Genomic DNA, 71,583 nt, shown 5'->3' on the forward strand with positions numbered 1-71,583 from the left:
TTGCAATAGTGGGTACACAGACCACAGACATTCTACCATACAAATCACCTCGGTCAAGAGGGTCCACAATTACAAGTAATTAGTGGGAGGGAGAGTACTTAAGAAACCAACTCGGCCGAATACGCACTGGCCGTAAGTACGGCTGGAGGCGAACCGGAGGAAATGGCAATCCTCCCTCGGACTTCCTTATCTGGACCTCACCAGAGCAAGGTCTATGCCGAGGAGAGTTATAAGACTGGGGCTTCCCCCTCTTTCTCATGTAAGTAACTCAAGCTTCTCACACTCGTTTCCCTTCCTACTATCTCTTGTTTTTTTCGTTTGTTTATTATTAATAAAACCCCACATGTATATTAGATCTATAGACAGCTCACAATAAGCTCTCACCCTTATTGGGGTCCTTGAGTAGATCCAGGCTCCCTTATAGAGATCCTTCTTCCGAACCTTAGCCAGCTAGTCAAGCCGTGCCTTGTGGAGACTGGCTCCCGGGGAGCCGGCACCTAGCCAATCTGTTAATAAAAGCTATCTCTTAATGTGTGTGAAAAGGGGAATTGGGTAAATGCCCACCCCCATTTTCCCTCCCCTATTAGGTAAGGCGCGCGCACGAGCCCACCGCCGCTTTGGCGGGGTATAAGAACCGCATCCCCTCCTACCTCCTACCACTTGCTCTTATCCTCCATCTCCTCGCAGAATATCTTAGCGCAACTGGTGCTGCACATGATATTTGCAGACTACTATTCACCTCGGATTCTATCCTTTCATTCACAAAGAAAAGCAAGAAGATTCGCTAGCCACTATGTCTATAAGAATCCGAACCGCTCTCAAAAAGGATTTCCTAGCTATGCACAAAATGGATTTAGCAGCTAACGCTACTCATCCATTTTACATCATCCCATGGAAAACTGCAGGTGTTGGGGCTTGTGAAGCTTTCATCTTGGACCGTTACGAATATCTCTACCACAGTCGCAATCCCGAATACACCTTCCTTGTTGCGACGGCTGGAGATGAAATTGTTGGCTATCTGATATATCGAAAACCCCTTGGGGAAGGAGAGCCGGGGGAATGGAATCCTACTTTTCCTAATGGAACGAATTTGAATTTTTTTGACAAAGTCTTTGGGGAGGTAAAGGCAGCTAAGAAACAATACAATCTGAAAGGTTATTGGGGTACGTATCTATCCTGAACGATTTGTGTTTTACAGGGGGTTCGTTTGGGAAAGATACTAATAGTGATTATAGAACTGGAGGGTTTTGCGGTTCATCCAAACTGGCAGCGCAAAGGCGTTGGATCAACGTTGGTCAATAAATTTCTCGAGAGTGTCGATGCCGATCACGCAAAGTGTTGCGTGCGTGCGTCAAGGATTGGGAAATCCTTGTATGAGAAATTCGGGTTCAAGATGATGGGAGTGGTGTCGATTGATCTGAAGGAGTTCGGAGATTATGAACCGTATACGACTTGGGATATGCAAAGGGAAGCCGTATGAAAGAGCATATGAAAGAGAGTATGAAAGCAATAGAAAGAATCTATAGATGGAGTTCATCACTTCTTAGCGGAATAGAGTCATCCTCGACTTTTTCCATATTTCCTCGCTATGCTCTGTATTTTGTAAACATTTGCTTTTTTGGGGGAGGGGGGCATTGAAACACCTCTTCTCAATCTCTTTGCGCTTTTCAAGTTCCTCCTCTTTCCTTGACTCTTTCATTCGTTGCTCTCCGCGCTTTCTCGGATTTCTCCTCTTCGTAAAGTTCTTCTTATCTAGACACCATTTTACGGACCATCACCACTAGTCTCACTTTCTCAGCTCTCAGCTAACTGCTGCATATCTTCGTCAAATCATTCATCATTTCCCGTATGGAAATCTTGAGTTCCACTTTTGTACATTGGCGACACAAATCCTCTGCCATCTGCGCTTGCTTTTCAATCTCATCCCTTTTTACCGAAGAAGGTACGGAGGACGCGGCCATAAGTCTTGCAACTGGCAGGGGTGGGCGCCAAGCCTAAGGACGCCACCAGTGTGTCAAAGAACTACTCATGCTACTCATACTACTCATGAATATTGTGGTGGGGATTTTACCCCTATTGGTCACGTGGCGCGGTCATGTGACCTCCGGACGTCCGCAGTCCGCAACCCGCTTATATATTACCCCTCTTTCCCTCTCAGTTTAGATATCAACCAACCTTCACTCCTTAATTTCACGTCTCACTTATATGCTGTGATCCCATGCTATGAAAGCCCATTGTCCTCTATATATTACTACTTGTTTTATATCCTTATTATAATATTTATAAGTAGTATAATGCCCTAAAAATTTGAGTAAAGTAGAGTATATACTCATAAGTAGTATAAGTAGTATAAGTAGTATAAGTAGTATAAGTAGTATAAGTAGTATAAGTAGTATAAGTAGTATAAGTAGTATAAGTAGTATAAGTAGTATAAGTAGTTATAAGTAATTATTACTTGACTGGAATAAATCCGGGTCTACTTAATAATAATTAAATAATAAAGGTATTTATTAAGTAGCCCTAGTAAAAGTAGAATAGGGCTTTATAATAGGTATATATAATAATACATGGACAGGTATTAGATATCGTAGATCTAGTTTCCTATTTTGGGTAAAGCTTATAATCGGAATCATATAGATTATATGGGATTATGTTTCCTAGTTAAGTAAAGTGCTTTATAGGCTTGGCTAAGTACTAGGGAATATATAGGGAGATACTTCTAGCTTTGGAAAGGGGTATTAATTAGTTTTTTATTAGAATTAATTCTTGGAATTAGTTATACTTACAAGTATTACTTTATAGCTTACTTATCTTAACTACTTATATATTACCTGTGAGGTGTTTGTTGGTAGGCAATAAGACAATAGAATGAATCAGTGTGTTGTGAAACCACAGTGTTAAATTCAGTACAGAACTAATCTCTGTCCCTCCTGTGAGGTCCAGGGAAGCCCCCTCTAAATAGGAGGCCCCGATGGCATACATACAATTAGTGATTTATAAGCCTAATGCATATGATGTAAACAGTGGTTGGTTGGGATATCGAAGGGCTGCCGAACTCCCTGATCGACACCTGCGATATCCGAGGTTCGTCACATGCCCTTAAGTCACGTGCGACCCTGCACACATCACATTACCCTGCTATTATATGTCTTATATTCTAATTAATCTAACCTTAGGAAAGTAGTTTATTACGAGGTAGTTAAGCTATTAATATATAAAAATATTAATAGCTAAAGTATTAACTAGAAGAAACGCCTCTATTACTACTAGGGTAACCTAACCGGGTATTTAGGGGAGCGCCTAGTCAAGTATTCTTTATATTACCTAATTAGGAGAAGGAAATAGAACTCAGATATTCCTAGAACTAGCAGATAAGATAATAATAACAGAGAAATTAGTAGTAGCTTACTATTATATTACTAAGTTAGAAATAGAGATATAATAGAGAGAAGATCTAGAGGAACTAGAAGCTTAGATCTATTATCTTAAAAATATTTAAATATCTAATATGGAATCTATTATATTTCCGGCGGTACTCTTGGTTTAGAAGGCTCTAAAAACCCGAGAACTACCTATTTACCGGGAAAAGAGTATTAAAGAAGCCCAGAACTTCTTTTATTAGGCAGAGTTAAAGTAGTATAAAGATAGCAGGATTATCTAGGCTACTAATATAGTAAAGATTACGTATTATATTTCTTGTTTTAAGAATATAGCCAGGAATATCTAGAAATATAGGGAATAATTAATAGATATTAATATTATAAATTAGGAAATCTTTATTAAATTTATAAAGAATTCTATCTTGAATCTAGAGAACTATAGTAATAATATTCTTATTAAGTTTAAGAATACTAAATAATAGCTAGGCCAGAGTATTTAAAGCTTTATATCTTATTTAAATAGCTTATTAGATAACTTGAGATATATAAGTTTATTATAAGAATAGAATAATTTATTTAGTAGCTTAAGGCAGGAGATTTAAAATAAGACTAATTATTAAAGAAATACTTTATAAGAAAGAAAGAAGCTTATTTCTATAATTATAAGAATTAAGAATAATTTGAATCTATTTACTTAATAGAAATATAATAATAAGCTAATAAAATAGTAAAAGAAAAAGAATAAAAGAAAAGAAAAGAGAAATAATAAAAAGAAATAAAAGAGAAATATATTTCTATTATAAGGTTTATAAAACCGGAATAGTAAAGATATAATAATAGGATCTAATATAATACCCGTATTAGGATTTATAAAACCGGATATAATTTACTTTATTTACTAGAAAGAGAATTACTATACTATTACTTGCCCTAATTAAGGGAAACTGACTTACTATAACTATAATAAGTCTGGCTATAAAATATATAAATACCTAGAACTAAAAAAGCCAGGAAATAAATATGCCTTATAATAGTTATACTTATTTATATTATAGAGGGCAAGGCTCCTAAAATAAGAATAATAATTAAGATTACTATTAAAATAAGGAAAAATAAGTAAAGAATTAAAATATTAGTAAACTCGGGTATAAAGGCTAATTATATAAAGAAAAAAATTAGCTTTAAATATAAATATTTTATTAATATTAAGAATAACTCTCTTATTCTTACTAAAAGAAAGAAAAATCTATTTATATAAAGATTATATTTTTAGAATTATTACCAAGAATATACTAGGGAACTAAAAAGAGGCTAATATATACTTTATATTATATGATTTTAATCTAAATTATATTAATATAATACTTGAATTCCTATAGCTTTATTAGATTAATTCCCTAATTTTCTTTAGGGAAATAATATAAAGATACTAGATTTAATTCCAGAAAATTAAGGTTCTAAATACTAGAAAGTTTACTAAAATAATAAAGTATAAGATATATATTTTTCTATTAATTACTTATTTTATAATAGATAGCTAAAAAGTTATTATTATTATTATAAACGGAATAAATATATTTCTCAAGAAATATTAGAACCTTTTCCGAGAATTTTTTATAAAAGCTATAAATATATTACCTAATTATTATATAATAGAATATTATATAAATCTGGAACCAGGGTCCTAATTACTATATAGTTTTATATATACTTTATTAGAAAGAAAGCTTAAAGTTCTTTAGAAATATCTTAATATTAGCTTAGAGAAGAAATAAATCTATTATTTTACTAGCCTAACTAGTACCCTAATTATATTTGTTCTAAAGAAAAAAGGTAACCTATATTTATATATTAATTACTAGAATCTAAATAGAATTATTATTAAGAACCGAATATTATTATTACTTATTAGTAAGATAATAAATAGGCTTTATAAAATAAAGATATATATAAAGCTAAACTTAAAAAATACTTATTATTAGTTATAAATACGGGAAGGTAATAAATAAAAGATAATATTCCAAATATATTATAAATATTTTAAATATTATATTATACTTTTTAAATTATTTAATATTCTAGTAATATTCTAGATATATATTAATTATATACTAGTAGGCCTTATAAATATTATTTATATAATTTATCTAGATAATATTTTAATTTATTTAGAGAACCTAGAATAATATATAATAGTAGTCTAATATATACTCAAATAATTATAATAATACTAGCTTTTTATAAACTTAGTAAAATGCGAGTTTAATATAAAGAAAATAAAGTTCCTGAAATTTATAATTAGCCCAGATAATATAGAAATAAAAGCTAGCCGGGTTATAGTTATTAGGAAATAGCCGGCCCTAAAAAATAATATCTAAGAAGTTTAAATATTTCTAGATTTTACTAACTTCTATTAGAGATTTATTTATAAATATTTTAGAATAGTAAAATAGTTAACTAATTTATTAAAAACTAGTAAAAACCTATAATATTATTTTAGCTAGATAAATAAAGCAAATAAGGCTTTTAAAAAGCTATAAATTATATTTATAATAGTACTAATTCTTTATTATTTTAATCTAGCTTTAAAGATTTATATAGAAATAAATACTTTAGGATTTGTAATTATAGATATGATTTCCTAGTTCTTTAATAAAAGAATAGAAGCCAGGTAATATCCTATTATCTTTTATTTAAAGAAAATAATTATAATTAAGAGTAAATATAAGATATATAATTCTAAGCTCTTAATTATTATTCTAATATTTTATACTTAGTAATATTATCTAGTATATATCTAGTATATTATTATTATTAAAATAGATTATAATAACTTGAAATACTTTATAATTAAAAGAAAACTAAATAGTTAATAGATAAGATAAGTAAAGAAACTAGCTATCTTTAACTTTATCTTAGAATACTAGCCAGGGTATAATAACCCTACTAATAGGCTATTAAGAAAGCCAGACTTTATAATAAATATAAATAAAGATACTTTATTATTTATACTTTATAATAAGCTATAGAATATAGAATAGAAATCCTTATAAGTAGTAGTAATAGAATACTATATTATTCTTATAATACCGTAATTTAAGGCCTAAGAGAAAGGAGATAAATATTTCTTAATTAGTAAAATACTAAGGAATTCCGAAAAGGAAGTTTATTTTAGTAACGGAATAGTATTAGAGATATTACTATTTGAGCTTATTACTAGTATAGCTAGTTATAAATAGTATATATTACGGATTCTAGCTATATAAATAGCTAGGTCTAAAATAGTATATAAGAAAAGTAAAGAGATATTATTTAAACTACTATTATAATACTAAAAGCTTAATTTATTAGTATAATACTAGTAGTATAAATAGTTCTTAAAAAAGATCTTTATTAGAGCTATTAAGATTTAGGAACTTAATATATCTGGGTTATTAAAATATTAGAATATTATTTATATACTAAATAAGCCGGCTCTTAAAGAAGAATTACTATAAGCTAACTATAATAATTTCACGGATAGGTATTTTAGTACTAGTAAGATACTAGAGATTCTCTAGAGAAAGTACTTCTAGTAAAATATAAAAAAGAATATAAAAAACTATATTAGAACTTATTCTATATATTAATAAATTAAGATAAAGAGATATCTACTATATAGTATACTTAGTTTATTTCTCTTTTTCTCTAAGCTATAATAAGAAATTACTATAAACTTTATTACGGGGCTACTTCTTTTTAGGTTTTATAATAAAGTATATAATTCTATACTTATTATTATTAATAGATATATGAAAATAGTATAATATATTCTAATTACTAAGGAAATCTCGGTTCCTGAATTAGTAGAGCTATTTATATATTATATTATTAAAGACTTTAGTATATTTATAAATATAATTTCTAATAAAGAATCTGTTTTTATAAGTAAGTTCTAGTTAAGTTTATACTTTTACTTAAAGATTTAATAATAGCTAAATATAGTATTTTACTTATAAACTAATAGATAAATAAAGAATCTAAACCAAACTCTGGAATAGTACTTGAGGTACTATACTAGCTACTAGTAAAATAACTAGGTAATAAAGCTTATTCTCGCAGAATTCATATATAATAACTTTATATATTTAATAATAGAAATTTCTTTATTTTATATATTATATAAATTCTATTCTAGTATTAAATTATATATTAAGAATAATATTCTAGAAAAAGAAATACTAGTAATATAAGAAAGAATATAAAGGATTTAAGTAAAATAAAAGATACTAGAGAAATAATAGTAAGAAGTAATAAATATATAGAAAAAGTATTATAATAAGAAATATATTAATAAGGAATTTAATATATATAATAAAGTCATACTTTATATAAAGAATATTTAATAGCTATAACCTAGTATAAAGCTAGTAAATAGATATCTTAGCTTCTTTAAAGTTCTAGAAGTTATAAGAATATATAAATAGATATATTACTTGAAATTATTACTATTATATTAGATTTATAATATTTTTTACATTTTTCTCTTAGAATAATAGTACTCGCAAGCTAGTACTATAGTAGAACTAGAACTAGTCGAGATTAAGAATAAAGAAGAATTTAAAATAGAATTTATTATAGTTTATAAAAAAGGCAAAAAAGAAAAAAAGAATCTTATTTATTAGAAGGGCTACTTACTAGTAAATAATATATAAGAACTACTAAGTAATCTAGAGAATATAGCTTAAGAATTATAAGAATACTTGGAAAAGAATAATATTATAATACTATTAGCTAAATAGAAATATAAAAGATAAATACTTTTATTAGGAAACTATTAAAAATTATATATTTATTCCTGGAAAAATTATATAAAAATTATTAAGAACTTTAAAAACTCTAATTTCTATATCTTATAAATATCCTATTCTTATAATTACTCTTTATTATTCTTATTATTATTCTTATTAGAATTCTCTCGAGAAATAAATAGTAAATTAGCCTATAAAGCTATTAGCTATTAGTAAGAAATAAGAAAGAAATAAGCTTATTTAATACTAAAGAATATTAATTATATTATTAAAAGTACTTTATATTTATACTAAGCTAGTAAGAATTACTTAACCTATTTCTTAGATTATTAAGGGAATTCGTTAGCCTCAAATAATAGCTTTAATATAAGAAGTATATATAGTTTAATATAAAAGAAAAGTAGTAATAGCCTTCTTTCTTTTGGGTAAAGGCTAGGAAAGACGCTTATATATATTAATAGCTTAAAGAAGGCGGTTTAATTATATTATATATATTTAAGAAACCTTAAATAGTATTAGAATAGGGAATAAAAGAAGGAATTTATAACTTATAGAATTATATTTCTTATTCTTGAAGTAGTAGTAATTATATATTAAGTAATTATTACTCTTAATATAAGTAAGGTCAGGAAACTTAGTAATATTCTTGAAATATTAAAGATAGTAAGAGCGAATTAAGGATATGAGAATATTAGCTAAATAGGTAATAATAGGCTAATAAGTACTAAGAGAAGTATTTATCCTAATAAATAAAAAAGTAGAAGAGGAAATTAGAAGGGAACTTAAATAAAGCTTAAATAAAGCTTAAAAAAGGCTTAAAGAAAGAAAGCAAGGGATAAGGAGAAGCTAGATATAGTATTATAGTTAAGAAAAGAGAAGGTTAGTTAGTAGAAAAAGAGAGGCCTTTTTATAATATCTTTTTCCCGAATAGTAATTGCGAATTCGGAACTGGCTTTATATTAGGAATACCTAGAAAATTCCAAAAAAGGAATTTATGAATAAACTAGAAGATCGGATTAACTTTTCCAAGCTCTTAAACTTATAGAGTAATAATCTATTTGCGAATAGAGGCTAAGTTAGGATTTACGAACTAATTAGAAGACTAGAAGAGCTTTATATCTAATAGTATATATCATACCCGTATTACCCTTGCAAGAGGAAATCGCCAGAGGTAATTTGCAAGTTAACCGGGTAGGGTTAGTAAACTATATTCTTAATTCTATTACCTGGCATAATAATAGGATAATTATAGGGAGTTCTTAGGAAGAACTAATAGCCGGGAAAGTTTCAGGGGAATCATATAGATCGCATAGAATTATGTTTCCTAGTTAAGTAAAGTACTTCGCAGGCTTGGCTAAGTACTGGGGAACATATAGGGAGACGCTCCTAGCTTTGGAAAAGGGCATTAATTAGTCTTTTGTTAGAATTAATTCTTGGAATTAGTTACACTTGCAAGCGTCACTCTGCAGCTTACTTACCTTGACTACTTGTACATTACCCTGCTATTACGTATCTCACAGGCTTATATACTATCCCCCCCTTAAATACTTATAGTGGGTCCTTTAGTAACGCCACCCTGAAACCTCGTTTATAACCCCCAACTAGGAAATATCAGGTGCTCTCTAGAATTGCTATTGGCCATATACCCTTGAGTTAGTTAGTACAGGAGTGGTATTATCTCAGGACCCACTATAAGTATTCAAGGGGGGGGGATAGTAAGACTAGCCAAATACTAATTTTCTATAATAATAAACTAGTTACTTTTCTCAGAATCTTGATTTGTTCCTAGCCTTTGGCTCGCTTACTAAGTAATACTACCGCCTAATTGGGTGGCGAGGTGGCGCTAAAGTAGAAGCAGGCAAGAAGCTTACCTAATTAGGCTAGCCCGTCACGTGTATCTATCACGTGAATACTACTCATACTACTCATACTACTCATGAGTAACTTGAGTAGAATATGAGTAGAGTATGAGTAGCGCTCTAATTGGTTGAGTAGAGTATGAGTAGGACCCACTACCCTACTCTACTCTACTCATTTGACACACTGGACGCCACATAGCTCTGGCATAGCAACGGTTCTTAGGGCCTCAGTTACCTGAAGGAACCTCGCTATTAGTAATGTTTACAGGGCCTGAGTGCTGTTATTTAAGCATGACAAGCCTACAAGGCCCTGTAATTATGGCGGCCTCTGGTTGCCGTGCAACGCCCTTACAATTTAAGCGAGTGTGGCGTCAAACCCTGACAGTTGCAAGACTTTTGGCCGCGTCCTCCGTAGCAGGCTCGGCAAAATACCTGAGGCATCGATACCAGTATCGATAGTATTAGGTATTTTTCAGGTATCGTAAGAATCGATACCGGAAATTTAGGTATTTTTGCCGAGCCTGGACCCTTCTTTAGGGGGACTGGGATGATGCCCCAGGTGCCGCGGGTTGTGTACCCTCGTGCAGCCCCTGAACGAAGGCCCTGTTACTAAGCGGCCATCACAAAGGTACTGAATCTATCTGACGATTGCGTGGCTAAGGGGTAATTGTAAAAGCGCCTCGCCATTGCCAAGATGGGTAAAGTTACGGCGGGTAAGTGGGGTTCGAGGAATTTATCCTCCCTCCGGATAGTCTAACGATCTACCAACTCCCGAGACCCCTTGGTAACAGCCTAGATGCAGGAATATGGAGAAGAAACTATCTCAATTTATCTTGGCAGATCGGAAGAAGCGGCCAGACTTGTGTTACCCTGGCAACCGGTGGATTGGATAATGACTTCCACGGGTCATCCCCGCGCAGCTTTCCACGTCACATAATTCTTCTTCTGTTGTTTACACCATGGGGAATCGTGATAGATTTTTCATTGCATCTAACATGCGAGAAGAGAAACAATTACACGGCACTATATCAAAGCAATTCGCCACAGGAGAGCTTGGACAGAATGCATGCCAACAAAAACAAACAAAGTCTGAAACATTAATTAATCTTTAGCACCGCATCTCTAATTAAGTCACCCAACATATTTACCTGAACAAATGGTCAGCAGTCTGGATCTGGGAGTGCAAGAAAGTGGCACTTACATATGGCTTTTTCATCATCGTGAAGTGATTCCCAGGCATGTGCCTTGTTATAAGTCTATCAGAATTGAGATACTTGTCCCATATGTTCGGGCCAAAATCAGTCCGGTTGTCCAGTAAGAACTGGGCGTGACCGTATGGGAACGGATCTGGTCTTGGATCTGTAGGTAGCTTGCAGACACCGTCCTCACACCAGATTGCCGTCACGTGCGGACTCCTTTTTGGATCGATCTTCTCCGCACTGTAATTTGACAATGCGTTCACTGAGGCAGCGAAGTGAGGTAGGAGCCATGGTGGGATCTTCGAATCGTCGGGCTGGGCGCCGTCACCTCGCCCCCCGAGGAGTCCGATTGAAGCAAACCATCTGTGTAGCGAAGATGGGAGAGGCTCGATGATGTCTGGGCATGGCGAATCAATGAGAATGAGTTCCTCGACGTCTTCGCCATTCTTCGTGAGCTGGTTGGTAATCTCAAATGCGATGACCCCCCCAGCACTCCAACCCGCCAGGAGGTATGGTCCGATTGGTTGACGTCGTTTCATTTCCACAATGAAGGCGGTTGCCATGCCAATGACACCGCATTTGAATTCTTCTGGGACTTTCATGTATGGCGAGTTCAGTCCAAGGACTGCTACGTGAGCTGCCAGCTCGGGAATCTCAACATACGAAGTTGCAGATCCACCTCCGTCGGGGACCAGCCAGAGGTATTTTGTTGCCTTTCTCATGTTCCCTTGAATCAAAACTGAAGTGGCAAGACGCTCGGGGCCGCTAGTTGGAGTTAGTGGTGAGACTTTGAGCTGCTTTGGTTTCGTAACAGGTGGAGGTGGTGGCGCCTTCTTCGGTGCACCGATGCACAGCGTCTTTTCGATAGCCCGAATTGTTGGGCTGGTCACGAACAGATCACCAGGGAGTGTGAGATCGGTTTTCTCTCGGAGTCGTCCAAGAATTGTCAGATTCATGAGAGAGTCCAGACCCAAAGTTGTGAGGTCGACTGTATCAGCGATCTCACATGTATCGACGCCCAGTTCCTCTGCAATTGTGGTTCTGATGAGTTCACCGAGGCTTTCCCCAGTCTCTTCCCCGAAGACGACAGGGTCTTCGGGAGGTGTTGTCACATTGGAGTCGTTCATAAGTTCGGGTGTTGAATGATCGTCAGATTCCGTTGGGCTGTAGTCTAAGGTTGGAATGGGTTTCGAGGTCTCAAACTTGGTAAGGAAAGTCTTGAAAGCTCCGATGGTCGGATGATCATTGAAATCGTGCGAGTGAACTTCAATCTCCAGCTCCTCGCGGATCCTTCCACTGACCGTCAAGGACATGAGGGAGTCGACACCAAGATCCGAGAAGCTGATGTTGTCAACCAACTCGTCAATTCCAACTCCGACCTCTGCTACCAAGATTTGGAGCACTTGGGAGCATACTGAGAGAAGTTTTGTGTTGACAGTGGCAATGTTGGCTTTGCTCAGTTGCGAGGTCGCGTCCATCTTTGACTTTTTCGAGGGCTTCGGAGCTGGCACGCTCTGGCGGGCAGGCTTGGGGTTTGCAGGTAGGGCGGCCTTTGCTACACCAACAGGAGGCAGGACCATGTTTAACACCCGGCGTGGGATGCACTGAAATTTCAAGCCACCTACACTTGCCACAATCCGATCACCATCGAAAATGAAGACATCGCCAGCAACTACGTTTGGTTCGGTAGGCTGCATTTTGACGTATGATCGATATGTCTTCTCCGCAGATAGCGGTTCGGCGAATCTCATGGATCCCCAACCATGAGATATGTATACACTTTCCCTGGAGTCGATGGCATCAGACCCGTTCATAATAAAGCCTGAAATATGGGCGACGCTGTCGATCCAGTAAGGGCAACAGACGAAAGTTCCATCATCTTTGGAAGTTTGGAAAACGACTTTCGAAGTAGCCTCTAGGTTCTCACTGTGAAGAATCACCTCTTGCATTCCACGATATCGTGCGTTGTAATCTACCAAATTGGCGAAGAGCTTGTAGGCCAAGCCACGGCCGATTTTGTGGGCCCTGCCATTCTGTTCGGCTTCCTTGAGCCAGTCGACCCGAGCTTGAATGAGGTAGGCAGTTCGCTGCCACTCAGAAAGGTACGCCTTGGTGTCACCGAAGAAGACGTCACAAGTGGCGTGTTCAACTTTTTCTTTGTCCAATCCAGTTGAAAAGCTTAATTGGCCGCTGCCAGCTTTGGTGTCTACCCGAGCCGTGAGTCGGAGGATCTGGCTGGCTCCATCGGGCCTGGCAAGCAGTGACTTGGGAACTTGCATGTTTGCAACATCAATACCGAGATTTGTTGCATCCGGTCGAACAAGCTTGTAGGCGTAATCACACACCGTGACTGCCATGTCTCCGTAGAGTGATGATGGGCAAAGCATGGTCCCGTTGACGACGTGCCCCGTAACAACTTCTCGAAGTCCAGGCTTGGCCAGATCGGATTCTATGGATACAATAGCGACGTCTCCTTCGATGATCTCGCTCGTGACAGTGTGTACAGTGGTTGTGGAGAGCTTCGGTTTGGCGTTCTCGATAAGCGGCGTGGGCTTACCAGTCGGAAGCTGGCCCTTTGTCAAACACCAGTCTCCCTCGTACTGGATCCAATAATTCTTGTCATCAAAGGAGTAACTAGGCAAGTCAAGGAGATGCACAGAGTCACTGAAGTCCCTATGGTACTCATTCCAATCCATGTTGACGCCGGCGGTGTGAAGTGCGCACAAGGAATTACTGATAGTCTTGTATGCGCTTTCGTTCCGTCTCAGTGTTGATGCCGTGATGTGGGCATTTTCAAGGGTGCCTTTCACCATGCCCAGACAAACTGGATGAGGACCAATCTCAAGCCAGACAGTCTTTTCATCTACAACACCGGCAGCTTGGGCGGAAGTCAATCCACCCAGGAAGTTGACTGGATCGCGTGCGTGGTTGCGAAGATAGACAGGATCAATGACTTCCGGCTCGTTGAGAAGTCTGCCCAAAAGTGATGAGATGATCGGGATCTTCTCCTCTCCGAAGTGTACTGATTCGGCCAGTCTTTCGAATTGATCGAGGATCGGATCTACCTGAGCAGAATGGAATGCGTAGGGTACATTCAGCTGAGTGCATTTGAAGCCGGCTTCGGATAGAAGATCGAAAACCTCAGACATTTCCGAGGACTGGCCACTGATCACGGTCTCGCGTGTGCCGTTGATGCAAGCAATATTGACTGGTGTAGGTCGATCTCTGAGGGTTTCTGTGACGGAATCAAGAGATCCTCGAATAGCAACCATGACATGAGTACCGGCGGCGCATCTCTCGACAAGGAGCTGAGCTCGTACGCCCACCAAGTAAATTGTGTCGCTAACGGAGAGAATGCCCGACACATTGAGGGCGGCATATTCTCCCAAGCTGTGCCCGAGCACAACACTTGGTTTGATACCCCAAGAGTCCCAGAGCCTTGCCATTGCCATCTCAAAGCACACCACCCCCAGTTGAACCACGACAGGTGATAGGCTTGATACGTCTTGCGCACTTCCGTCAATTAGAGGAAGGAATGTCGGAAAGCCATGAATTCTCGCAATCTGATCATACTCGTCGATTGTCTCCTTGAAAAGACTCGCGTTGGTGTACAATTCTTTGCCCATGGCAGGATAGTGCGAACCTTGGCCGGTGAAGAGGAAGGCGATCTTTGGTGGTTCTGGAAGGACTGGAATAAAACCCTCATTCAACCGAGACTGGAGACCAGATCGAACTTCGGAAATGTCAGATGCCGTAACAGTCATTCTCCAATTGTGCTGTATACGACGAGCAGTAGTCGTGTAAGCCAAATCCGCGACACTTGTTTTGGGATTCTGTTCCAAATAGGCCAAGATCCGCTCAGCATTCCTCATCATCGCAGACTTTGATTTTGCAGTAATAGCCACGACATGCACGGACCGCGGATCGGTCAATGCACGCTTCTCGGGAGGAGCTTCCTCCAAAAGCAATCCAGTATTGCCACCAGCAGCACTGAAATTGTTGACAAAAATTCTCCGAGGTGCCACAGTCCTCTTCCGGAAGGGTGTCTTGTGGAAAGCGATGTGTACATTTCGTTCAGACAGGTCCTTGGGAAAGCCCTTATTGATGGTATTTTTGATACCCACGTGAGGAGGTATGGCGTTCTTCTGGAGCATGAGCAAGCACTTGATGAGAGCAGTGATTCCGGAAGCAGCTTCACCGTGTCCGAGATTTGCTTTGACTGCACCGAGAAATAAAGGCTGTTCAGCGGTCCTCAAGCGATCTCTTGGAGCGAATACATTGGTGACGGATTTCATTTCAGTTCCATCGCCGGCTTGGGTGCCGGTGCCGTGCATTTCAACGTAACCAACGTCCAGAGGGTCAATGCCGGCTCGGCGAAGAATGCTCTTGTACAGGATTTCTTGAGTTCCGCCATGGGGGTGAGTGATTGAGATGGCATCTGCTGAATGGTTCGTTGCCGATCCTAAAATCACTGCCAAGACATTATCATTATCAGCCAATGCATCATCTAGACGCTTGATGATAACAGTGCCAACAGCATCTGCTCGGCAGTATCCGTCTGCATCGTTGTCGAAAGTAGCACAAGGACCGTTCTTTGAGAGGAATTGTCCACGACTGAGTCCAGAAAAGATGTCCGAGTTGGTCATACAAGACACACCCCCCACAACAGCCGTGTCACAATCCCCTGCCCACAGAGAAGTGCAAGCCAACTGAATGGCAGCCGCACTAGATGAGCATGCAGTATCAATGCTGAAAGATGGTCCAGAAAAGCCGAAGTGATAATTGATTCTTCCCGGTCCGAAAGCTCGGACACCTCCGGTGATGAAATAGGTATCAACATCTTGGGCCGCGTTGATTTCGCGCCAGTCATCGGATGTCTGCCCATAGAAAGTACCGATACGATCCAACTTCGTCGATCGTGTGCGATTGGGGACGTATCCAGCCATCTCCAGTGCCTCGTATGCAGTTGACAGAGAAAGTCTTTGCATTGGATCTGTCTGAAAGGCCTCTCGCGGTGACATGTTGAAGAATCGTGGGTCGAAAAGGCCTGGGTTCTCGATCCAGCAACCATACGGGGTGTGACTTGTATTCCTCGTCTTCCCAGTAGGATCAAAATGTGTTTGTACATCGAAACGGTCTTTTGGGACCTCCCTGTGGACATCTAATCCTCGCTCCAGAAGTTCCCATAACTTCTCGTGACTCGCGGCGTCAGGAAATCTACCAGACATGCCAACAATAGCAAGTTTGGTACGTCCAGTACCGTTGATCTCATTGCTTGGTGCGGGATTCTCCGGAATTGCTGAAAGTGATCGTGGCAAATCGATTTCAAGGCTAGTTTGCGCTTTGAGGACAGTTGCCAAGCTATTCGCAGCTTGGGAAGGGCCTGATTCTGTCAGATGTTTGCTCACGATAGGTCTTTGAAATCTTACCAAATGCAATCACCAGACACCGAGGTCCCCGATAATTTTGAGCCGCCAGAACACACCCTTGGACTACCTTGTGGAATTGTAGCGGCTCTGTGAGGATATCACGTAGCACAGCTTGAATCAAGGAAAGTGAGGTCTGTTCGGTGTACCAGGCTCCTGTGGTACAAGACATAATTGGAAATCTCGGGGTAAGGTTTCCTAGGACTCTCTGCACCTGTGCATCTTTAAGTCGGAGAATCTTCTCCGCGTTGAACCACGAATGGAGATGCGCTGCATGATATGGTCCATGGACTGGAATGGGTGTGGGCTTGATGTCAAAAGTGCCAGAGTCAAAAAGGGCCTTCAACGTGGTAGGCGGTCCGCTGACTGCGATGCTGTTTGAAGTAATTGCACTTATGTATGTGTGGCTAGCCAATGGAATTCGCTGTTATGCGTTAATCAGGTGCCAGGAATGTTCTTGACGTAGGTGCTTACATTGACCTTGTGGAAGTCGCTAATTATTGAAGTGGCTGCAACCTCACTTATTCCGGGTAAAACATAAGTCCAGCTCGACGACCCTTCAGAATGCTTGTGGAGACGGTCTCCGAGGGCCGTAACATATGCGCCGGTTCGAAATGCCATCAATACCATTTGCACAGCAATTGGCACAAGTCCAGACAGCGACGGCGAAGAGGCGATGGCAGTTGCTGCAAATAAGCCAGTGCATAAGCCAATGAGGCATGTCTCTGAGGGTCTTGTTGAGTCTTCGTGCATCTTCTCAGCACGGCTATGAGCGCCCAGAGTTAGCAAATTTCTTTACTCTCATTCTCTGAGCCGAGGATGGCAACTTACTCGATGTAATGCGCTAACTGTGCAATGCACAAAAGTGCACTGTCCACTGCTGAATTCTTGACCTCATGGCCATGGTAATTCTCGTTCAACTCTTTCACGCTCGCAAATCTCGGGACTCGTTGACGCTCAATAGAAGACAACTGATCCACCTCCCTTCTAAGAGCAGCCCCAACCTGCTCCAAAAACGATCGTGCCAGCACACTGGGAATCTTGGAACCACCACAGAAGTCTGCTAAGAAGGCATAAACGTCCAGTGACTGATCTCCAAAAAGGAGAAATGCCATCTTGTCCGACATGTCTTCACACAAAAACGAAGATTGAAAAGATAGAGCAGGCTTGGTGTGCTCTTCCAAGGAGGGGGCACAGACTTATATCAGACATCCGAATATTCTCAGTCGCCTGTGGTAATTTAGCACTGCTTACAAGTCATGGACCCTTGCGAGGAATAGTTAGAAAGGGGAATATTCGGGGGCAGCAAAACGTGGTCCAAGTAGGCTGATATGGTACTTTACCCCCCTTGTTGTTACTCAAGGGGAGTTTCTACGTGTCCATATTGTCGGCCACCGAGCCATTCATAGCAAGAACCAATCCTCGCAACTATGCCCGAGGGGCAGTGAGTCCGGTGAGGTGTCATTGGGAAAGTCATGCCGCAACTCCGACCAAGGGTGAGGCAACCATTCGGTGCTGAGATTGGAGTAATTCAGATCTGCATTTGACAGGGAAAGCCAAAGGATTGTACTACTTCCGCTGTGGCGGCAGGAGAGATAAGGGAGCTACTCCCAAAACCTGCAGCTACATTGAATTCTGAGGTTCCTAGGCCGTCCTCCCCCCGCCCGAAAATACAAAGCAAAGGATGATGAGAAAGCACACGAGTTAGGCACGAATCTCTACTCCGATACAGCTTCGCCCTGTTCACGACCAAAAATAAATTGTTATTGTCGCAACCAATGAATGTTGCTTTGTCCGGCGGACATCCCCAAGGCAGGTACCGCCAAGGGTCCGAAAACGTGACATGCAATTCCAATGACCGGATTAACCAACCACGGAGAATAAGTGTGACAGCTGGAGACAATTAACGTGGTAGTTAAAACGGTGTGGTAAATCTGGTACTCCGAAATTCAGTGGTCATCGTGGCGAGTTTACTCAACCTGTCCGAATTATTGCCCCACCACATGTCCGCCAGGGCCTCACACTGGTTTAAAAAGCAAAAAAATAATTAAAAAATGGTAAATAGGTACGAAAGAGGTTTAGCTTGCCCTCGATTGTCGCAATCAATGGTCGTAAATGTGAAAGTTGGTGGTTGGGCAGGAGCTATATATCAGTCCATCGAGGAGCGACGAGGAAATCAGCCATTGAAACGCCAAAGTTCCAGAACATCCAGTTCAACAACATAACAAACTGCAATTACAACAAAACTACGCATGGCAAAAGGAGACTCAGTTTTGAAACGTAATCTCCAGGCGCCTTGGCACCACAGAAACTGAGAAGGGAATATGCACGTGATCCGGAGTCATTTCGGACCATCGTAGATTACACAGATCCAGAAAAGGCACTCCGCAACACTACCCTTGCAGAGGCCAAGGCTCTTCAATTTATCTGGGGTAAAGTAGATCTAGAATTTGGAAGCATGCATCCAGCAGGATGTCGCCCAGAGCATGTGGGAGCCGCGTAGGAATCGAGGATTTGTAAGGACAAACTTGGCCTTTGCATCTGATACTGCTATACCCTCCTAACGAAACTGCTAATCCCTGGAGTTCCTCCTGTAGGTAAAACCCGTTCCTGCGAAATTCTCACCCGCACTATGCATAAATAGTTGGTCAGATTTACCGGATTTCGTAACCAGACTCGGTCACTGAGCTAAATCAAAGCCTTGCAACCAGCTGAGCATGGCCCAGCTTCCGCCTATCAAATGCGAGTACTCATTTTTCCCCAACCGCAAGATGGCAGGCCTTCCGTGCCGCTGCAAGGCTCGGCGCTTGTAAGTTGTTATCACGGATTGGCTTGGAAGACTTGGTGCTGCAGGCCTCGGCCTTGGAAAGAGACCCGATGGAGGACTGATTTGGAGGAATAGACCTCGTACCGCTTATCCAGGGTGAGAACAAATCGTAGATAATTCCGGCGGGAACCAATGACGGCTTGGTCGTGGGGTCCTTACGCGATGATGCTGCCTCCAAGAGCCATCACCAACGACTTTGTCTTGCTTATCCGCAGATGTTTATTCGGTAAAGGTTGCTCGTGGTACTATCGTGCAGGTTTCGTGAAATATCCGTTCCGCTCTGCGGTTGTTCGTATTTTCGTGGGAGGCATGTCGTGTAATGGCACTCGTTCTGCAGATGCAGTGCACAGCAATATCGACTTCGGGTTCTCGCCCCGCGCATCGTCAGATGTAGTCGTTATATGAGCCATATGTTAGATTAACAAATCAGCCAAGATCCTTGGGAGGTCCATTGTGGTCGTTGAATCGCAGCCACGACGCGGCGGTGTCGACGCATCGGGGAAGAGAATGTTGGCATCCACATTGACAGCGCATGTGCTGGTCGTTGATATGCTGCCCTCTTTATAGACGACTGTTTGGGCGGATTTGAGGAACAAGTAGTTATACAGGCTTTATTAGTCTTAACTCGGAGTACAATGGAGATTGAAGGACGTTGATGATGTCGTGAACAAGTTTGAAGTGCTAAAAGCTGGATTGGGCTAGTCGCCACGTGATCTGGAACTTTAGATCGACTTCATCTCTTTCACCTTCTTAACTCTTGTCAAGAATCTGCAACCAATTTTTAGAACTCGAGTTTTGGTTACTCGACTTGAATAAGGCATTCAAATTTATTTAACGGTCTCCCAGAGCCTTCTACGTCTTCAAGGACAATCTTCCAAATGACTAAGTCTTTCATCACCACTCCCTTTCCTGACTGTCTCGGATGCCGAACTCGGATACCCGGAAATTTGAAATTAACTACTTAGGTGGCTGATTCCGTACCATCTGCTTCTCGCGAGATTCGCTGCTTCCAAAAGCCAAAGGGAGAGAGCACTCCAGTGTGGAGACCCCAAAGTTAGAAGAGTGGAGAACGCTCTTCTCTATCTCTACGCCGTCCCAGGCGCTATACACCTCCACCCTCTCACATCAATCTTTCACAGAAACCGTTCATACTGTCATCGCATTTGTGAGATAAACCGGGAGCCGCATTTCATTTCATCCGAAGTCTAGCAATGATCGTCAGAGGAAGTGCCATTCGGGACCAAATAGTTCGATTTTGGACCCAAATGTCATCTCTTACGGTATATTTCCCCATCCCCCAGGTTTCCTCCAACTTTTGAATGCCATTTTCTCATTGATACCCACTTCTTCACAATGGTAGCCGAAACCCCAGAAACAGTTGCAGCACCCCCCATCAACGGCGTCATTAGGGCCGGACATCCTAACGGAAACGCATTCGCCGCCTATCCAAATGACCCCAATGCCTGCTCACCCAATGGCAAGGGCCCCGTCCAAGGCGTACCCGGAGGCTCCTCCCACCGGGACTACGGTGGAAACCCCCTCGCTCACGCCAACACGGGCGAGAGTGCTCGCTTTGGCCCTTTCGCAAAGTACCTGCAACCGGGTCTCTACAAACCGCCTAAGAGCGACATCACCAACCCAGATCCTCCCGGCTTAATAAGATTCACATTCACCACATTCCTCCTGTCTCTCATTAGCTTTTCAACCCACGGTGTGACGACCCCAAACATCGTCGTTGGTCCAGCTACTTGCTGGCATGTGGTAAGTCCTGAAAATACTACATCTGAAGCAAACTGGTGGCTGACCTGGTGACAGGGAAATGGCAGCACATCGCACAAACTCACAATGTTAGATGATCTTCTAGGCGAACAAGGACTGGAATTCGTGGGAATGTGTAAAACGACACCCCCCCGGGTGTCGATTGGGGTGTCGATTAGGGGGCAGTGTATTTTGGGACCTTAAGTTAGATTTTCAAATTTAAGTATAAGCTAGTATAATATAAGGCTTATAATAAAATTAGGTGCTTCTTAGTTTATAATAAAATAATTCTTTAAAATAGAATTTTAATTAAAAGAACTTTATATACTAATTAATTAAGTTCTAATTTTTAGGCCTTATAAGAACTTGTAAATTAGGTACTTATAGGGCTCTCAGGTCCAATTTTAGGGACTTACTCGCTAAATTTCTAGGCTTTCTTAAGCTTATCTTTAGGCTATAAAATATAAAACTTTTCATTTCTTTAATTTAAAGAGCTATTACTAATCCAAATTTTATAAAAAGTTCATATTTAAATAGCTCTTAATTAGCACTATAAGGAAATGAAACAAGTATTAAAATATATTAATTTATTATAGAATTAAAATAAAATAAAGAAAAAGCCAGAGTTTTGGTATTTCTGTCCGAGCGCCTCTACTTTAGGTTAGTGGCTAGCCTGCTCCCAACCGACACCCCTGATCCTGGTAATCGACACCCCTAATCGACACCCGGGGGGGGGGGGGGGGGGGGGCTCCCAGGCAGCTCCCTGGGGGCAGCTCCTAGCAATAATAATTATCTTACCTTAGTATACTATCTAGTTTTATATACTAGCTATAGTAATTACGGGCCTTAGCTTACCTTTAATATAGTTGCATATCTAATTTCAAGTGGTTTGGGTGTTTTGGTTTTTTGGTTTTCGACTACTTACTGCCTAAAATCCTGCCCTAGAAGGTTTTACTAGCCAACTGCCCAAACTACTCAATCGCCCAAAAATTAAAATCTTAATATTTAATTAACGCCTTAATAAAATTCTAATCCCTATCAAAAACTAATACTTTATAGTATTCTCAATTCCCTAATAGCTATATATTACTTTAAAACTATATAGTATTACTAAAATTATTTATTTAGTAATATTTTTAGTATTTTTTTACTAATTTTTATTCTATTATCTCTATTCTTTACTAATTTCTATATAATTAATTGAATATCTTATATAATATTCTAAATTCTTTAGTAATATATAGCTTAATATAAGAGAATATATTAAAAGGTTTTTTATATTATTATAATAATATCTCTTATTAAATTTTCTTTGAAATAAGAATTAATAACTTGTATTTAGTAAAGTAATAAGCCTAAATTTAAATATCTAATTCTTAGAATAAAGAATTACTTATATTACTTAAATATTTAATTATAATTTAGGTATTATCTGATTTTTTAATTATAAAAGTTCAAATATTAATTAAATTCGCTATTATATAATAAATCTTTTATCTTTTTCTAATTAGCTAGAGCCTTTATAAGAACCTTATTATAAAATAGCTTCTTTTACTTTTTTTTCTTTACTAATAATAATTTCTAGAGGCTTAATTACTTTATTAACTAGCTTCTTTATTTTCTTTATTCTTTGCTTTATAGTTTTCTTAAGAGATTATTATTTTAAAAGTAAAAGAATAATTAATTAGGTAAAAGAAAAAAGTATAATTAATTAAGGTATTATTAGTAATTAAGGAATATTAGAAAAATTAATTACTAGAAATATATATATAATTAGAAAGCTTTTGGAAAAAGCTTTTATTTTACTAGCTTTTAATATTTTTAAAGCTTTTAATAGCTTTAGTAGCTTTAATAATCGAACTATAAAATTATTAAAAATTATTAACTTTTTAAAATAAATTAGGACTCTATTTTCGAAAATTATTAAGAATATAATTATAAAATACCTTTTATAATTTATATGAAACCTTTAGTTTCTTTTCTTTTATAAGCTTTTTCTCTATTTCTTTTTTTTAATTATCTTTACTTCAAATATATTTTCTATTAATTCGATATTTATTACTCTTATATCTATAATCTTGTTTTTAATCTTTTTTAATACCTTTTTCCGGTTCTTGTATTTATTAGCTCTTTATTAATAGCTTAAAAAAAAGTAATCTTAATAATTACTATAATAGCTAAATTTGCAAGCTTTTAAACTATAAGCTAAAAATCTTAGAAATGCTTTTATATATTAACTTAATAGCTTAAATTATTAATTAATAAATAAGAACTCTATTAAGCTTACTATTAATCTTTTTATTAATTTTGAGAATAGCTTTAATATTAGTAATATTCTCTAGAATTATAATAATTAAAGAAGCTAGATTATTAAATATAGTTAGTTAATAAAATAAAACAAGAAATAGAAAAAGAAGGAAATATAAAAGCTTTTTATATATCTTTTCCTTTTTATAAAATTACTATAAGTAATATACTAATAATAATTTCGGGTGTAAGGTGTTTATTAATAGGTAATAAGATAATAGAATGAATTAGTATATTGTGAAACCATAGTATTAAATTTAGTATAGAACTAATCTCTATTCCTTTTATAAGGTCCAGGGAAATCCCCTCTAAATAGGAGGCCCCGATAGCATATATATAATTAGTAATTCATAAGCCTAATATATATAATATAAATAGTGGTTAGTTGGGATATTAAAGGGCTACTAATCTCCCTAATTAATACCCGTAATATCCGAGGTTCGTTATATGTCCTTAAGTCACGTACGACCCTGTATATATTATAACTATACCCCCCTCCTAGGATCTTGTCCCCAAGATCTATTAATTTATTCTAGTAAATATTTAATTAATTAGTTATTTAATTAAGGTAAACTTCCAGTATCTTGGGAGGTGGTTTTACTAATATAATCTGGATAATAGATATAAAAATCGTCTAATTAGATTAGGGCTAAGTAAGCGAGAAGGAAGGGTAATTATATCCCAGGTATAGGGACTAGCCAGTAATTACGATTTTGTTTAGGGTCTGAGTATTTTAATTAGCTTGATCTAAAGTACTAAGGCATTATCCCACGAAATTAATACTACCTATTAGATCTCGTATTAGAATAATCTGAATAGCTATATAGAAAGAATTTAATAAATATTCGTATAAGAAACCCATATAAATATTTCTGAGATCCTGGAGATTATTTGCAGACTTCTGGAAGCATATATTAATCGGTTATACTGAATTCCGATTAGAACTAGCACGAAAACTAGTAGTTAATCCAGATAGCTCTTTACCTCTATAAAAGGACCTCTTTATATTACTATATACTCTCTTTCTTTCTAATAATTATATATATAATAACTTCTTTTATTATTGCTTTCTAGCCTTTTTTTCTGCCCTTTTCCAAGTCTTCTTTAATTATTTTTAATTAATTCCATAATATCTTCTTCTGGCTTTATTATTCGCTAATATAATAATAAGCATAAAAGTGATCTCGTAGCTTCCTTTCCTATTACTAGCAAATGCTTGAAATATTTCAAGTATTTACTTATTAATTCCTTTATCTTATATACTATAGTACCTGGCAAGAAGAATTATAACTATTATAATAAGGGTTCTAAGTCTTATATATTAGTAAGTTCTTTAGCTTTAATATCTATTAAAACTAACGTGATTTCAGATTCCTCGCTACTTATTAGAGGCTTGCTAGTTCTGGGAAAATATTATTATAATTTTTAAGAAATTTCTTAAAAAATATCCTAAATAGTATTATACTAATATAAATAATACTATTAATTAGGTTTTTAAAAACTAGAAAGATACTAATAAGCTTCGGAATTCTTTTTCCTGTTTTAATAAGGCAGAGAATAATATTATTTGGGTTAGTATCCTAAAGATAAATTCTTTCTAATATATTTAGGTACTTACTAATTTCTTAAAGAAATACCGCAAAGTTTACTTTTAAGGCATTAATCTTATTACCGAGATTATTACCGAGATTACTAAATAGTCTATTACTAGTACTTTAAATACTAATAATATAATACTTATAGCTATTTGGGACTTGACTTTAGAAGTTCGGGCCTTCTATAAGATATATATAGTAGTTATAAGTTCCTTACTTACTTCTCTTAATATCCTTAATACTAATATTATTATAGTATAACTATATCTTATTAAGAGATAAGCGGATTCCGGAGAGTATTAGCTAATTCTTTACTAAGTTCTAAATAGGGCTAGTATTTAGTATTCTTGCTTTAGGAATTGGGAATTTATAGGAATTAGAGTTTATTTATTTAAGATACCCGTAGCTAGTTTATTTATAATAAATCTTTCTTAATCCTAAATCTTTTTCTAATAATTTAAATATAATTCTCGTAAGCCTTAATAAAATTCTAGAAAACTTTTATAAATAAAAAAACCCTAGGAAAAAAATATCTCTATTATTATTCCGGGCCTTTTCTTGGCTATCTAGGTTCTTTTTTTTTTTTGAGTAGTCTTTTTCTTAGTAATCCAGAATTCTTTTTAATCTTAAGAGATTATTAAAAAGTAATTTCGGATTTTAAGTTATAATTTTAATTATATAATTTTAGAAGTTCCTTAGAATTTTTAAGATTAGGGAAAATAGATAACTAGGTATTATAATCTTTAGGCTAGGCTTTCTATTTAATTAAATACTATTACTTCTTGCTTTTATTATCTTATTAGTAATTAATAATAGTTTCTATTTCCTATTCTTATTCTTTATTATTATTTACTAATTCCGGAAGTTCTCCGGAAAAGTATAAATATAACTTCTAATTTTTTTTTATTATATATTTTTTAAGAAAAGAAATATAGAAAGTTAGATATAAATAATTATATATACTTAGTAGTTCTAACTTATATACTAAATTACTAATATATTTAAGGATCCTAAATAGACCTATAAATTTTAGCTTAAGCTTTCTTGCCTTAAGTTTAATATTTCTTATTAATAGTATTACCTAGGCTTTTTTAAAGTAGTATTTAGCTAACTAGTACTTATTATAATAGGTTTCCCGGTTATTTTATATATAATACTATAAATTCTTAAGCTTTTTTTGCTTTATTTTAAGAATTTCTAGCCTCTTATATATAGCTAGTATCTTTCCTATAATTCTATTCTCAGAATTTTATAAAAATTAAGAATAATATCTATAATATATATAGAAAGATATATCTTATAAAACCTAATATTTTAAGTTATTATATATAAATTCCGTAAAAAATAACTTCTTAAACTAGTTATTCTTTTAGGTATTATAATAATATTTCAGGTAATATTTTAGGGCCTAATTCTATTTTTCTATCTAATTATTTATCTGAGAATAATAAGCTATACTTAAATACTATTTATATATTAAATAGAAGTAGAAAGCAGACTAGAACTAGCTAGTAAATACTATTCCTTAATTAGAAATAATTTTATTAGGAGAGCTAAAGATTAAGAAAATATATTCTTATATAATCTTAGTAAGCTTCGGAAAGTTAATAGTCTTATAGTATATAATATATCTTGCTATTTTAGAGTATTAATTAATAATTATAAGAATTATATTAAAATTAAGACTTCTTATTAAGTTTTTATATAATAATAGACTTATAATAAAATTTATAGAGATCTTATCCTAGGGTCTCTTAGGCTATAGTAAACTACTAAGTAGACTATATAGTAAATACTTCTTTGCCTTAACTTTCTAGTAAATATTATATTTTTAATAATAATTACAAATATTTTCTTTTATATTCTCTTAATACTAGGATCTTCTAAGGAGCTCAAGAGTTTTCTCTATTTTATAGTATCCGGCTATTAGGTTATTATAATAAAGCTTTATGACTTCTTAATATAAAGTAGGATTATTAGGTATAATAATTCTTGAATAGTATTTAAGTAGGCCTAAATTATTTTTCCAGATTTCCTTTCTTTTAGTATCTTTCTTATTAAGCCTTTATTTTATAATATTCTAATATTAAGAATTATTTCTCTAAACTACCTAAATAATATTTAGAAGAAATTTAAATAAAGAGGCTAGTACTATGGCTTTTTTAGTAGCCATATATATTTATATACGGGGAATTAGGTATTTATAACTATCTAATTTAAAAACTCGAGAAACTAAGAAATCTTTAGTTCTATTAAGTAATATAATTATAAATATTCCTATTATCTTAGCTATAATAGCAGAGCCTTTAAGGCATTTTCTTATACCTTGTTTCTTAACTAATTCTATAGTTAAGAGACTTATAAGATAATCTATTTACTTGTCTTATAATAAATATTTCTCCTTGGCTACTATAAATATAGCAAGTATTAAATAATACTTATTTTAAAGAAAGAACTCTTTAGAGATTTATAAGAATCTCTAAATTATAATTATAAAAGCTTTCTTTAACTTATTCTAAAAAGTTAGAAGCCAAGTTATATTAATAAGACCTTTTTTATAATTAGGTCTTTTACTAGATCCGTTTACTAGATTTAAGGCGCCTTTATAGTAAATAATATTAAAATTATATATTATAAGATATATTACCTAATATACTTAATAGCTCTCTAGATACTTTATTTCTATAAAGTATTAGAGATTATTATAGTCTATAATAACCTTAATTATAAACCTGAATTCTTTAAGGTAATAGCGCTAATACTTAAAGGCTTTAATAATCGCAAGTAGCTTCTTATTATAGGTACTATAATTATATTTGGTTCCGGAAAGTTTCCGGAACCAGAATACTACTAGATACTAGTATTTTTTTGGGCTATTACTAGAATTAACTTATTATAAAATAGTATTAGTAATTACGAATTTTAATATATTAGTTTTAATATGAATTTTCTTAAAAGAATTAAAATAGACTAGGATAGGTATTATAGTAAAAGCTTTTTTTAAAGTCTTAAAGCTTTTAGCTACTTTATTTATTTATATAAAGGAACCGGATTTCCGGCTCTTTTCTATTTCTTTTAAGAAATCTATTAAGCCTATAGTTACCTGAGAGTAATAGTAAATAAACCTGCGGTAGAAATTAGTAAATTCAAGAAATACTTGGATATTATAGAATAATTCTGGTTCTGGCTATTTAATAATACTATAGACCTATTTAGGATCCGTATAAATACTTTCTATTCTAATAAGAAAGCCTAAAAATTTGACTTCCTTAATATTAAACTCGTATTTACTAAGTTTATAAAATAGGTTATTTTTATATAGCCTAGTAAGTACCTAGTAAATATAATTATAGTATTTATTTTTATTTTAGAAATAAATAAGGATATTATTTAAATAAATAATTATGAAATAATCTAGAAGCCCTATAAATATAATATTAATATATACTTGAAATATAGCTAGTATATTAGCTAGCCTAAAAGATATTATAAGATATTTAAAATAGCTATAGTAAGTCCTAAAAGCTATTTTCTATTTATATTCTTTATGAATTCTTACCTAATAATATATATTCTTGAGATCTAGCTTTATAAAGATTTTAGTTTCTCGGAGCTAGTTAAGAGTTTTATTAATAAGAGGAAGTAAATACTAATTTTTAATTATAACTTAGTTAAGTTTATAATAATTAATATAAAGATATAGTTCTCTATTCTTCTTGGAAATAAAAAGAATAGGCGCCCTTACTAGGCTTTTACTAGGCCTTATCTAATATTTACGAAATATATCCTGTAAATACAGATATAATACTTCTAGTTAGGTCTCTAATAAATTATATAAAGGCCCGTATAAGACCGTACTATTTATATTAATAAAGTATTTAATATTCCTAAAATTTGGAAGTTCCAAAGCTTTATTAGAATTAAAAACCTTTAAGAAATCTTTATATTTATTATTCCGGAAGTAAATAGGTATTTCTAAGGCCTCTTTCCGGAGGGTATTAATTTGCTATATTAAAAACTTTTATTTAGTATTACTAGAACTATATAATAAAATAAAGACCTAGTAATTATTATAAATATATAAAGCCTATTATCTAAGATAGTTATATTTGCCTTTTATTAAGAATAAGACTTGAGATACTAGCTTAGGGTACTAGTTAAGCTTCTTATTAAACTCTTTTGGTATTTGGATCTTAATATTATTAGGCTATATAAATATATATATCTATTATTTCTTAATATAGTTTATATATTATATAAGAGTTATTTTATAAAATTTTATACTAAAAATAAGGCTATAAAAGCCAATATTCTTATACCTATAAAACCGGAGCTTAAAAAAACATATTTTATTATAATTATCTATAATAAATATCTTAAGATTATAGGCTTAATAAATCTTAAATCTATTTCTATAAAAGATTATAAATCCTTAGTTATACTTAGCTAAGATAATAAAGCCCTGGCTTTAAGCCTAATTATTATTAAGGAAGTTATAGTCTAACCTAATATTACCGAGTTTACTATATATCTCTAAAGCACTTATTTTTGGCTATATTAATCTTATTTAAATAGTTATATAAAATAATATATCTTTTTTATTATAGCTAAAATTATTAATATTTAAGATTTGGCCTTTTCTTTTCTTTATTTTTTAGGAGAATCTTCTCTAAAGTATTTCTTTATAGTAATAGTATTAATTTGCTTCTGTAAATGCCTTGACTTTTCTATAGTTTTGGCCTTATTAGGGTTTTACTAAGCCTATTTAATATATTTAAAATACTTTATATTTCCTAAGAAATATCTTTTCTATCTATAAGTCTAATAAACTATATCTAAAGTAGAACTAGTACTTTATTAAGGCCTTAAAGGGGCTAAAGTATTACCTAAAGATTTCTTATATAATTTTTAGAACTTATTCTTCCTTTTTTAATAGTCTTATAAATCAGAATTTGCTAAGTTAGAGTTCTTAGGGGCAGAATTATTCTTACTAGACTTTCTCGCCTTTACTTTCCTTAATTTGGAATAAGTAGTATATTTTGCTTTCTGAGCTTTCTTAAGTTACTTGGAAATAGATATTACTTTATTTCCTAAGAAAATAGATATAAATATCTAATAAGTCTTATAGTTAGATAAAGTAGTATTAAGAGTCCGGATCCGGTCCTACTCAGGATATGGGTTCTAGTTAATTTTGAGACTAATTATCCGAGTATATAACTCGGTAACTATTTTGCTATTTTTCTAATAAAGATCTCGGAGCTTCTTAAAGGCGTCTTATTAATAGATTTGAGGTACTTGGAGTATATTAGCCAAATAGGCCTTAAATTACTCCTAATAAACCTTATATAATAGTGGGCTTTGCTTTATTATAGCTTTTTAAGTATTATAAGGTTTGTTTCTAAGGGCACTTATAGTAGAGTTAACTTTAGAAGAGTATTTATTATAAGTCTAAGGTTAGGTCCTAAAGACTGCTTCCTAGAAGAATATAAATATTCTTTATTTCTTAAGAAACTTTCTATAATATAAGTCAGGTATTCGGACCTTAAGAAGCTTTTCTCGGTCTAAATATATTTTTAGGATATTATATAATGGCTCCTAACGGATAATATTGAGATTACTCTCAAAGCTTATTATATTAGGAAAGGAGGTAGGTTCTAATCCTATTTTAGGAAGTTCCCTAGTAGGAATTACTAAGGAAGAGAGGGTGAACTTACGAATAGAGTTTTTACAAGATGTAGTAAACCATAAGGTATTCCTGAGAGTATTCTTGTATTACTCTAACTATAGGATATACTAGTTAATTATATCTACTAATTCTTGCTTTTATTAGAGCGCTTCGACTTTAGTATGCAAGCCCTGTTCCATAGCTTGGGCGGTAGTAACTTAGGTATTAATCTCGGCGTCTTAATTATTACCGGGATTATTTCTGTTATTATTACTGGCTCTTGGAGGCTCCTGAGGGGCCCTATTAAAAGTATTAGACGAGCCTTTACTATTACCCGTATCGGGATTAATCTAGTTAACTTCTTCTATAGGAATAGCTCCGGCGAGGGGTTATATATTTCGCAGATTCCGAGATATAATTACTTATTAAACTATCTTCTTTAAGGGTAAAGAGATTAGCTTATAAGGTATTTATTAGTAGGTAATAAGATAATAGAATGAATTAGTATATTATAAAACCATAGTATTAAATTTAGTATAGAACTAATCTCTATCCCTCCTGTAAGGTCCAGGGAAACCCCCTCTAAATAGGAGGCCCTAATGGTATATATATAATTAGTGATTTATAAGCCTAATATATATAATATAAATAGTAGTTGGTTGGGATATCGAAGGGCTACTAATCTCCCTAATTAATACCCGCGATATCCGAGGTTCGTTATATGCCTTTAAGTCACGTGCGACCCTGTACATATCACATCGGGATTAAATAGAAAAAAGCTATACTTTTTCTAAGAAAAAGTAATATTATAATAATTAAGAATATCTACTTATACTAATTATTGTCACGATACCGGGCTCTGGGCTTGGAAAGCAAAGTAGAGTAGCTCTTAATCCGAGGATTCTAAACTAAGGAAGGAAGCTCGTAAGTACAGGAGCTTTAATATTCTAAATACTAGCCAGCCGCATGCGTCATCGCGATCACGTGACGCTAAATTTACCAGTGAAGCGGTAGAGTGTAACAATTATAATATCTCTAGAAATTTAAGCTTATTAATAGAATATTCTATATTCTAATAAGTTTTTTCTATAAAATATATATAATATAAGTATAACGAATTAAAACCCGATTTATATACTCGGCCGGAAGCCTTTATTAAGTTATATAATTGAGGCTAGAGTCTTTATTATATAATATATCTTTTTAGGTTAATAAAGTAATTATATATTATTTAGAGAGCTCGGATATTTCAGGAAATATAATTCTGCTTTTTTCTATTTTTTTCTTTTTTTTTATAGAAAATTCTATTTAGTTAATTAAACTACTAGTTTTCTTTATATAAAAATCTAGCCCGTAATAATAAATATACCAGGGGCCTAAAAACTTCTATATTATATAATTAAAGAATATAAGTTAAATAGGCTAGAAAGTAAAAAAGAATTCTTTTCTTTTCTTTATAAAACCTTATTATTTCTAGTATTATATAAGAATTATAGCTATTAAAAAGAAGTTTTTTATATTTCTTTTTTTTTAATTTTAATATCTCTAGTTTAAATATCTTTTTAAACTATTTAATATAAAGCTTATTATTTATTTAATTCTTTTTAAAGATATAAATATATCTAGTAAATAATACCTTAATTTAATTTTGAAAGAAAACCTTGGCTTTAAAAATAATATATAAACTAAAAACTTATTTATCTAAAAATATATATTTAATTAACGAAATCTATTTTCGACTGCTTTATTATATAATTTTGAGAGCTTTGGTTTTCCTAAAGCAAATATTCTATATTTTAGTTAGTATTTCTATTATTATTTCCTTTTTTATCTATATTATAAATATTATTATTATATATATTATGTTTTGCTTTCTTTATATAAAAGAGCTTAAAATATCTCGTAATTTACTCTAAATTCTCTATAATAATTCGATCTTTATTAAGGGATAATATAATTCGAGATTTAAGATCGGAATAATAATTTAGAAAACCTTAATACTAATTCATTCTGAGAGAATTCTCTTTTAGATCTTTTCCTTATACTTTTAGTAATTCAATTACTATCTTTTAAACCTAATAAACTATTAGAGACCAGCCCTATATTTCTAATTTTCGAATATAATACTAAATAACTGCCTTTTATTTTCCTAATAAATACTACCTTACTACTATATCTTATTTGTTTAGTTTCGTTCTATTAATTCGATCTTAAAGAATTTTATATATAATTCCATATTCTCTCGCGTATTTTCGAATGGATTTAGTCTTCTTGCTAGTATTATACTCGAGATAATTATTATGGGCCATCTGTAATTATATATTCTCAGAAAGCTTATTGGGATTATCAGGAAATTCGGTATAGTAATTTTTCTTTACAGGTATATTGAGGGGCTAAAAAAAGCTTCAGAAAACAATTAATTTGGTAGTAAAATATTATATGAGTATTGAATTATGATTTTTTGAAGGTAGCGATTTTGGGCGGTTGAGTAGTTTGGGCGGTTGAGTAGTTTGGGCGGTTGAGTAGTTTGGGCGGTTGGCCAGTGAACCCTTCTATATAATATTTTGTTTGGAAATCTCGATTGCTTCCTCCAAGTCGGACAGAGCACCCATCCACTCATACCAAGTCTCGAGTATAACCCCAAGCTCGTTCTGCCTCTCCGCTAGATCGGGGTCATCAGAGCTTGTTTTTGCCACGGCGCCTCGTGCGAATCGCACAGCATTATTGATGGGTTGCAGTTCATGTGTCTTTTCGTACTGCTAGTATGCCTCGACGGCTAATGTGGAGAGCATATCTCCGACGCTGGTGCCGTGCAACGCGGCAGCCCTTTCGAAACCCATAGTGGAAAGATGTTCCAACGTGGTTTAGCCCGAGCCTTGGAGTGGTAAGGTCGCTGAGATACTGCTTCATAGGATTGCCTGCTCCGGCAGGGCTCCTCGCCTGTCAAACTGAGAAACAGAATGCCCAATGTCCATTAAGTCGCGTCCTGGAGGAGGATGATCAATATTCCGCACAATGTGATGCAACGAAGGAGTGCGTATCTCAAGAAGACACCAGCAATAGATGAGGCTGCGTTATTTTGCTTCTGTTGAAGATGCGACCGCACGGTGCCCGAATTGCAGACCAATCGCTATGCCGCGTTTTATCACATCCTGAGCCACAGGTTTCCTTAGTCAGTCCTGCAGCCAAGAGAATTCTAATTCCTCGCCCAGCCTGGTTTGTAGCAACCAAGCGGTTAAGGCAGCACAGTGAAAATTTCTGAGTCTTCCAGTCCCTCAGCCAAATGCCCAAAGCTCCATGACGACAGATGGCTGACGAAGACTCACGGCCAACACATTGGGCTGTTCTGATCGGAGTAGGTCTCACCATCTTGCGGACTAAGCCAGGCTCTCTGAGTTCCGGGAAGGACAGATCACTGAAAGGCGTGGTCCAAGATATCATCGCTATCAGCGAATATCTCAAGGAGGGTTTATCTACAGTAGATACTACCATTCTAACTGCCACGAAGCTGCACCAAGATGAAGCTGTTATACCTATCGAAACTCCGGGTCGCTTACCAAGCCCCGGCAATGTAACTTTGAGCTTCAAAAGAATTCTGGATCTGGCCAAACCTGGAAATCACGTTTATATCCATTACTCTGGTCACGGAACCCGGCGTAACTTTGATTGCGCCGTCGCCTTACGAGCCCACCCCCAAAAGTCCGTGTTTTTAGGGCATTTCGCTAAGAAGCGAATGCCAAACCCAATTTTGTGCCTTTTATCTTATTCTCTAAATCGCTTTAAAAGAGTTTTAAAACTCACTCTAGCTTCTTTAATTATATATATATATATAATATAATAGGTCACAATTAATAGTTGTTGTATATTTGTCAAGTGAAGTGGGAGACTTTGGTTTTGCGATGCCTGAAAATATCGCTAAAAACACGGACTTTTGAGGCCGGGCTCGTTAGAGCTCATCCACCCCAGCAGCTATGCGACAGAATACTTGTACGGCACCGTTTTACGAAATGCCATCAGCCAAATGATCCGAATAAGATTAAGTGTCACACTTGTCTAAGACTGTTGTTTCTCGGGTAGTGTTCTTCGCACGAATCAGGCAACAAACGTTGAGGTTCGGTACATTGAGCACGACTCTGACATTGACGCGGAGTCTGAGTATACAGACCCTTTCGCTGAGACACTAAATACTGAAGAGCGAGGTGGGGTGGTCAATCTCGCACGGCTTCTGGGTCCTGAAGGGTACGCAATCATTGCTGCATGTGGCCCTCATGAGGTCGCTTCGGAACTAGAATTTGAAAGTGGTGTCCGACGGGGCGCACTAAGCTATTTTTTGGTTGATACCCTCTCAACTCTGAGGAAAAGCGGAGTTAAAATCTCAAATCAGACGCACCATCAGCATCTCAGAGCGCAATTCCACGTACGCCTTCCCGAACAGACCCCGATGTTGTACGGAAACCGCGGTTTTTCCTTCTTCGGCGATTTCACCGACCATCCTCATCTTTCAATGGCCTCTATGCATCGAAGCTTAGAGGACGGTTCTCTTATTCTCCATGCTGAACAAGTTCATGGAGTGCACAACGGTGACGAATATGCTCTAAGTCTCTTCGAGTCACCAGAGAACCCCCCGGCGATGAATTCCCAGCCTATTAGAAGTAAAGTATGCCTGGTTGACTGTATCGTCTCCCAGCTTGTCACACTCGATCCCAATGACATGGAAAAAATCTGGAAAGGCTCAGTCTGGAAGGCAGCCTTAGTCACTTCCCTCTCTCCTCGCAAGATTCATATACAGTTGAACTCTAATGTCCCAGACAGGGACGGGCTTATACAAGCAGCCCAGTCCTCCAACTTTCTAGTCCCCTCTAGAACTGAGGAGATAAATCAAGGTGGAGGCAGCGCATTTCAGGTCATTATGAATGCGCAAAATGCACTTGGCCTCCTGGATGCCACCCGTAAGACGATTCTCGACTTAGCGCACATTTTACCTCGCGATCCAAACCACACGACGTTTCTCAATATGCTTGATCATGTAGCACGATTTAAATTCTTCGAAGGGGTCGAGAGCCAGTTGCCAAACCAATTATTTGAAAATTCATTTCGGCTGAGCACCCTTCACAAGCCGGGAGAAGACGGTTTCTTTGCGGTCGAACACGAGAAAGATTTGGTATTGGTGCTTGAAAATCTGACTGATCATCCACTATACCTGACACTCTTCATCCTCACTGAATTCTGGGAAGTCCACAACTTAGTGTCGGAAAGGGGTGAAGATATATGTCTGCTTGTGCTCCCTAGAGTTGGTAGGGAAACTGGAAAATTAGAGCTTCCCCTAGCAATGTCGGTTCCAGAGGAGCTGCAAAGAAGGAGTCAGAAACAAACCGAGGACGTTGTCAAAATTTTTATTACAAGCCAGTCGTCTATGTTCCCAGGACTCTTACTCCTTAAGCTTGGTCACGATTCTCAACTTCGTGGTGAGCCGGATCCGTTGCAAAAACTTCTTCAGGTGTTGAATGGTGGCTCGTGGAGGGGCTGGAACGCCCACGGATGTGAATGGACAACTCGTAGCTACTTCATACGGACTCATATCTAGGGTGTTTGTTGGATTCCGGCCAATATTGTCCGACCCTAGTACAAAGTGTACTAGAACACTTTTGAATAGCCTCATTCATTTGCTATAAATAAGGGCTTTCCTTCAAGGTATTATAGATAAAGAATATAAGATGCGCTCACGTAACCTTATTTATATATCCTGTATTCTTCTCTGGCTCACGCGAATGGATCATACAACTTTAGTTCATCCTCACCATAAGCCCTCCCACTCTTCACGGTGATCCCGTAGTCATCACACAGTGTATATTTGCCATTCTCTGCCGCTTCAATCTTATATGGACCCTCTTGCTGACCAGAAGTACAAAGATACACTTTATCACCAGGAGAGTATTTGTACTCGTTTCCATAATCGTCAACTCCTGGCCTCTTGTCTTTCGCGACGATAAAGTCGGGCTTCTCAAGACTGTTAAGTGATGCATTAGCGCTAGCTGTGCATGGAAATCCGTGGAGCCTCACCGATCCTTCGTGCTCATTTTGGGCTACCTCTGTTTTTGTGTGCCGAGCTTTGTGCGAGGTAACTGTTCGCAATTTTTGTTGGGGAGATCTGCCAAGGCTTTATAGCCACTCGCTGGTGAACAGAAGAAACTCTCGACATCAATCATAAATGAGGCAGCCAATACTTACGCAGCACGTATCTTTCCGTACTCAGGAGCCGACATGACGCCCGAACCCCGCTATCAGGCTGTGACCTACGCCTCGATGCAGTTGTCGGAGAATGGTGGCGGTATACTTCGGGATGTCCCAATTATTTTGCTAGCACGAATGCCCAATTTCTTCGTTCCTTCTTCTTTATTACCGATTGAATAGGTGTTGAAGCAGATCTTGGGCCACCATGGCAGATATTGAGTTGGGTGTTCCACCCTCTACGCCAACAACAGCCGCTAGTAAAGTACTATTCCAATGGAACTCACTTGTACTGTCGTGGCATTCATTGGGATCCAAATTCAGAGGCCATGAAAAAAGGAGAGACGAGGAGCATGTCTTCCAACCCCAGAGTGCGCGTCCTCAAATGAAATCCCTTTTTGTCACTGGGGAAATGTTAACAGGATCAAGTCGAGGACTACCGTAAAGGATACCCCCGATTTGCAGCATTAATGGCCGCACACAGTGCCTTCAACATCTTTCGGCGCTTCTCCAATATCCGTACACGCCTTCTGCTATTGGCCCAGGATAGAATTGTCAACCTTGAAGAGCAATTGATGAGAATTGACCAAGCAGAGAAGTCACCTTTGTTCCTAGCCTCTAGTCGGGAGGACAGGAATAGCGAGCGAGATCTAGTAATTTCGCAACTCTACACCTGCCTCGAGGAATACGGTAAGGCCATCAATTCCATCTTGACAGGTGTTTGTTTTAGTGACACGCCGATTCTAGATAAGCTGATGGAACGAAGTCAGCGGGTATTCGCTTACGAAAGCCCGGATACTAAATATGTATCGAGTCTCCAACGCTGGATCAGGGGCAACTCCTGCATTGCCAGAAACGAGGCCAAGTTTCTGGAAAGCGGAGAAGACCTGTTGACCCTGGCTTCGATGGAAGATGGGGCAGTGAGTTGGTTCGAACGGTTTGTCTGCGATGCGCTCGTCAAAATCTTCAAAGTAAAAAAAAAAACACTCCATACTCTATCACCCCTTCAGATTTGAATATCTTAGAGGTTCATGAAAGACAGAAAATAACGAGATTCTAGGGTTCATCTGGTCAGAAGTCAAGAGACCCTCACGTTCACATATTCTCCCGACCAACAACAATCAAGATGGCACGCGCGCTCTTAAGCCCTCTCATGGCGGTTCTTTTGTTGGCTCCAGTAATCATCTGTACTTCTCTACATAACCTGACCGCTAGACTAGCCATAATGGTTGCTGCCACGTGTATCTTTATCTGCTGCATATCTCTGCTGACAAAGGCCAAGACAGTCGAACTGGCTGTAGCTGGCGCGACGTAGGTCTATCTCAGTTGTCCCTTGCTGTTGCGAGGCTTGGGATGTTTACTGACTCTGTCTTGCTAGATACACGACAGTCCTTGTCGTATTTATAGCCGGGCCTAATACGATACCAAACTGACGCTTCCCTCACAGCCACGCCCGTAATAAAGACAGGAAGACCGAGGGGGATGGAGAGAGAAGGCTAAAAAATACTGAAAGCGAGTACGGCATTCTGGATAGAAGTATTTGTCTGCCGGTTGGCCTCTTCAGGTTCATGTACCAGTCTAGTACACTGAGGCATATATCACGTTATTCTAGCACATTTATAAGACCAGATCTTTTTAAGGCTGACTTGATGTAACGCAATAATGTAAACAGCTATTGCAATATAACTTAATTCAAGCGTAACATCAGTTGGTCTAGTCATACAGACAAACTAGAAGATGGGGTGAATTAAGATAGCCCTAAGCGTTATGTAAACAATTCCATCTCGAGATAATTAATACAAATCTGTCAATGAACAGTCACCAGGTCATATGACTACTAATAACTATATCAGGTCTAGCCTCCTCTATATAAGACACTTTCTTTTCATGATTTTTAAAAAGAACATGAATTCATTCATAAAAAGGGGGTCCTCTAGAAGACCTCAAATACAATTTTTGAGGTTATCGCGAAATCCGCGATAGTTATTTAAAATAGCAAGTCCACTCAACGCAGGTAGGCACGGACCAGGTGGCCCGTGCATAGATACCCATTCCATTCTGCAGCTTGTGCGCCACCACACAATTCGGATAGCACCTTCTTTGGGGCAACACCGACATCCTTGGTTTCGAAGTATTGTGAATAGTGACAGCCCAAGGCACAACGTCCCCCTAATAGCCTTCGCTAACAACACAACACAATGGAAGAAGTCCTAGAAAGCCTAAAAGACTTGGATACTTTAGAAGACCAGGAATCAGGCCAGGAATCAGGCCCAGAAGATGATCTTGATGACGAGCGGATTCAGACCACTCGGGAGAAGATTGATGCGGCCGACGAAACTCTTCCAGGCCTTCCATCGTTATTGAGGGAGCTGGGAATCCGGCTTCGCATGCGGTTCTCAACAACTTTCGAGTTAAGCGACCTTGAAGAAGCCATCCATGCTATACGAAAGGCGATCCGTTTAACACCATTGGAAGATGTCTCCAATAGGTCTGAATTGTTATTCGACCTTGGAGGCACATTAGATATGAAATTCTCCGAGACAGATAACATATCGGACCTTGAAGAGTCCATTAGGGCCTTGCGAGGCTGTGTCGATGGGGCGTCAACGAATAAATTGAACCAGGAATTGCGTCTTCTTGGGTTGGCTAGTGCACTCAGGACTAAATTTTCCAAGACAGGAGCAATGGCCGACATCGAAGAAGCAATCCGAGTTACCCAAGTGCTCATTGACGGTATCTCAGAGCCTAAAAGCCGGGCACGAAATCTGGAGACCCTTGGCTATCTCAACGTGTTGAGATACGAAAGCAGTGGCGATATAGTCCATCTCGACGAAGCCATTCAAGCACTGCAAGAGGTTGTTAAATTGACTCCACAAGATCATCCTTCGCGAGGACGGCGAGTTCGTGACCTTGGGGTCCGAATGGAGATGAGATATAGCAGGACGGGTGAAATAACCGATTTGGACACAGCAATCCGAATTTTGCAAGCATCTATCAATTTGACACCCATGACGGATCCGAACCGGGCTGAGTGGCTGCACTCTTTTGCGGTCCACCTTGGGCACAGATATCTGAGAGTGTTGGCTTTGGCTGACCTCGAGGAAGGCATCAGGGCCTTGGAAGAGGGGATCGATATAACAGCGAATTTTAACAACAGAAACAAAGAGCGACCAGGGTTGCTATTTCACCTTGGAGTTCAACTTCTGTGGAAATATGAGAGAACGCAAGAAGCTGCCGACCTCGACAACGCCATCCGAGTCCTACAGGACGCTATCAATGACCCTGGCACAACCCGAGCAGACAAGTATCGGCGTGCAAGCTCTATGTGCTCTCTTAGTTCTGGGCTGTTTGATAGATATAAAAGGACAAGGGCATTGGCAGACCTCGAAGAAGCCATCCAAGTTGCGCACGAATCCATCCGTATGACGGAAAGGGACAACCTGAGAGATCCCAACCAGTCGAATAATCTCTCCATCGTGATGAATGCTCTTGCACTCATGCTTGAAGAGAGGTTCCTGAGGCTGGGCGAGATGGCTGACATAGAAGAGGCCATCAGAGCCCAACGAGAATGTCTCTCTGTGGCGTTTGAAAACGACCCTTCTATTGCAGCATGGAGGCTTCACCTTGGCCTTGAACTGGAGCACAGATACCAAGCAACGAATTCTATGCCCGACCTTACAGAAGCGATTTCGCTCTGTATATCCGCCTTGCATCAGCCCAACTCGTACCCACGCACCCGCATCAAAGCCGGCAGACATGCAGTCCGACTATGTGCGTTCAGATCGGACTGGCAAGAAGCTTGTAGAGCTGCAAGCGCCGCCATGAGTCTCATCCCTGCCATGATGCTCCAATCCCTAGAGAACTCGGACAAGCAGCGGTTGATTGCAGAGAATTCCGATCTAGCTTCCGACGCAGCAGCTGTTGCCTTGAACGCAGGGGAAAGCCCGTACGTGTGCTTGCGTCTCCTGGAGCAAGGTCGTAGCATTCTCGCAGAGTCTATTCAGAGCCTACGGACCGATTCCCTTGGCCTCCGCGGCATGTACCCCGAGATGGAGGAGAAATATGTCCGTCTTTGCCAAGAGCTAGACGTGCCTGACTTTGCAGAGCCTGAGGCTAAATCATTTTCGTGGGAAGCTCGTGCAAGCCGGCGGTACGTTGCGAGCAGAGAACTTGAGGCGTTGCTCGTTGAAATCCGCAAACAGTCTGGATTCGAGGACTTTCTGCTTCCTCCAACCGAAAAGGAAATGCAGAGTGCTGCAAGCTATGGCCCTATTGCACTAGTCAACGTCAGCAAGTACCGCTGCGATGCGTTGCTCGTGGAGAAGCACCAAATCCGGTGTTTACGCTTACCTGATCTTCACAGCAATGACATCGAGAGAAGAGTACAGGGTCGAAGTTTGGGCAGCCCGCTTGTTCTCCAGTGGCTTTGGGATACCGTCACGAGCCCAGTCCTGGACGCTCTTGGATTCAATCACCCCCCTCTGTCTGATGGTACAGCCTCTGGCGACTGGCCGCACGTGTGGTGGATTCCAACCGGCCCCCTGAGGAGGTTTCCTCTCCACGCGGCGGGGCGTTACATGGCTAATGAGCCCCCTGACATGTCAATGCTCGACAGGGTCATGTCATCGTACAGCTTATCCATCAAGTCGATGATCCATTCCCGGCGGCGTCAGCAAACCGTCGCCAACTCAACGCCATCCATAACCCCCGAAAAGATGCTTCTCGTCGCCATGCAAGATACCCCAGGCCAAAATGCTCTTCCCTTCGCAACCAGGGAAGTAGAAATGCTGCACCGGCTGTGCAAGGAGATGGCACTGACCCCCATCGAGCCTGGCCGATTCAAGGATGACATTGTATTGCATCTGCCGCACTGCAAGATCTTCCATTTTGCCGGCCACGGACACACCGACAACGCAGACCCTGCAAAGAGCAGTCTGCTCCTCGATGACTGGCGGACCAACCGGTTGACGGTTGCCACGCTGATGGGGCTCAACCTCGGCGCGCAGCAGCGGGAGCCGCCGTTCCTTGCATACCTGTCGGCGTGTGGAACGGGCCGGACCCAAAACAACAAGTTCGTCGACGAGAGCATCCACCTCATCAGCGCGTGTCAACTGGCTGGGTTTCGCCATGTCATTGGCACGCTATGGGAAGTCAATGACCAATCTTGCGTCGACGTGGCAAGGATTACGTACGAGGGGATGAAGGATGGGAAGATGAGCGATGAGTCGGTTTGTTTAGGGCTGCATAGGGCGTTGAGAGAACTGAAGACGCGGTGGCTGAGTACACTACCAGTTGTCGCGCCTAATATAACGAAAGATTATCCGGGCGAGGAGAGGGAGGTAGAACTACTAGACGGGAACGTAGAGACATGCTTGCCCGAGGCGGTGATAGTAGTGGGCATGGCGACCGACGTATGTGACAGAAGGGAAAGGGAGGCCAAGCTGAAGCTTGGGCATAGAAGGATCGATGACTTCGCTAAGCCGTTGTACTGGGTGCCATATATTCATTTTGGGTAGCACTACTGCGTGAATCGAATTGTGTCCTCCCTTTTAGTCCTAGGCTTCGGTTCGCGTTGCTGTCTCTTACGACTGGAAGTGAGCCTTAATAACCGAATTCCAAGGTCAATGCAACCCCAAGCGAATACACACCCTTCTCCCACCAAAACTACCCATCTTTAGACCTTAATAATTAAATAACTAATAAGTAGATTACCTTTAAAATTTCCATATTACTAGTTTCATATATATTAAATAACACTATAATATAAAGTTTACGTAATATTTTATATTACGTAATTAATATTAAGCTTAAAGCCTCTAAATTACTAAGTTTAATATTATATAAATAATTTTATAAATAAGATTAATAAATAGAAACTATTTAATTTTATATTACTAATATAGCTTATAAAATGCATTTATTAAGACGTTTTATTTATATGCCTTTAAAATAGAAAGATTTATTTAAAATAGTAGTATTTTTAAAAATTAATTACTAATTATATTATAATAATTACTTTTTAATTTTTAATAAAAACTATTATTCTTTATATATTAAAAGAAAATAGAAGAAGAAGTATTGAATTATATAAGAGTTTATAATATATTTTAAATTTCGAAGTTTATAACTTTAGTATTTATTTAAAATAATTATATTATATTAAATAAAAGTATTAAAGAAATTAAATATATTATTAAAAATAAGCTTATATATATTTATATATTAAATAAAAAAATTATATTATTTTTATTAATTATATTATTTTTATTAATTATATTATATTAATTATAAGATTATATAAATATTTTATATAATAGAATAGTAGCTTTAGATTAGTTTTATATCTAATAATTTAGATTTTAGATTTTTTAGATTTTATTTCTTAATTTTTTAATTTTTTATAAGATATATAATAATAAAGTAATATATAAATAGTTAAAGTAAATAAGCTATAAAATAATACTTATAAGTATAACTAGTTTCTAAGAGTTAATTTTAATAAAAGACTAATTAATACTTCTTTCTAAAGCTAGAAATATCTCTTTATATATTTCCTAGTATTTAGCTAAATATATAAAGCTCTTTATTTAATTAGGAAATGCAATTTATATAATTCTAATTATAAGCTTTACCTAAATAGAAAACTAGATTTATAATATCTAATACCTATTTATATATTATTATATATATCTATTATATTTTTATAAAAAAATTAAATATAAACCTAGAATTTTATAACTAATATATTATTTTATATAAAAATAATAGCCTTAATTTATAATTATATATAAGATAATATAAACTTATAAAAATTAAATTAAAAGTATTTATAAATATAAAAATATTAAGTATTAAATTAAAGTATTTAAAATTCTTAAAATTTTATATAAAAACCAAGTTTAAATAATTTTAAAATCTTAAAATATTTATATTTAAAATAAAATAAATACTTTATTTTTTTTAATAGTTATATAGTAAATAATTATTTAATATTATATATTTAGCTAAAATTAAAATATATATTTATTTATAATATATATTAATCTTAGAAATTAGTTATAGCTAGATTTTAAATATTGGTTTACTAGGAATATATAGTACTATTATATAGGTATAGAAGTACTATTTATATAAGGTTAGTAAAATTATTATTCAGAAATAGAGATTGTAGTATTATAGTATTAATATGCGATTCCTAAATCTGTTAAGCCTAAAGGAATCTAGTTTACTAGTCGAGTTACTAATGAGACACGAGGTCATATAACTATATCCCGTATCCTATATCCCATTACTCATATCCTATTACTCATATCCCGTATCCCGTAACTATATATATGACTCCTAAAGAAATAGCTATACTAATACTAGAAACTCTCTAAAAACGCGAAAAACAGAAAATAGTACTTTCCTCTAATTATATATAAGTTCCTAATCCGGCCTAGTACTAGATTCCCCAAATGCTTTATATATCTATATTATTTTTAAGGTTTTAGTTATATATTAAAGGCCGTGGCCTTTTATATATAACCTTCTTTTTTATAAGTTCATATTCCCTAATCCGGCCTAGTACTAGATACTTAGATACCAGATATCCAAATACCAGATACTAAGGAAATCTCTATATATATCTTCCTATTTATATATCTATTTCTTGCTCTATTCGCATTTGGCTTATTCTTTTATATCTAACTATATAGTATTCGTATTAATAAGATACTTGAGGGTATTTAATAGCTTCGATTTTATTATAAAGTTAGCAGGATTTAATTTTCCCTTAATTTACTTAACTTCTGTAATCTTTTATTATTTATATACCTGGCAGAGGTATATTATATTAATTATTAGGTATTTCTCTCGAGTAGTACCTAATTTAATAAGGCATTCGTATAATGACTTCGAATCCGTATAAATAACTAGTAGTAGTTCTATTTCTAGTACTCTATTAATTATAGATTTGACTAAAGTACCTATATTAAAATTATAAGCCATATTATAAAGTTCTAAAGCTAGAATACTTCTGGTAACTCTCTTATATTTAGTAAAGAACTAGTAGATAATATTAGTATATCTAGTTCTATTTACTAGAACTAGAATATATCTGATTTAGAAAGAGAAATCTCTATTATTTATAAATAAAGCATTTATAAAAACGATTAAATATAAGAACTTCTTTACTAGCTTTATAAATCTTAATTCTCTAGTAATATTCTCAATTTATTATTAAATATACTTATTAAATGCCTTTATATTAGTTTTTGAGGATTTAATAGCTTAAGTAATAATTAATAGATTATATAAAGCTTCTAGTTAATAGACTAATATAATATATACTTCTTTAGTATATTAGGTAATATATTAGTTTTTAATAAAGAGATTTTAATAAATAGTATTTCTATTACTTATAGTAGTAGTATTTTTTATAGAAATAATTCGGAGGTTTTTATATTAGTATTCCTATATAAGAGTAATTCTAGTAATATTTACATAAATAATACTTTTATTAAACTTGAGATTATAATTAAAAGTAAGAAATTCACGCTTTTTAGCTAAGAACTTAGTCTTATAAAGCTTTAGTTACTTTGCCTTTATAAAATTATTAGTTCTAATAAATAAGGTATTATTAGTTTAAAAGCTAATAATTCCGAAGAATTACTTATTATAAAGTAAATAAGAGTTATAAGTCGACTATTCTATAGAGAGCTTATTAATATAATAGGAATAATAAGTCTTGAACTAGTAGTTCCTAGCTTCTGGTATATTATAGAATTATTCTTTAGATTTAGCTTTTTAGTAAGCTTATAAAGTGAGTTAATATAGAAATTATAATTAAATAAGATTATTAATTAGATATAAGCTTATAAGATATTATATAAATATAATTCTATAGTATTTATTATTATAGTAGTAATACTAAAAATAATTCTCTAATTAATATATTAGATAATAGGTAATTATATTAATACTATATATTTCTTACTATTATTATAAGCTTAAATAACTAGTCTCGATTTCTTAAGCTCTTTCTCTATATCCTTATTCTTAATCTCGTTAATAAACTAGAAATTAAAGATATATATTTTCTTTAGTACCTGAAATCTAGAAATAATCTCAAATATGCCTTTTTCTAGAAGGCTAGTAACTTTAACTTAACGGGAATTCTTATATAATTCATTATCCTATAAGAATACCGTAATATCTAGGGGCTTATAAAGGCATTTTCTATTATACTTTAGTAAAATAGTAAGAGAAATTATACCTGTATTACTTTTGGCCTTACTATTAGATTCGGGAATAGGTTTAGGTTTAGGGCTATTAGTAATAACCTTATTATTTCCTATATAAAAGGGCTTTATAGAGGTTAAATAAAAGATAGTATTATTATATAATAGAGCTAGTATATAGTTCTCCTTATTAATAGCTACTAGCTTATATAGTCTATCCTAATTACTAGGTTAACCGGTATTTCTTTTATACTAAATGAGAATATTTGAATTTAGAAATAGTTTATAAATATTAGTAATACTAAGACTATTTCGGGTATTTAAAGTATTTATAATTTAATATCTAGCTTAAAGCTTCTGAATTTCTACTATTATTTTCTTAAATACTACTAATTACTATAATATAATAGGTAATAGGGTATTATATTTAGTTATTTAAGGTAAAGTACTATAAACTAAAAGAATTAGGATAATACTATTAGGTCCTATAAAGTTATTAATAGCCTTAAAAGCTATTTGAAGTGTGGTATTCTTATTAATTCTATTAACTTTAGCTATAATAATAAAATAGGTATATTAGATCGGGCTATAGTAGTATTTTATAATTTTAATAAAGTTATAAGCTTTTATAAAAATAATCTTAACCTTAGTTTCTATAATATTTGCAAGCTAAGTAAACTTCTTACTAATAAATTACTTTCTGGTATTTATTATAATCTAATTAGGAGAGCCTAAATAATTATTAATCTAGTATTACTTAAATATATTTCAGGTATATATTATACTAATATTCTAGAGCTATTAGCCGGCTTAATATCGAGTACTTTTATTAATAATATAAAGTATAGGCTTATTAGAAATATAGAAAATATTAATAATAATAAAGTAATTAAAGCTAATATTATTTTTTAGGTTAAACTTAAATTATTTAAATAATTAGTTATATTTCTGGTATTACTTATAATACTTTATAAGGTATTTAAAGGCTTTTATATTAATATTATAGCTTGCTTATTCTAGTATATTTCAGAGCTTACTAATAAATAAATAACTAAAATAATAGTATAGATATTATAATTTAATTTTTATAAGAAAGCAGAAATTATAAATAAAGAATTCGGAAATAAAGCCTTATAGTATAATATTTTAAAATAGGAAAGAATATTCGAAGTATTATATTATAGGTATATATTTTCTAGTAAAAGTAATAAAATAATTAATAAGATTATTAAAGTAGATTCCTAGCTTGTTTATATTAGTTAAGCTAAGTAAAAATAGAATCTTTAAAGATATAATATAGAATTATATTTACCTAATTAATATACTTATTATTATAGATCTAATAGAAGATATAAATCCGATACTAAACTAGATATTAATTTAATTTTTAGTAGTTTTATTAAGTTTAATACTATTATTAGTTTATTAGAGAGCTTGGAATTAGTTAGAACTAATAGTTAAGTATCTAGAGGCTCTGGTATTAATTATGATTTTATAAAAGTAATAAGTATTATATTTTAATATATTATTAATTATAAAAGTCTAGGCATTTTCTATTAAGGGTTTAATAGGCTTTAAGGTATGGTTTTTGCCTATTATCTAGTATATAAGAGAAAGAAAAGTAAGATTATTTATAAGAGTATTAGCTATAGTTATTAGTAGAATAGAAATAATAGGAGTAACTAAAAAGCTCTTAACTAAAATAAAATAGAAATCTGAATAGTATTTCTTTTCTTTATTTATTTTTGCTAATAAAGCCTTAAAAGCATTATTTACTAGTTTGTTCTTATTACTCTTATTATTCTTTTTGCCTTTAGCTTTAGTAATATACTATATATAAGTATTACTAAAGTATTTATTAAAGTTATAGATATTTCGGGATCTAAACTAATAAATATTTCTATTTCTAAATTAAGTTTTCTTAGCTTTTTATTTCTCTAGTATATGCTTTTATAAGTAGTATTCGAGTTTCTTATATATAAAATACGATTTCGGGATATAGTTATTATAATTATAAGACTTGAAGTAGTTATTACAAGTTCCGAAATTATAACTAGGTCCGTATTAATAATTTCCGGAAAAATAATAGCTTAGAGAGTTCTAAGAATAATATTATTAATTAGTAAAAAAGGTTTCGGAATTAGCTTATTATTTGCTCTTATATATAGTAATAAATGACTAGAGCTTATTAATAAGCTAGTCAAGATTTATAGGAGAGTCTGAGATTATATATTTATATGTCCGGGAGCCTTAGTAAGAAATAATAATTTTATTATAAAGAAATTCGGTATTTTATAAGTTAGATATAAGACTATATTATAATTAATATAGTTTATTAATTAGTAATTAAATAGTCTCAAATATTATTTTTTCCGGAAATTTAACTATTATAGAAGCTAATATAATAGTGTTTTACTTGTCTAAATTTTAATATTTAAATTCAGGGCCTTTAAAAAAGCTATAAATATTAATATAAGCCTTTTTATATATATATTAAGAAAGCTAGTTACTATAGAAATAGTCTTGAACTAGTTTCTTTAATATAATAGGAAAAGCTCGTATTAGTACCTCTTATAAAAGCTTTATATATTAGTAAATATTAAGGAAAATAGTAAGTTTATAATTAAAATTACTATTAGATCTATTATATTTTTGCTTTTTAATATAGATTTTAGTAACTTCTCTAATAAGTCTTATAATTAAAGGAAATTAGGAATTATTCGGATATAGTTATAATAATAATAGTAGTAATATACTATTTGCTTTTAGAGCTTCTATACTAGTATATAAATCTAGTAAAAATATAGAATATAATAATAAAGGAAATAGTAGAAAAAGTAATAATATAGAAATATTAAAGATAATAGGTTCTAGGTACTTATTTTTTATAAGAATAATAAAGCCTAATAAGATTAGTTCTTTAATAAGGTCTAATCTAGCTACTAATATATTCTTATTTAATTATATATACTATTTATTCTTTTTTATAATAATATATAGGGTATTTATAATAATATTAGTATTATTATTCTATTATATAAATATACTACTATACTAAAGAATCTTATATAAATATAGTATCTCCGGGAGTTTGAATTTATTAAAATTCCCTTAATAAATAAAGTTTTTAAAATTATATCTAAATAGCTTTTAAAGGTTATTATTAATTATTTTATAAAGAATATATTAAAATAGCTTAATATTTAAGAACTCAGTTATCTTATTTGCCTTAGTAAAGTTCAGGTTAATTCTATATCTTTACTTTCTTACTAATTTCTCGAAATTATTATTATTTATAAAATAATTAGATTAGATAAATCTAATAAAGAAATTATTTACTATAGTATATTCCGCTATTATATATTCTATAGGCTCGTGCCTAGTTTAAGATATAGTAGTTTATAAAAAGAATAGGTTTATAAAAAGAAGAATAGTTTATAAAATAAGTAATTTATAATAGGTATTATATTTAAAATAAAAATTTCGTTTACGTTTTAGTACTTAGTAAGATTAAGTACTCTTCCTGCCTATATAACTAAATTACAGGTAATAGAACTAATAGATATTCTCTCTTTTAATATAATATAATTGGGCCTTAGTAAGATTAAGTATCTTTCCTGCCTATATAATTAAATTACAGGTAATAAGATTAATAGTTATTTTTTCTTTAATTAGAATAATAGCTTTACTCCTAAATAACCAAATCTTAGGCAAGTATAGCTTAATTCTTCCTAATCTATAAATACTAACTAATTAGTATTAGTTTACTAGAAATATATAATACTATTATATAAGTATAAAAGTATTATTTATATAAGATTAGTAAAGTTATTATTTAGAAATAGGAATTATAGTATTATAGTATTAATATATAATTCCTAAATTTACTAAGCCTAAAGGGGTCTAGTTTACTAGTCGAGTTACTAATAGGATACGAGGTTATATAACTATATCTTATATCTCATATTCTATTACTTATATCCTATTACTTATATTTCATATCCCGTATCCCGTAACTATATATGTAACTCCCAAAAAAATAGCTATTTCTTTATCTAGTAAGATATTACTAGTATATTAGCTATAGCTATAGCATCTAATAAAATTCCTAAAGCTATATAATTTTATATCCCGCTAGTCAAGCAAGAGCCTCTTGCCTATACTAGTAATATCTTACCGGATAAAGAAATACTAATATTAAATAATAACTAAACTTTTTACTAAAAGTATAACCTAACTAAAAATATACTAAATCATATTTTATTACTAGTATTAAAACCATAGCTAGAATTAATAAATTAGCTTATATTATAAAAGTAATTAATATAATTTAAAAAAAAGTTTACTAATTATAATAAAATAACTAATTACTATTAATACTTATAATTAGCTATTTCTTAATATATTCGAGGCTTTATAAAAATTTAATAATAAGCTAATTCTTTTTAGTATTAATATCTTATTATTAAATAAAAAAAGTTTTAATTTATTAAATTAATTACTTTACTAATCGGGATATATTACTTATTAATTATATTATTAAGAATCTTATAAAAGAAATTAGAGAAAAATAAATAAGAAAAAACTAGATAAACTATTTTATTAAATATTATAATATTAGGCTAAAAAGCTTTTATTTTTATAATATTAATAATTTATAAGCCAGTACTAAATATATTTTAATATTTTAATTTTTCTTTAGTATTATAAGCTACTTTTCTATTTTATTTCATATATTTATTACCTAAATACTTACTAATATATATTTGGCTTTTTAGCTTATAATAATTATTAAAAATTATAGAATTATAGCCCAAAATATATATAACTTTAATAAAAAGAAATTCTTAATAAGATTTAGATATTTCTTAAAAAAAAATATAAAAAGCTTTATATTTAGAGAGAATTATAAAAGCTAAATAAGATAAAAGCCGGGAATTAATTAATATTTTAATATATATATTTATAATTAGAAAATAAGTATTACTATTTCTAATATATAAAAGCAAATTGGGTAATTTAATAAATATATAAATTAATAAAATAAAAACGAATTTAATAGTATATTTTATAATTTTAAGTAATAAATAGTTTAATAATATAATTAGGCTAATATAACTCTAGAAAATCTATAAATATTATACTAAGCCCAAATATATAATATAAAAGCATTTTCTAATTATAAATAAATATTTAATTATATTAATATAATATATTTCTTTTAATTTATTACCTTATATAACTTATTACTTTTAACTTCTTAATATTAGCCTTTCTTAATTCCTCTTAATATATTACTTTATTAAAATTAATAAATTAATAAATAAAAATAATAATTAAAATAATTAGAATAATAAAAGAACTTTTTTTAGCCAAGATTTAAGATTATATTTAATAAAGCTTTTACTAAGAATAATATCTAATCTGCTTTTTATAAATCAGATATCTAACTAATAAATAAAAGTATAATTATTAAAATAATTAGTTATTTTATATTTTATTTATTTAAAAAGATTCAAGAATTATATATATCTAAGACTTTAAAAGTAATTTATTAATTTTAGCTTATATATAATAAAGAACTAATTAAAAACAAAGTTAAGAAACTCTTTACTATTATCTTATATATCTTTATATAAATAGCTTACCTATAATACTAAAACCGAGGTTTATTTAAGGCTATTAATTTCTAAAAGAAAAAGAGTTAATAAGAAATTTATCTAAATTTTTATAGCTAGCCAAATAAGAGTATTATTAATTACTACTTTTCTATATAAGTAATTAAGGCTAGGAAATATTAGAAGTAAAAGGAAGTACTAAAAGTAGCTAAGAAAAAGGCAAAATTAAAAAGAAAAATTAAAAGAACTATAAATATCCTCAAAAATAAGCTAGAAAAAGAAAAAAAAACTAAGAAAAAAGCTAAAAGGGAAACTAAAATAGTAAAAGAAAAAAAAGCTAAAGTGTAAGCTATAATAATTAAAAAAATATTAAAGATATAATTAAATTATACTATTCTAAAGACTAAAAAAGCTACTTCGAGAATATTAAATCGGATAAAGGTATTTCTTAAGAGAAAGGTACTAGTAGAAGTACCTATATAACCTAATATAATTATATTAGATTAGGGAATAATTCTAATAGTAATAAAAATAAAGAAAATAGCTATATAAATAATTAGTTTACTATAATACTTTAAATAGCTTTTTTAATTAAAATAATATTAAGTTCTTAATTAATACTACCTATTGCTTTAGTTTTATTATAATCTATTAAGTATTTATTAAATACTAATTTTTAGAAATTTCGGGGAATCTCATTAATTTATATGCTTTTAATAGGGTTATACTTTTAGTAGAGAGTTTAGTTAAGTAATTAAAATACTCGAGTACTAGAATACTAAAAAAACCCAAACTACTTAAAAATAGATATATAACTATACTAAAATTAAGCTAAAGCCCGTAACTACTATAGCTAGTATATAAAACTAGATTATATACTTATAAGAAGTAATCTCTAGGGAATTATTTCTTAAGGAGCTATTTCCCTAGAAGCTGCTCTCTCTAGGGAGCTATTCCCTAGAGAGCTCTTTATATATTACTATAAGCTATTTCTTGGGAGCTCTTTATATATTATAGTAAGCTATTTCCTAAAGAGCTCTTTATATATTATATATAAAGAACTTCCTGGGAATAGCTTCCTGGAGAGACAGCTTCTGGGGAGGGGAGTATAAATAGTAGATATGGGTCTTAGTATAATTTAAGTATAATTCCAAGCCTAATTTTAAATAGTATACGATTTGTAGCTTTGAATTTCAAGGTTTTGGTATTCTGGTACTCGAGTATTTTGACTACTTACTGCCTAAAATCCAGCCCTAGCCTTAGGCTTAGATAATAAGTTAGAAAACCTCGCAAGTATCCTGGATGTACAGTATAATCTCGTATCTAATAATCCGACAGGAGCGGTAAGGGGTTAGCAGTTCATACTCGTGGCCCCCTTCGCGCCAGTCCGACTCAACTTTTACGAAGAGAGTCCCAGAACATTGCTTTAGCAATACAGGGTGGGTGAGTTTGTGTGCGGTCAAAGCGGTTGCATTAAAGACCACCAGCATAACGAAAACTGTCTGGAGTGGAATCTCGATGAGTGAGCCGTGCTGGACCTTCGTTTGGCATCCGAGCATATATCTATACTTCTGGAGAGACACGACTTCTGGCGTCTGCAAATCGTGTTCAAGAGACCACCACACGTCGGTGAGAAGGTCGACTATGCTGGACAGTCGTTGTTGGGGTCTCTAATGGATGAGATTGCCGGGGAGCATGTCATTCATTATCACATTTTGTTGAAGAGAGTGCAGGGTGAGCGGGAGAGCTGCTTTGAGAGGGTAGGTCTGTTTGTGAAGAAGGTGCCGCTAAGAAGGGGTGCAGGGGCAGGCTTGGCAAAAATACTTTTGGTATCGATAAGGTATTGATACTGGATGGTATTAGGTATCGCAAGGATCAATACGTATTAATACCGAATTAATACTTAGCCTTAAATTATCTCTTCCATTTATTATTTAATTTACATAATAATATATTTATATATAATTTCTTTATTTTCTAGTCATTCTATTAAAGGAATTACTTAATATTATTAATAAAAGTTAATATTATTTTAATTTCAAAATGGCCCTCGTATTCGGAGAATTTAGTATCGTATTCGTATCTCTTATTGGAATGCTTATTATAAGCGAGCCTCACGAAAATCTCAAAAGCTATTTTTTGCTTAAAATAGCCGCATTGAGACAAGTTTTAGTCTAAACTATAAGATAAGTAGCTAAATAGAAAGCCTAAAGTAGTTAGAATATTTGCGCTACCAAAAGTTTTCTTATAAGGGAAGTGGTTCTAAAGTTAATCGCAATTAAAGGGGGGAATTGGGTTCCGGGAATCGATACTTTATCGATAGTATCGATACCTTACGATTCTGGCATCGATACCAGAAATTAGGTATTTCTGCCAAGCCTGTGCAGGGGTGTATCGCTGCGGCAAGGCGGAGAAAGTTTTGATTATTTGATGGAGGCAGGATATTTGGGTTCCAATACTCAGGGGCTTACTAGCTTAGCTGGTCGCAACACAACACTTCAAGAGCTTTATTAATTTTAATAAAAATTAAGGAAATAGATAGATGAACATATCGAATTCAAGTTCATTGTAATTCTGTATGTTATGAGTATCCCATAAACGTTGATTTTCTAGTTGGCTTGGGCGAATCATGAATTACCCCTGAGAACTCTTTGATGATTGAAGTGACTGGCTTCTCGACACAGAGAACAAGTAAGAATTTTCCAACTTTCTCAATACCCCCCAAACCAATCAAAGCTAGGCGGCGCACTGATTTTAGCGCGAAACGCACTGTACTGCAGGGGAAAAACGACGCATCGATCCCGGGTCGTCATCCGTCAACCCCGCCGAAGCATCCCAACCCTCTCCGAATCAACATTCCTAGCACTAAATCATCATTCCACGTCTCGAAAACATCATCAAGACCATTACCTTCATCTGATATTTTCCTGCCACGTCGTCCAAGCTTATTGTAGCCCTCGCTTTACTTGAAGAGCTGCTACAAGCGACCGAGAAGCTTTCAGAGCCAACATGCCCCCTCCAACATCGAACGAGTCCGCAAGGAACCAAGTCGGCTCGGGTGCCCTCGCAGGTACTTCATTATTTGCCCACTCTGATTATGGTGCGGAGTCGTGCTAATGCCCCAAATGCAGCTCCATTGAGGGACATTGGGAGGGAGTGAGTCAGGAACAAAGGTATGCAAATTGCTATCCCATACTTGGTGTCTCTTGGGGACACCAATTTGAATACGTAGGTGCTGATGTGTTGAATGTAGTCAACTCTCCCAACCGCATCGACGCATTCGTTCGGTCAACATCTCCATGGACCCCATATCAGACCGCGACGAGAAACGTTGCACAAGCGATCAGAGAATTCGATGCCGCGTTTGAAGGGGCTTGGTCTCCATCGAGCAGAAGATCAGAGGTGCAGATTGGGGGGGAGACACTAGTCGAGTCGGCGTCATTGGAAATCGAAGCACGCCTTCAGCTGGAAAGGACAACGAGGAGCTCTGGGAGCGGTCCAATTCGAGAAACTGAGACGGATATGCGTAATAATGAGGCGACGGCCTCGAGCGCGATTCTTGGTGACGTCTTTTTCCCCCGAAGTGAGAATAAAAACCAACTTGGACATATCTCAGAAAATGCCGAGGTTCCCTCCTCTCGACTCGAACAGGAAACCTCCATCATTGAGCCAAAGACTTCGAGCGATGGCCCGCTCCCAAGAACTGAGAGGGCACTTGGAGCTGTGGAACTGAAATCCGCCGCTGCTAGTCTCCTATTGCTCGCTTCCAAATTCTGGCAGAGTACGTTTACGGAAACAAGCAGTTACACATACCTTTTCTTCAGATGGGTTCCCTTATCTCTGCTACTCATTGGTACTCCCCTATCTAGAAGGGGCATTGGAAATGCTCGCTGGTTCTAGTATGTCGATCGGCGTCCAGCACAAGAAGGATGAACGAATCGTTCAGATTGTCACCGATAAGACTGTTCCCTAAGAGCTACATCATTAGTCATGGTTCTGATCAAAAGTAGTTCAAAGCCTCAAGCCGCTGCTTTTTGCCCGGCGGCATAATCCAGTGCGCAATAATGGCGAAAATGGGCACCCAATTCGGTGCTATCCAAATATCAAGAGTGAACAAGATGGTGGTACAATTATATTCCAGCTCAATTTTCGGCGCTTATGAGCTGGCAGATTGATGCAATTGCTTTATTCGACGGACGGGTTGAGGAGTGAGTGGGCTCGAGGCAGGGACATCGTCAGTTAGCTAGCGGGAAAAGATATAGCCGGCTGGCACTTTCTGTCTCTTTCCCTCTCCATGATGAGTCTCTGCAGGGATATAATCAACATTGGTCCCTCGAGTTGAGAGCATATGAACCCGCGGAGGTTATCAACAGGGTCACCCCCCAGCAGCGTACAGGGGATATAAGAGGAAGCGTTAACATTAAGATTAATTCCCTATCAAGATATTTAAGGTGATAACCGCCGCGTCATTCCTCAAGCTATTTCATACTCATTTAAACAGTATTTACAAAATATCCTGTACTCACGGGCATCTCTGGTAGCATGCCTCTGACCGGAGGATTCGCCCTAAGCTCCGCCATAACAGGTCTTCTTGCTGGTACTTGCTGACTTTGGATCTGCGGCTGAACCTGAGCTTCCGATTGTTGCCCAATGGTTATTGGTGAATGTGCAGCAACGTTAGTACTATACCACATCGTAGGTGATGGCATATCCTTCATTGCGACTGTCGTTTCAACATTTTCAGTGCCAGGATAGGTAGGTAGGATGCTCACTGGACGATGTGCGGCTGGTGGCTTGCTCCGTCTGTGTCGGAGGCAGAGGAATACTAGGCCGAGTAGGAGAGCGACGCCGCAAACCGGTCCGATGACAGCTCCTGCAATTGCAACACCAGAGACATTACCCGCCGCTCCCGTGGTGCCATTCGTAGGTAAACTACTCGTCGTGATCGAAAGTGAGGTGCTAGCTATAGGGGAGATGGTCTGTGATATCTGGGAGGTCGTTATGGGGGGGATTTGCTGGGGGGTACTTAATACCGAGGTTGTCGCTAAGAGTGTTAGCGAGGAGTCTGGGACTATTCTCGCTGTCTACCGCTACTTACTAGGGGCAACGTTCGGAGGCGTCCGGTACGCGATCCAACCGCTCCCGGTACCACAGAAGAGGCATAGATCGCCGTCCAATTCCGCACCTTCACTGGTTGCCGCTATCCCCGTTACACACGAGCTTCCTGGTCCGCTAGAATGGCGCTGTAAGCATCAAAAGCTACAGGACTTCACATTAATGTCCAGAGAGAAAGTCAACCTTAACTTACCAAGGTAAGTTGCTTAAGGTGCCGTATAAGGTTCCAAGGGCACATGTCGTCCAAGGGTAACAAGTCTTAAAGGTTGTGGCACAACAACCGCCGTACCCAGGGTTATACAGTCCGAATGGTTTAGTCTCCGAGTATGTGTACCCGGGACCACATGTCAGAGCCGCCCCTACGAGTCGCTGTTAGTCGTGAAGGTATTCGATCGCATAAAATTCTGCACAAACATTCAGGAGAAGTGTAGCCAATGAAGTTCTGGGCTTGTCTCTTAACGAGCTCAAGATTCGGTGCTTGGGTGGTCATCGGTCGGTATGAAGCTGACGGTTTAATAAATTCAAGCTGAGTGTGCATCCTCGGTGATAGTATTTAGTAGAATCGGGAGCCAAGTGACAGGAAAATAGGCAAATACAAGAAGGGGATTAATTCAAAGATAAAGTATTTCGCTCCTTAGACGCTTCTATTCTTTTTGCTCAAACAAGCCCCGCGCAAAATCGTGGCTTAATGATAACAATTCTTTTTCTCTAAGTTCAAGATCGTCAAGAGATGCGAACCAACGAACTGGGCACGTAACGCACACACCCACAAATGTGGACGATATGGCTGCCACACTAAATATGAGATGTGGTGTGAGCTGTCTTGATCCGGACACCTGCCAAGCGCGTGACCCTCCCAGACTCTCGCAACTCCCCTAGGTGGGCATCTGTGTGACTGGTCTGGGTTAAGCCGTCAGCATATGTATGGCCTAGGACGCTGAATTTTTACTTGCCGTTTAGAAACCTCTGGCGTAAAATGGGAGCTGAATGATCGCCCAAAACAAAAAAACAAAAAAAACGGGGGAGGAAGGGGGGGCTAGTAGCGCGTTCTCATAGAGTAAGAGCATGCGGCATTACTCACTGGGCACCTGACTTCCCCCTACAATTGCTTAACCAGAACTAAAACTAGCAGGCCGACCGGGCTACCCGGGTCCAGGCGATCCACGCGCAGACACTTGGGCAGAGGGATGTAGTGATTGATCAAACTTGTTGGACATTGCGCGCTTGGTTTTTTATAGAAGCCGTGGTCCAATTGCTGAGCCGCAAAGAGAGTGCGCATCTTTGTCTGACGACAACGCTAATGCAGTTGAAAATGTCTTACCTTATTTTCAGCTGGGCAACTACGAGGTACTGGCGATTCGATATCTGAAGACACTGTGAGACATCCATTTGCATAGCCTATCGGTCGTTGCCGAAAGAAAATAAGAGGCGTCTCGGCAGATTCCGTTCAGGGTAACCACACATCACCTCCACGTTGTTCGAGAAACCGCGTACGGAATCTCTACCAAGTAGCCTCGAGGATCGACATTCTCAAAATGCAGCGTCAAGATGCAGGTGCCTCATTCAGATGAATTGATACGGTACCTTGCCGAAGAGCCATACGGCTTCAGATACCAGCTAAAGTTTCTGGGGGAAATGCTTTGCAAAGTCCGCATCGGTCTAAAGAGGCTTGAATATGGGGAGGCTTAGCCCAATTATAGCATGCCGGACCTTTTGGGCCGCGGGCTAGACTCTTCAGAATAATTGTACTCAAGATGTGCCATTACATGCCGTGTTTAGAATTGTTCTATCCGCTCACTCTCAGTTGCGCCTACTATTATTACTACTACTGCTACAACTAGAATAAGGGTCAGCGGGGTTACGACGTAACTCCGCAAAACTGGTACGTGCACACGTGAGGGTGGTGCTAGAAACACTGGGGTTATGTTGTACAGCGATATTAGTAACAATCGTCTAAATCGCATTTTAAGCGAGTCACGAAAACCCCTCGCGAGAAAACGTCTAAAGTACTACCTTTAATTACAATTCCGCGAATTACTCAATAACCATAACTCCAATTAGGAAGGAAAGTTTATATAATTAATAGAGGTATCTAGTTCTACCATTTGCTAACTAGTATACTTATATAGATACTTTACCACCTGACCCCAACTATAATTACCCGGATTAAAGATATACTATATATGCCTGCCGAGTTAATTATATCAAATTATATTATATAGCTGGTATTAAACTACTATATAACCGTATATATAATATATAGGCATAAGATACGAATTAATACAAATCTCCTTATTAGATAATATTTAGAAGGCCTTATATAGGCTATTACTTAAAAAATAGAATAAGCTATTAAATAACTATTAGAGTAAATGCCTTGATTTTACTAAAACGAAATCGCCGACTTCTTATTTAAAGTATTTAGTATTCAAGTATCTTAATCTATAATTTCTATAGTTCTTAAGAGAATACAAGTTATATAGAAGAAGCTAAAAGTCGAGACCTCTTAGAGAAATCAAGAATTATATATATAATAGTAAAATAATCTTTAGTATTTTATTATAGATTAAATTATTTATATAGACGAATTAGAAAATAATAATTATATAAGAGATTATTAATATAATTAGACTAATTTAAGAGTTTATATTAAGGTTTACTAATAGCTAGCTTTAGGGAAAAGGATCTTAATACTTCCGGTATATATAATTAATAAATATATTAAGTTAGTAATCTTTTATAGTACTTATATAGCTAATATCTTTAAAGACTTTATTATTAATAATCTTATACCTTTCTATAACTCATATTCAGGCCCCCGTTTAGTTATTATAATAAATAATATCTTAGTATACTAGTTCTATTAATATAGAATTATTAATACTTATAAATAAAAAGGGATTTAAATATACTTCTTATTATCTTACTCGCCCGATTTCAATTTAATTAAAAAATCTTTTAGTAACCTAAAAGCTTTTATTTAATACTATTATTATTATAAATATCTAAATTATATAAATTATTAAGGCTTTCTAAAATAGGCTATAAAAGAAGTTAGTATAAATATAGGAGCTATTTACTAAACTAAAATATATTTCAGAAATATAGAAATATATAATATTTCAGATAATTAAATAGATTTTAGAGCGAAATTAGTTTTTTTATTCTCTAAGCTTTATATCTTTTTATAGGAGTTAATATTAATTATAGAAGCGAAATATTTATTTAAAGGCAAATTTACTTTTTTTATATGTTTTTTTAATATTCTTAATAGAAAGCTTTTTATATATATTTATTATTTAAAAAGTTTAAATTTAAATATCTAATTCTATTATAATTATATCTAGTCTAATAACTATTATTTTTAGAATATTTCGAATATTTTAAATAAAAATAATTCTATTTTAGAACCTAATTATATATATATATTTCTTTATCTCTTATTTTATTACTATTTATTAAAGAAGTTTATTTCCTTATTTCAAATAGGCTTATCTGTTTTCCAATTATATTCTTCTATTTAGTAACTAAATTATAAAGCGGATTAGAAAAAGGGTTATTAAATAAATAAATTTATAATTAATCGAGAATTACTTATATTTATAAAGCTTTATATTATAAATAGCTTTTCTTGCCTATTATATACCCGCTTGAATTCGGATACTTTCTTAATAATTAATATAGTAATTTCTAATAGAACCTTATATTATTCGAGAATTTCTATTATTATAGGTAGTTTTAATATCTCAAGATTATTAAGGAATTATATTTATATTATATTTATAATATTCTTAATTACTTACTAATAAAAAGATTTTACTTTATTCTAAAATAGAAATAGTTTATATTTTACTAAAAGTTTACTATTATTAATATATTAAATTTAAGAGAAAAATAAAAAAAGCTTACTAATATTTATAATATTTAGTATTATATAATAGAATATAAGCTTATTAAATATAAAAATAAGAGTATTTATATTCGTACGGAAATTATAATTAAACTAGAATAAATAAAGCTAGTACTATATTATAATTTATAACTAGAGCTTGAAATTAAATAGCTTGAGATTAAATAATATTTATTATACTAATTATAAATCTATAGAATTAGATTTGTATTTCTTTCTCTATATAATTATTTTATTTAGACTAGTATTTTAATATATAGTAATTCATTTAAGTAAAGATTTATTAATAGTAATATTTTTAGTTTTAATAATAATATACTTTATTTATTATTACGTGGTACCAGTCACGTGGTGCCACTGCACGTGACTTAGCGTGTAGCCAGTGCTTTTAGCCCGGTATACAGCCTTTAGCTCAATTCAAGCTCTTTACTACTACTATAATATTACCTTATCGTGACATTTATTTATTTTATTAAAAAATATTAATCTTATAATATATTCGACTTTTCTTTAATATATAGTAATAACTTCCTATATTACTATAAATTCCTTTTTCTTTATACTTATATATATTAAAAATCTATAAGTAAATAGTTTTCTAAATACTTATATTCGAATCTCGTATAGTTTTCTTAATAAGCTAATAATTAGTAATAAAATCTCGAGGGTTTTAAATAGAGAACTTATATATAAATAAGCTAATAATATCGGGAATATAGCTACTAAAAATATTGTTTTTTAGGAGAAATTAGTTCGAAATCGAATAATATTTCTCGAATAGAAGTTAGTCGAGCTTTAGTTATAGCCTTTAGAACTTCGAGAATATGAACTTAATTAATAGTTTTATAAAAAGCTTTAATTATAAGAGTATTATAGTTTTTTTAATTTCTATATTACTTTATTTAATAAAGGCTAGCCTTTATAAGCTTCTATAACTTCTAATTTTATATATATATAATTTAATAATTATTCTTTGAATTACTAATTATTATTACCTAATAAAGCTTTCTGGGCTTGTTTCTACTTATAAAATTATAATCTCCTTTCTATTCTTTAATATAATTATTATAGAAAGTATTTTAAAGCTCCTTAAGCTTGTCTTATATATAATTACTTAAATTAATACCTAGTATAATTTAATTTTTATTCTTTTTTTTGCCTTTTATATTCGGTATAATTAAGATCTGAATATAATAAGGTTCTTTATCTTAATAATAGGTTAAATTAAAAGGGTTCATAATAGCTTAATTTATACTTTTCTTGGAAGAAGTCGTAATTAATAGGGCAGTTATAAGAGAGGTTGCTACTTGAGGAGTACTACTAATCTCAATAGTCAAAGTACGAGTCCTATGCTTTGGAGTAAGAGCTATAGGTACAGAATTCGATTACCCCGATAGTATTCTTGCTTTTCGATGCCTATTATCCCGTTTCGAGACGTTTACAGGTGGTCTTGACGCATCAAATACAGCTAATGAAGATATAGCGGGTTTATACTGCCGTTTCGTGGAAAGTATCGCCCCTAGCGAATACCCATATATACGCCTTGAATAACGGACAGGAGGCATTGCTCCCAAGATTTGAATAAAATTTCAGAAGGTTTTAATAAGTGGTTTTTAGGCAATCAAGGAAAAACGATATATGGAGGTGGTTGGGAACCCGCGTTCAGAGGGTGTTTCGTGCTCTCGCTTAAAATGCGATTTAGACGATTGTTACTAATATTGCTGTAACCCCAAATCTAGTCCGTGCACGCGTGGAGGGACGCGCCATGTCGTAGAACTAGCTCACTGTAGATTTTCGGCTCCTTACAGGTTCAATTGGCATGCTACTTGTCCAATACATGGAATCCATTCTTACATTATGGCTTCTGCTAAAGATTTCTTGGTAGACTTGTAGCTTTATACTGATAATATTGAGCGTGTCTTAATATACCGCCGATGTGGGTATGCCCTCCCAGTTACTAGTTCCCAGGCCACCTTCCACCTTCGAGATAAATACTATGTTCAGAGGGAGCTCCAGGATAGCCTTATTCGTTATCTCAAGCATGTACATCCTGAACCCGAGAAGCAACAGGACGTGATCGAGATACTGGAAATAACGCCAATGATGTGGGATGGATTGCAAGAGGGGCAAATTGTTACGGTTGTTACGATATACGGTACTAGTAGGGGTTAGACTAGAGCTAGAGAGGCATCTGGCATCTGAGCGAGGCATCTGTAGTCACCTGATTGTTGCACGTGACCCCGAGCTTAAGCTAGCACGTGGGCCCGTGCGTAGCTCGCGATTATTTAGATCCGAGGCTCCTTCGGGATCCTCTTCTCTCTTTAGCTTTGAATCGTCGAAATAGAGTAGAGATAGTCTAACCACGCCTTCCAGGCCCTAGATCTTGTGCTCGTGACATAATTCAAAGCTCGCCTATTTCTCAATCCTGCGGAGGATTTAAATAATATCCACCCGATCGGTTTTCGACGAGTACAGATACGACGCGCCGTGGCTACTCCCGAACCGGTCAACTAATATCAGAATAAAAGAAAGCCCTAGGACGACTAGGCAAGAAAGCCCTGGACCGGCCAGGCAAGCGGATAGGCCAGTAACCTTACTACTAAACGAAGATCTATAAGAAAGCAAGTCCCGGAATAACTGGGCAAGTCAGAAGGAGCTATGGCGCGAGACGCTACTAGTATGCTACCAGAAGATGAACCAGAGCCTTTTATTAAGTCTCCTGAGAGATCCGAGTATCCCGTTAATATTTATGGTAAAAGAGATACTCTTTTCTAGAGAGCAGAGGAAGAAGAGGGACCTGCCTTATTAAAGGCGGAGTTCCAAGAGTTACTTCGGAACCTAGAGGCTTTATATAAAGAGATTATTAAGCTAATTCTAAAGATGTATAATATTCTTGCCTATAGCGAGAATTATTATAATTAGCTAAGAGAAACCAAGTAAGCCCTATAAAAGAATAAAGCCATTATCGAGAAGCTTATTATATAGCCTGCCGGGATAACTAGTTCTCCTGCTCTAGAAAGTAGATACTTAGTTAAACTTCCTAATTCTCCCATTTTCAAAGATATAACTAAGGATAGTATTACCTTTAATAATTAGTTAGTTCAGATTAAGAATAAGCTCTATAGTAACTCTAATACCTATTAGATAGAGAACCTTAAGATTATTTATATATCCGGCCATATAAGTAGCTATACCCTTATACTAATCTCTCTCTGCCTAAACCAGGATAATTAATATGTATATAAGACTATTAGGGAACTATATACCTATCTAGAGAAGCTATATAGTAACCTAAACAAGAAGCGTAATACTTGGCAAGTATTTAAGAAGCTATTTATAAAAAAGGGCTAGATCTTTTAGGAGTTTTATATCCTATTCCTGAGGTATATAGTAAATAGAAATATTAACCTATAGGACCTTAAAAATAACCTAAATAATAAGCTTACCTGGAAGCTCCAAGAGGCCATAGCTATATACTATAATAACCCGGCTATTTATATTATGGAGTTTATATAATACTATATTATAAATAACTAGTAAATTCAAGCTTATTATAAAAAGAAAGAATAGGTATCTAAGAAAGCTAATAAAGATATAAATAAGCCAAGCCCAGGAGGCGCCCCTTATATAAAGCTCGCTTCTAAGACCCTAGTAATAGATAAGCCTATTATCCCGAAGCCCGGATCTTCAGATCTCAAGTACTATAACTATAATAGATTTGGTTATATATCTAGAAACTATCTAGAGCCTAAAACAAAGTATATAAAGCAAGTTTTGGCGGCTAAGCTAGTAGTACTTATTATAAGTAAGCTATCTAAAGATATAGAATAGGGAAACAAGAACCCCTAAAGAAAGTCTCCTCTTTAGGGCTATATTATATAAATATAGCAGAAGTTAATTTGAGCTAGCTACTAGGAAATAAAGCATTTATACTTCTTTATATAGTTAGTAATAATAGATTAGGTATTAAGACTTCTTTTCTTATTAATACCAGAGTAAATAAATATATTTTTATTAATTTCAAGTTTATAAGAATAATTAAATAATTTCTAGATATTAAGCTTACTTAATTAGTATTACCCTATAATATAAAGGGGTTTAATAGTAAGTAGGCCGCACCTATTACTTATTATATTGAGCTTATATTCTTAATTAATAGATAAAGGGTCCTAGTACCTATACTAGTTATAGGGCTAGGCAAGTATAATATAATTTTGGGATAATAGTAGTTTATAAGTACTAGTATCCTAATTAATTACAAGAATAGAAGGTTAATCTGGCCAGATAATTAGCCTAGAAAGAAGAATTAGGATAAGATCCTAACTATTACATATAAGAACTTGGAACCTGGAAAAAGTAACTAGTACTAAGAAGATATAGATAGAAGAAATAAAGCTATAGCTATAGATAAGTTCTAGAGACCTTAGCTTATAAAGAGGAAATCTCCTTATTCTTTTCCTAAGCCGGGCTCAGAAAGCTATATATAATAAAAGAATTAAGCTTAATACTATAGAGAAATATAAGTGGCCTTAGGAAATATAGAAGTTTCTCTTAAGCTAAAAACAGGGATATTAAAATTATACTATCTAAAGGAAAGCTATAAGATCTAGTTAAGGCCCTTAGTTAATATTATAGGTATCTCGCTAGCTATTTTCTAGATAAACCTATAGAAGAAGAAGAACCTTTTCTTTATAATATTATTTTTCGAGATTAATAAAGAGCTAGAATTATAATAAGAGAATAAGTTTGTCCCGGGTAAGTAATAGCCAGGAAAGACGGAGCTATAATAGCTAGTAAAAGTCTTATTAAAGAAGTTTAAGAATTTCGCAGATATCTTCTTAAAGAAAGTATTAAATATCTTACTCCTATATTAATTATATAATTACAAGATTTAGATTAATAATTCCAAAGGCCCAGAGAGCCTAGAATATTTCCCGTTCTATTAATAGTTGACCTATAAGCTATAGGAAATCAAGCGCTTCCTTAAAAAGAACCTCTAATAGGGCTTTATTAAGCCAAGCCAGTTTTCTTTTATATCCCTAATTCTCTTTATAAAAAAGGCTAATAGAGCTCTCTAATTTTGTATTAACTATTATAAGCTAAATAACTTAATATGGAAGAACTATTATTTTCTTTCCCTTATTTACGAGACTCTCGTATAGCTAGCTTAAGCCAAGGTCTATATAAAGCTAGATATTTAGCAAGTATTTTATTAGATCTAAATAGACCCAGAATTAGAAAAACTTACAATATTTCGTATAAGATATAGGGCTTATAAGTATAAGGTTCTTTGGGAAGGCCTAACTAATAGCCCTATTATATATTAGAGATATATAAATAATATCTTTTTTAATTACCTTAATATTTTTTATATAGCTTATTTGGATAATATCCTAATTTACTTAAATAATTCCCTAGAATATAAAGACTATATATAAAAGATTCTTTAGTAATTATGAGATACCGGCCTCTAAGTAAATATTAAGAAATTAGAGTTTAAGATTACTTATATAAAGTACCTAGGCTTTATTATTTCTACTAAAGGCATTAAAATAGACCTAGATAAGATAGTAATTATTAAGAACTAGTAATTACTAAAGATAGTTAAAGGAATATAAGGCTTTCTGGGTTTTTATAACTTTTATTAGTACTTTATTACGAAATATGGCTATATAGCAAAGCTTCTAATAGCTCTAATATATAAGGAAGTTCCGTTTAAGTAAATAGATTAGTATTAAGAAGGTTTTACTAAGCTAAAGCAAGCTATATTCTCGGTACTAATTCTATATTACTATAACCTGAATCTCTCTATTATAATTAAGACAGATATATTAAATAAAGTTATAGCCGGTATTCTCTTATAATAAGATCCCTAGATAGGACTCTAGTACCCGGTAGTATTCTTCTCTAAGACTATATAATTAGTAGAGCTAAACTATAATATCTATAATAAAGAGATACTTACTATTATTCTCTCTTTAACTAAATAGTAAGTAAAGCTAGAAAGCCTATAAAAGGTACTCTTTATAATTTACTTAGACTACTAAGCCCTTAAGTACTTTATAATTATAAAGAAGCTTTTAGTAAAATAAGCTTACTAGGTAAAGTATCTTTCCTGCTACTATTTTAAGCTTATATATTAGGCAGGCAAGTTAAATAAATAAGTAGATGCCCTAAGTAGGAAATACGAGAATATAACTACCCAGAATAAGGTAATAGTAGTCTACTAAACCCAAATTCTCTTCTTATAATAAAAGATTAATAATAATATTATACGGGATCTCTAGTTAGTCCTAATTAAGGCCTTTATAAGCCCGGCTCAGGAAAAAACCTAGTATAATAGTATCTAGCTAGTAAATAAGCTATTAAGTAAGAACCGAGAGTTACTAAAGCTAGAAGAGCTATAGGATAAGGCAAGAAATAAGAAGGAAGGCACTTGAATATTATAAGATGGCTTCCTCTTATAATATAGTAAACTATTTATATCTAATAATATAATAATACCTGAGATACCCTTATATACTACTCTTATTTAGGAGGCATATATATAGCCCCTAATAGGATATCCAGGATAAGCCAAGCTTTAATAGCTTCTTTAGGCCCGCTATTACTAGCTAGGCTAAGGTATAGATATTAATTAGTATAGGAATAACTACTATACCTGCTAATAATTCCATATTCCCAGAAATAAGAAGCCAGGGCTCTTATATCCGTTACTAGTTCCTAATTACCCCTGGTAGTATATATTAGTAAATTTCAAGAAATGCCTAGAGAATAGGAATAAGCATAATATAGTAGTAATCTTTATTAATTATCTAGGCAAGCGCCCTATTATAATTCCTGTCCGAGATATAATAATAGCTAAAGAGTTAGTACTTCTATTCCTTACTTATATAATTCGCCAAGTTAGTATCCCGGAGACTATAGTATCTAATTAAGGCCCCTAGTTCGTATCGGATTTCTAAAGCAAGTTTTATAAGTGTATTAGTATAAAGCTCAAGTTATTAATTACTAATTATCCCCAAACTAATAGCTAGACAGAGATTATTAACTAGTACTTTAACTAATAGCTATATTCCTATATGAATTACTACTAGGATAATTGGGACAAATAGGTAATAATAATTAACTACTAGTAAGTAGCTCTGGTCTATAAGACTATAGGCTAATTCCCGTTTCTTATAGAGAAAGGCTATAAACCGCAGATATTATTTAACTAGGAAACCCAAGTATAATCGGGTATTCTAAAGAAAGAGCTAAATAAATAGGAGGCAAAGGCCCTAGTAATATGGCTTTACGAATTATAGTAAAAGATATAGGAGAATATAATACGAGTACAAGAATATTATACTACTTAAGCTAATAAATATCGCCGACTAGTAGACTTCGGAATAGGAGACAAGGTATGAATTACTACTAAGTACTAGAAAAATAATTATCCGAGCCATAAGCTAGCTTACTAAATAGAAGGACTATACGAAATCCTGGAATAAGTAGGATATTCCTTTAGGCTCAAGCTTCCAAAATTAATAAGAATATATCCGGTATTTCATATAGAGAAGCTATATAAAGATCCAGGTAACTTCCTTTCCGGATAAGCAAATCCGGAGTCTCTGCTATTAGAACTATAAGACAGGAAAACGGAGTATGAAGTTCAAGAAATATAAGTAATAAAACTGCTTTATAGGAAGCTAAAGTACCGAGTCTAGTAAAAAGGATAGGACTCAGATCCGGAGTAGTATCCTGCTTCCTTATTAAGTAATAGTACCCTAGCTCTTTAGAGCTTCTATAATAAGAACCCCGAATAGCTAGGATCGCCCTAGAATCTCCCCTATTAGTTAGACTATACCAAGAACGATATACTACCGGAACCGCGTAATACGGACGGAAATCCTTTAAAGTTACGTATAAAAGGCCCTGGCCTTTGATATGTGACCTGCGACTTGGAAATTCAACAGGGACTTTCGAAGCTCGGGGACGAGCTTACTTCGAGAGGGGGGGATAATATTACGGTTATTACGATATATAGTACTAGTAGGGGTTAGACTAGAGCTAGAGAGGCATCTGGCATCTGAGCGAGGCATCTATAGTTACCTGATTATTACACGTAACCCCGAGCTTAAGCTAGTACGTGGGCCCATACGTAGCTCGCGATTATTTAGATCCGAGGCTCCTTCGGGATCCTCTTCTCTCTTTAGCTTCTCTTTAGCTTTGAATCGTCGAAATAGAGACAGTCTAACCACGCCTTCCAGGCCCTAGATCTTGTGCTCGTGACACAAATCCGCAAAGAGAAAAAGAAGAAAAGGCCACGGGTCAAGAGTCAGAAGATCCGTTGGGCCATTAATAAGGCATAAGTACAAGTCTGACCTCCTCTCGTCTCGTAAGGGCTTCTGTATAAAAATATTGTTTCGTTAGCCTAATTTGTATCTTCTCATGTCCTAATCAAACTGCTCTTTATAAAGGAAACAAGCAAGAGAAAGCAAGCTCAAATAAAACCACATTGCCAACACCCAATATGACAGTCTCTAACTGCGGACCATTTAATCCGTAATGTCTACTGACAAAACCATTACTTCCTACTACTTCTTATAATACCTCTGAAAATCTCATGCCTATCTTACAACTTCACAACTAGCTTCACGTTTGCTTCCGGGGCCAGCCTTGTTACCTCTTTTGCGGTTAGCTACCCAATATATTAGCTTTACTAACACTTGCTCGGATTATATAATAATATGCCTGGATTACTTCTAGGGTCTAGTTAGGAAGGATGCCATAAATCCCTTCTCAAGTATAACTATTCTTGTCCCTTATCTTGAGCACTATTATATTTTCTTTAGGTATTTACGAAACACGCTTTATATGAGAACAAACCGCGGCAAGATATATCTTGGAATATGCGCTAGTATTATAGTAGTAATTTAATTATTATATGGATTTTGAACTATATATAGGCATTTAATACGTAAATAGGAAGTAAGAAGAGTAAGAAGCTAAATAATAGAAGTAATACTCTTAAGACTCTTAATATTAAATAACGAAAAAATATAAATAATTAAAAATAAAGAGCTCTAAAGATTTATATATTAGAAAGACTAATTATATATAAGAATAGAAGTTTTATATAACTTCTTAAATTAGTACTAGTATACCTAATATAATATAGCAAGCCGTATTCTATTAAAATTGCTTTATTTTAATAGTTTTAATATTTTAATTATATAATAAAGGCTAGGGCCTTTTATATATAACTTGCGGGAATTATATAAGAAAGCTAGTTTTTTTATAGTTCTAAATAATAATTTCTTTTTTATATTTATTTAATTAAGCTTTTATATACTATATACTATTTATATTTTATTATTTATATTTTTAATTTTATTATTTTACTATTAAGTTATGTTTTATACTCTAGTATACTTTATATGGGTTTTTGTCTTATTATAGTTTCCCTCTTATATATTTTATAATAAGTAATATAAGGAAAATCGAAACTTTATAATTAAGATAATACTTTTATAAAATTCTAAAGGATTTCTATAAAATAGATTATTAGCTTAGTAAGTTTAGGAAAAAAAGAGCTATTATAATACCTTAAATTTAAGGCTAAAATATTAAAAATATACGAGTATTAATCTTAGTATTTTATATTAATTTCTAATATATTTAATAACCTAAATATAGGTTAGCCGCAAAATATAGTTACTAGTATAATATATAGGAATAATAAGAATAGAGGCTAATTATAAAAGAAAAAAAAGCAAAAGAAATAAAATAAGAAATATTATACTAAAATAATATAAATTAAATCTTAGTTAGAAACAGATTTTAGTACTCGGAAATAAAATTATATTATTAATTTATATATTATTTTTAGTTATAATAAAAACCAGAATAAAAATAGTTTTAGTTTTAGTAAAAAAGTTTGCTTCTAAGTTTAGGAAAAATACTTAAAAGAGGAAATATTCTTAATTTCAAGTAAAATAGTAAATAGAAATCAGAAATAAAAATTAAAAAGAAATCGGAAATAAGAAATTATATAAATAATTTAGAAAAGCTTTTAGAAAAAGAAAAGAATATTAGGTAAAAATTAAAAAGAAAATTCGGAAAAGTTAAAGAAATTAATAAAATTATATTTATTATTTTTATTATTATTTTTAATAATATTATTAAATATATCTAATTTAGTAAAATTAAGAAAAGATATTATAAGTATTAAGCTAACGGAATAAAAAAGAAAATAAAAATAATAAAAATAAAATATTATATAGTACTAGTTATATAGTATTACTATACGTGACTTAGTATATAGCTAGTGCTTTTAGCCCGGTATATAGCCTTTAGCTCAATTTAAGCTCTTTATTACTACTATAATATTATCTTATTATAATATAAAACTAGAAAAGCTATTACCTTATTACTACTAATACTAAAACTTAAACCTAAATTATATTTATTATTATTAACTAGTTTCTTTTAAATCCTGGTTCCTAAATTAAAAAATATACTTAAATAAGAAATTAGTTTTTTAAGAATCCTATTAATAGAAGTTTCGGGAATAGAAACTCTATAATTAATTATAAAAGAAATTATTAAAATTAATATAGCTAAAAATAAATATATATTAATACCGGATTTAAATTTACTATTTATAAAAGCTTCTAGAATATTATAGTTTTAAGAAAGTA

The 71,583-nt window shown here is 34.1% G+C and overlaps 10 protein-coding genes across 10 annotated transcripts; 7 read left to right on the forward strand and 3 right to left on the reverse strand.

Annotated features, from left to right (window-relative positions):
- Nucleotides 1–773: 773 nt before the first annotated feature.
- K444DRAFT_661454 (acyl-CoA N-acyltransferase) lies at nt 774–1,568 on the forward strand. The gene is made up of 2 exons (XM_024886590.1): nt 774–1,163; nt 1,236–1,568. Exons 1-2 carry the CDS (start codon nt 794–796, stop codon nt 1,478–1,480), a joined length of 615 nt encoding a protein of 204 aa, XP_024739123.1. The 5' UTR covers nt 774–793; the 3' UTR covers nt 1,481–1,568.
- Nucleotides 1,569–10,864: 9,296 nt separating this feature from the next.
- K444DRAFT_651435 (BcPKS12, polyketide synthase) lies at nt 10,865–18,232 on the reverse strand. Its single transcript, XM_024885708.1, has 5 exons — nt 17,486–18,232; nt 17,129–17,420; nt 16,658–17,078; nt 11,231–16,611; nt 10,865–11,177 (listed from the first exon to the last, which is right to left on the reverse strand). The coding sequence occupies exons 1-5, from the start codon at nt 17,779–17,781 to the stop codon at nt 11,127–11,129; spliced, it is 6,441 nt and encodes a 2,146-aa protein (XP_024739124.1). The 5' UTR covers nt 17,782–18,232; the 3' UTR covers nt 10,865–11,126.
- Nucleotides 18,233–20,349: 2,117 nt separating this feature from the next.
- Nucleotides 20,350–21,502, forward strand: K444DRAFT_661456 (uncharacterized protein). Its single transcript, XM_024886591.1, has 2 exons — nt 20,350–21,242; nt 21,297–21,502. Exons 1-2 carry the CDS (start codon nt 20,835–20,837, stop codon nt 21,441–21,443), a joined length of 555 nt encoding a protein of 184 aa, XP_024739125.1. The 5' UTR covers nt 20,350–20,834; the 3' UTR covers nt 21,444–21,502.
- A 12,611-nt stretch (nt 21,503–34,113) lies between these two features.
- Nucleotides 34,114–36,390, forward strand: K444DRAFT_641659 (uncharacterized protein; the record flags this gene model as incomplete). The annotated part of the gene is made up of 6 exons (XM_024884650.1): nt 34,114–34,284; nt 34,315–34,505; nt 34,743–34,857; nt 34,903–35,463; nt 35,494–35,689; nt 35,963–36,390. 6 exons carry the CDS (start codon nt 34,114–34,116, stop codon nt 36,388–36,390), a joined length of 1,662 nt encoding a protein of 553 aa, XP_024739126.1.
- A 93-nt stretch (nt 36,391–36,483) lies between these two features.
- K444DRAFT_337574 (uncharacterized protein) lies at nt 36,484–36,937 on the reverse strand. Its single transcript, XM_024871996.1, has 2 exons — nt 36,867–36,937; nt 36,484–36,813 (listed from the first exon to the last, which is right to left on the reverse strand). Exons 1-2 carry the CDS (start codon nt 36,881–36,883, stop codon nt 36,567–36,569), a joined length of 264 nt encoding a protein of 87 aa, XP_024739127.1. The 5' UTR covers nt 36,884–36,937; the 3' UTR covers nt 36,484–36,566.
- A 305-nt stretch (nt 36,938–37,242) lies between these two features.
- K444DRAFT_641660 (uncharacterized protein) lies at nt 37,243–38,349 on the forward strand (the record flags this gene model as incomplete). Its single annotated transcript, XM_024884651.1, has 4 exons — nt 37,243–37,299; nt 37,457–37,724; nt 37,782–38,005; nt 38,095–38,349. 4 exons carry the CDS (start codon nt 37,243–37,245, stop codon nt 38,347–38,349), a joined length of 804 nt encoding a protein of 267 aa, XP_024739128.1.
- Nucleotides 38,350–39,280: 931 nt separating this feature from the next.
- Nucleotides 39,281–42,576, forward strand: K444DRAFT_585290 (uncharacterized protein). The gene has a single exon (XM_024877908.1). It carries the CDS (start codon nt 39,422–39,424, stop codon nt 42,548–42,550), a length of 3,129 nt encoding a protein of 1,042 aa, XP_024739129.1. The 5' UTR covers nt 39,281–39,421; the 3' UTR covers nt 42,551–42,576.
- A 10,468-nt stretch (nt 42,577–53,044) lies between these two features.
- Nucleotides 53,045–53,480, reverse strand: K444DRAFT_337599 (uncharacterized protein). The gene has a single exon (XM_024871997.1). It carries the CDS (start codon nt 53,430–53,432, stop codon nt 53,151–53,153), a length of 282 nt encoding a protein of 93 aa, XP_024739130.1. The 5' UTR covers nt 53,433–53,480; the 3' UTR covers nt 53,045–53,150.
- Nucleotides 53,481–54,537: 1,057 nt separating this feature from the next.
- K444DRAFT_661458 (uncharacterized protein) lies at nt 54,538–55,846 on the forward strand (the record flags this gene model as incomplete). The annotated part of the gene is made up of 3 exons (XM_024886592.1): nt 54,538–54,943; nt 55,127–55,654; nt 55,698–55,846. Exons 1-3 carry the CDS (start codon nt 54,883–54,885, stop codon nt 55,844–55,846), a joined length of 738 nt encoding a protein of 245 aa, XP_024739131.1. The 5' UTR covers nt 54,538–54,882.
- A 434-nt stretch (nt 55,847–56,280) lies between these two features.
- Nucleotides 56,281–57,544, forward strand: K444DRAFT_337630 (uncharacterized protein). Its single transcript, XM_024871998.1, has 2 exons — nt 56,281–57,185; nt 57,254–57,544. Exons 1-2 carry the CDS (start codon nt 56,638–56,640, stop codon nt 57,303–57,305), a joined length of 600 nt encoding a protein of 199 aa, XP_024739132.1. The 5' UTR covers nt 56,281–56,637; the 3' UTR covers nt 57,306–57,544.
- Nucleotides 57,545–71,583: the final 14,039 nt, after the last annotated feature.

The sequence above is a fragment of the Hyaloscypha bicolor genome (genome assembly GCF_002865645.1).
Source record: "Hyaloscypha bicolor E unplaced genomic scaffold K444scaffold_53, whole genome shotgun sequence".
Taxonomy (NCBI): domain Eukaryota; kingdom Fungi; phylum Ascomycota; class Leotiomycetes; order Helotiales; family Hyaloscyphaceae; genus Hyaloscypha; species Hyaloscypha bicolor.

What these genes read in the sequence shown, in the direction of transcription:
- K444DRAFT_661454 (XM_024886590.1), top strand. Translation starts at nt 794, where the DNA reads ATGTCTATAAGAATCCGAACCGCTCTCAAAAAGGATTTCCTAGCTATG. An exon ending in CAATCTGAAAGGTTATTGGG is followed by an intron (nt 1,164 to 1,235) that starts GTACGTATCTAT and finishes TAGTGATTATAG; the next exon opens with AACTGGAGGGTTTTGCGGTT.
- K444DRAFT_651435 (XM_024885708.1), bottom strand. Translation starts at nt 17,781, where the DNA reads ATGTCGGACAAGATGGCATTTCTCCTTTTTGGAGATCAGTCACTGGAC. An exon ending in GCGACTTCCACAAGGTCAAT is followed by an intron (nt 17,079 to 17,128) that starts GTAAGCACCTAC and finishes AACGCATAACAG; the next exon opens with CGAATTCCATTGGCTAGCCA. An exon ending in GTGTCTGGTGATTGCATTTG is followed by an intron (nt 16,612 to 16,657) that starts GTAAGATTTCAA and finishes TGACAGAATCAG; the next exon opens with GCCCTTCCCAAGCTGCGAAT.
- K444DRAFT_661456 (XM_024886591.1), top strand. Translation starts at nt 20,835, where the DNA reads ATGGTAGCCGAAACCCCAGAAACAGTTGCAGCACCCCCCATCAACGGC. An exon ending in CAGCTACTTGCTGGCATGTG is followed by an intron (nt 21,243 to 21,296) that starts GTAAGTCCTGAA and finishes ACCTGGTGACAG; the next exon opens with GGAAATGGCAGCACATCGCA.
- K444DRAFT_585290 (XM_024877908.1), top strand. Translation starts at nt 39,422, where the DNA reads ATGCGGTTCTCAACAACTTTCGAGTTAAGCGACCTTGAAGAAGCCATC.
- K444DRAFT_337599 (XM_024871997.1), bottom strand. Translation starts at nt 53,432, where the DNA reads ATGCTCGGATGCCAAACGAAGGTCCAGCACGGCTCACTCATCGAGATT.
- K444DRAFT_337630 (XM_024871998.1), top strand. Translation starts at nt 56,638, where the DNA reads ATGCTCACTGGACGATGTGCGGCTGGTGGCTTGCTCCGTCTGTGTCGG. An exon ending in GTCAACCTTAACTTACCAAG is followed by an intron (nt 57,186 to 57,253) that starts GTAAGTTGCTTA and finishes CAAGTCTTAAAG; the next exon opens with GTTGTGGCACAACAACCGCC.